At 39.5% G+C, this 72,089-nt stretch overlaps 2 protein-coding genes, 1 long non-coding RNA gene and 1 pseudogene across 3 annotated transcripts; all 4 read left to right on the forward strand.

Moving 5' to 3' along the window:
* Positions 1 to 13,911: 13,911 nt before the first annotated feature.
* On the forward strand, positions 13,912 to 17,206 carry LOC103697339 (annotated as a pseudogene).
* Positions 17,207 to 26,549: 9,343 nt separating this feature from the next.
* On the forward strand, positions 26,550 to 36,727 carry LOC113461318 (myricetin 3-O-glucosyl 1,2-rhamnoside 6'-O-caffeoyltransferase AT2-like). Its single transcript, XM_026801204.2, has 2 exons — positions 26,550 to 27,022; positions 36,121 to 36,727. The coding sequence occupies exons 1-2, from the start codon at positions 26,615 to 26,617 to the stop codon at positions 36,301 to 36,303; spliced, it is 591 nt and encodes a 196-aa protein (XP_026657005.2). The 5' UTR covers positions 26,550 to 26,614; the 3' UTR covers positions 36,304 to 36,727.
* On the forward strand, positions 31,207 to 33,690 carry LOC120105936. Its single transcript, XR_005508179.1, has 2 exons — positions 31,207 to 33,346; positions 33,454 to 33,690. It is a non-coding gene; the product is annotated as an uncharacterized LOC120105936 (long non-coding RNA).
* A 10,575-nt stretch (positions 36,728 to 47,302) lies between the features above and the next one.
* LOC103698424 (acyl transferase 5-like) lies at positions 47,303 to 50,233 on the forward strand. The gene has a single exon (XM_039118719.1). It carries the CDS (start codon positions 47,779 to 47,781, stop codon positions 48,520 to 48,522), a length of 744 nt encoding a protein of 247 aa, XP_038974647.1. The 5' UTR covers positions 47,303 to 47,778; the 3' UTR covers positions 48,523 to 50,233.
* The last annotated feature ends 21,856 nt before the right edge of the window (positions 50,234 to 72,089 follow it).

A 72,089-nucleotide genomic window follows, 5' to 3' on the forward strand; every position in this document is an offset into this window, starting at 1 on the left:
AATCATAGGCTCACTAGGATTCATAGCCAACTACACCGGCCAGACATAGCATATGCTGTAAATAGACTTAGTAGATATACTATTAATCTAAATAGAGCTCACTAGACAGCATTAGAGAGGATCCTTAGGTATCTTAAATATATGAAATCCTATAGTTTGCATTTTAGTGGGTTTTTTGCTATTTTAGAAGGATATAGTGATGCCAACTGGATCAGCAATACTTTAGATGTTAAATCTACCACAAGATATGTCTTTTTTCCGGAAGGTGTTGCTGTGTCTTCGAAATTCACCAAACAAACTTTGATATCTAGGAGTACCATGGAGTCTGAACTAATAGCTTTAGATACCACTAGCACTAAGGCTGAGAAGCTCAGAGATCTACTTATAGACCTTTCTATAAAAGAGTCACTTTTACCATCTGTCTCCTTACATTGTGATTGTAAATCTGCAATAGATAAGTGCTACCAAGAAAATACCAATGTAAAAATAAACAGGCATTTAAAAGTACGTCATAAATCATTAAGATATAAATTGAAAAATAACGTTATAGCTTTGAATTTTGTAAAATCCGAAAATAATTTGGCTGATTAGCTTACAAAAGGTTTGTCTAGAACAGTAGTTCTAGAGTCGTCGAGGAGGATGGGGCTTAGCCCATAAAAATAGATCACCAAGATGAAAAACCAACCTTAAAAAGTTCAATGGATAGAAACAAACTGGAGTGTAACTAAGAGGAACATTGTTTTATGTTTTTCTCATCCCTATGGTACTAGTGCTCATAAAAGCAAGCGTAGGATGAGTTTGTTTGTATAACTCTTAATGAGTCCGAGACCCAAGAGGCAGGAGCTTCCTTACTAGCTTCCTTATTAGGACTCACCTATATGTGCAGTCGTGAGGCCGCGACTATAGAAAATGGGTGATTCTCTAAAAAGCACAAGAAAGATACCTACGTATGGCCATATTAGCACAATCTGCTTAGAACCCAAATCAGGCTATATTATGTGTGTTGTTGATTTAACCTGAGCCATGGACCAAGGTTCAAGGTTAAGACCATCTTGGCTCCACAGATGTAATCAATTGTCATTAAGTGAAGGTTCAAACCAAAAGGTACCTACACCTATTAAATAATATAAGATATCCAGCATTTTATTTTAGTTTTAAACTTATTTAAAAAATTAATTTTTGTAAGGAATTGTTAGAAAAAATTAATTGGCACATGGCCGAGATGCGCGTCTTGGGAGCGTGCTAGCGCCCTCTACGGGCTGGCCGCATCTGTGGAAGGCGCAGATGTGTCCTAGTGCCCGCTGGTGCCGTCCGCAAGTTGACCGGGTCCGTGGAAGGTGCGAATGCATTCGCAAATTGGCCCTTTGTTGCCTTTTTGGGCCAACATGCTATAAAAATCCTCCTATTCCTCCTATTTCGTGATGAAAAAAAAGAAGAAAAATTCTGAAAAAATTCTAAGAAAAAAAAATTGTTCTTCCTCCTCTTAGTCACTTTCTGGATTTTATTTTTGCGCCTTCATTCAGCAAAGTTTAATTTTTTTTTTATTTTTATCTTTGCTGGATCTGCAAGTCCGATTGGATTCGTGTTGGCTTCTTTCGAGACGTACCAAAAAAAAAGCTTAGGGTCGTTGTATCTCTGGGGAGGATTGTCTGGATATCCGTTTGTGGAGGCAAATACTTCTTTAGGACTGTGTCTACGTGCTTCGACCTGCCTTCATTCAGGCCAACTCTATTTACCCTTATTTCAAATTTAATATTAGTAGATATGTAACATTTACCATTTATGATTTAAATTTATTACATGTTCTATAGAATAGATTTCTTTTGTACTAGAATAGATTTCTTTTAATCCTATATATATATATATATATTATTCTTTTTATGATTATCTATTAATTGTTATTACAGTTTTATTTACTTATTTAGGTGATATATTGCTAACATGTCCACCATCGTCGATCAAGTTCCAGCAAAAGTGTGGTGGAGTAGTAGAAGGAAACCAAAGCGAGCACGGATCAGGGTCACTGGTGTCACCATGGTCTATGCATGGGTTCTTGTGGGTAGTAATATCACCAGAGTAGCATATATAGGTGACTACTAACTTGCATGATGGAGCATGTGTAATGCTTTATGACTTGTTTTAGGTATATTATCTATAAAATGCTTTATTTTACTATACTGTTATTTTCTTTAAATAACGCATTAGCATGCGAAATATTATGCTTCATTTGGTATGATGGTGCATGGTTACTCACTAAGCCTTATAGCTCATACGACTCCTTATATTTTTCTTTCAGATAAATAAGGTTGCTGGGAACTGGGAGCCTAAAGCTTTTTAGGGTTTGAAAAATTGATTCTGGTTGTATAAATTTTAGAGCTATGTATCATTGCCTTTTGGAAAACATTATATGACTAAAATATTACCTGTGTGCTTCTTTTTTTTTTTTTGCTTTCTACAGACACTTGTAAATCTAGAAACCGTGCATGCACCTTACTTTGAAAAAGAAAGAAAGAAAGAATAAACTTGTGAAAAAGAAACGCATAATGTGCTTCGCTTCGAGGGAGGTTTGACCCATTAAATTAACATATCTTGAATGCTCCGATACAGCCGTAATTGAATGGAAAAAAAAACTAGTTTTGACGCACGAGTGACTAATTTGGCGCATGAGTAGTGGTGGTTAGATTCCTTGTCGCATGTGAGATTAGAAATGGCCCGGTTTGACACTCTATCGTCTCCTTAAGTGATTGCATTATTGTGAGACCACATGCAATGGCCATGTGACACCAAGAAGCATATTCCTCACCAGCCCTCGTCGTGGTCAGATGCAAGGAAATGAAAGAAAGCAGCGAATCTAACGTTTCAGATCTCAACGCCTGGTTTTTGGTAATGGTGGATTTCAGGTCACACAATTCACATGCGGTGGATTCTTCATGGGCATCATATCCAGCTATGTGATATTATTTTTTTTTTGGTACATCGGTTGCCCACACTACTCTCGCATGAGCACAGCCAGCTACATTACTAGCAAAAAGACTACACAAAAACAAAAGAATAGAAGGCTGTTGGGTCCAAAGAAAATCTCCATAATGATAAATAACAAATGAGGCAACCCAATTAGCAGCTTGGTTCACCTCTCAAAAGACATGCTTAACCTGAGCAACACGGCACTCCTGCAGCATACATCGTATGTTGCCTAGGAGCGGGTGCTCAGCCTTCTCCTGCCCCTCCTCTCGTAAGTGCTCAGTCAATAAGACTGGATCTCCCTCCAGAATGATACAACCAGCCTCTAGTATATGTCTCACGTATGAGAGTCCCTTCCATGCAGCCCTGAGCTTCGCCCTAAAAGCTGAAGCCTCAAAGAAACGCGATCGTGGAGATGGCCCGAGGCCTCCCACGGCCCACGGTGGAGCCTATTTGGTGTCAAGAGGAAACCGTTTTCTATTTCGTTGATTATTATAGACGGAAGTGGATGAGTGGGCAGGTTGTTTTATGGCCGAGTGGAGCCAAACCTTTGGACTAGGATTTTGATTCGGTCGCTTGCTTGATACTTTAATTGTCCTCCGGCGAATAATGAAATATTATGGCATAAATAAAACGACGCACGCACCCACTCCCATGGAAGATGGGATTCTAACCTCCCTCTGGTTTCTTGAGATAACAAATCTTGCAAAAAAAGGCATATGGGATTTGAAGCCAAGTAATTGTGGCGGAAATCTCCTGACTTCATTTTGAAGAAAATAATTGCGTTATCCTTAAAAATAATAGAAGTCCTTACCTTTTTTTCATAATCTGGGTCCAATTGTATTTTGTCTAGTACTATAACTGAGATGCCACACGTCAGGTCCTATCCTGAGTAGGGCTATCTAATTTTTTTGGTTCTTTTGTTTTTTTTTAAGTTTTTCATGATGGTCATTCATACACTTGAGAACCAATATGCTGACGAGATAAACCGACCAATAAAAACTTGCTACCTAGCTGTAGATTAACCATTCAAAGCTTGCTATGTGGTCGACCCAAAGGGCACATGAAGAGTCCTTATTTTAAACTCTCCCTCTAGGTGGGAACAATTTGGCCTAATTGTTTCCTAACGAAGTGACACCCAAGCAAATCCCGATGATCGAGAAGGATGGGTGTGATTCACGGATGAGATACACAGTTTGCTACTTTATCAACCAGCATATAGCTTTGAATTACTCGATGGCAGGCTCTCGCTCTTACCTATATATTGCGTTCCCACGAGTCTTTCAGGTAACTTTTCTTTCAACACACTTCGCTTCCTCTCTGCTCTTCTTAGGCCTCCTCCCATTCTCTGAGAGTCTTATTTGACTTAAGCATTGAATTACTTCTTTATTATTGTTGTTCATGTCAAAGCCAGCATATTGACCCTAGTGTGATTTTGATATTTACAAAGCCATTGAGGTCATATTGTTGTACTAATGCTTTTAAATTAAGTATTTCAGATGATTAGTATATATGTGTTTAAGGAAGAAAGAATTGAAATGTTCTTGATAAGCTTTGTTGTTCAATTAGAAGAACTTGCAAGAACTCAACAAAAGTGTAATTCTATCTTTTCCGAGATTAAAGAGATAAAAAATTCATGTGCCAAGGATCCTAAATGAAAAAAAATAATTTGCTATGATTCTAGTTTAAGAAGTTCAGTTATAAGAATCTGTGTTAAGAGTCAACCCAAGAGTTTCTGGCATGGATTCGAGTTGACCCCACCAACCCTAGCATGATTTGGCACTTGGCACAGGTTTCAAGTTGACCCCAAAAAATTTGGAGCCAACCCCCACATGCCATGAACACTGGCACGAATTCGAGTCGACCCGACCAAAAGTTCGAGTTGACCCTACCAGTCATGACAGAAAGATTGTTTTTCTGCAACCACTGATCGAGCCGACTCCAGATCTGCTCGAGTCAAACCCAGCTTGTCTGACAGCCTAATGGCTAGTTACGCAGAAGCTTTTTTTAAGGCTCCAATGCTATAAACGGTTATTTTCTTCAATCCAACGGCTAGTAACAACTATTTAGAGGTTGGAGAGGTATTTAAGAGCCACTATTCATCTGGGAGAAAAATCTTTTGGAATATTAAGTGTGCATTCAAGAGAAAAAGCTTGCAAACCAAGAGTTTATTCATTGCTTCAGTTAAGGCCAAAAAGAAGAGTGTTGAGCAAAGATTCCAAGTGCATTTAAGAGCTCAACCAATCCATTAAAGCGTGAAGCAATCTCAGCAAGGAAGAAAAGCAAAGCGCCTTCAAGCGACATCATTCTTTTCCTTCCTCTTTAAAGCATAATAGTTTTGTTTGCTCATTTAAAGAGTTTTAAATTTCTGAACTATTTATTATATTTATAAGGGTTGTTGGTGAGCCAGAAAAACCAACAGTTAGAGTTTTGTTGGTGAGCCCAGAAAACCAACAGTTTGGGTTTTGTTGGTGAGCTTGGAAAACCAACAGTGTGGATTTTTGGATTGTGAGCCTGGTAAAACAATCTAGCTGTAATCCGCGGGATTAATTGATTATAGTGAATTCCTAAGATATTCTTGGGGAGTGGACGTAGGTGCCTTAGAGTGCACCGAACCACTATATTTGTTAGTTTTTGGATTGTGTTCTTTTATGTACCTTGCTTTACTTACCTTCTTGCATTGTGTAGTTGCTCTAGTTTATTCTTGCTTGTTTACTTGAGATTGCCTAGAGTTTATATTAATTCGCTTACACTGCATTTACACCTTTCACTGCATTTACACCTTTTACATAGGTTAAATTATGCACATATCTATAAGAAAATTTAGGATCATAAATTTTAGAAAAACCAATTCACCCCCCCCCCCCCCCCTCCCCTTTCTTTGGGTTGTCACCTTGGGCAACACAGTGTCGGAGCGTCAGTTGAAGCTGTTCCTCTGCCATCCAACACCAACTCGTAGGTGTTGAGCGTTGGGATCATCGCCGATTGAATGCAGCGTCCATCGAACCGTTGCTGCAGAGACATACAACGACCCATCCGATCTCTCCGATCCAGATGGTACAAGCCTAGTTCTCCAATGACCCTGTTAACTCGGCGTCTAGGTCGGCCCGATTCCCAGTAGCAACAGACATCGCAATCATGCCTTCATTACTATTGAGTGTGGTGACCACAATAGTCATGCCTTCATTACCGTCCCTTATGATGATCCCGACTTCACGCTTTTACATTGTCGAGTATGAGGATCACCCATAACCAATGTCATATTTGATTTAGTTTGGTATGACATGCAAGGTTTTAAGGAGACGCATACGCATCTGTTCAAGTGACAGAATAATGTTTGCCATGAGGGGATAGACAGAGACGTGGTCATGGGAAATTCGTGAGTTGAATTGGAATTAAATATAATTTTGTGGCTATGACCACGGTGGAGTGGCTTTTTTATAAGGAAATGACAATTAGAGTAGAAGTGTTTCGACCATGACGCCTTTATTGCAAGTATTTATGCCGGTCTTTACTTTCTCCTTTCGTGTCTTTTTCCGTCTCATCTCGACAACCAGTTGATAGCCGTGCAGGTGCCACATAGACAAGGCTATGGAGTAGGATTGGTTGGAGTTTCGTAATCCCTGCAAGGCCGAATGAGGGGTAAAGACGCAAGCTAAAGGATGCTAGCTTTATTTCAAGGATGATGGGATCTTAGGCTAGTTTATAAAGTTGTGAGTTGAAACTACCGAAACTAGTGAAGGAACCAACACCTACTGGCTATTTAATAAATTCATGATTGTGTTGTATAAATAATAAAATATAATCCACAGGAAAGGCTCTTTTTCTTGCCAATCAAACAACTAGTCCACCTTTTATCTTTATGTTTAAGTTACCTTTACTTTTTGTCTTTTAAATTTAATTTAAATTTCTTACTTTTAGCTTCTGAGTGGAACTCTAGTTGATCAATAGTAACAAAGTAACTCACTTGTAACCTAGGCTACGCCCTACTTTTCTTCGTCTAAGTTGGTGTAATGATAACAAAAGTCCTTCGAGATCAAAAATTCTGAACTTGTATAATAACCAGACCAAGCAACAAAAATTTTTCATCCCTCTCTGGATCCCCGTGGGAAGGGAGAAAGAAACTGCAAACAACGTTGGAAGTCGAAACATTTACGTTCTCTCTTTCCCTTGCCGTATAATAAATGGTGGGTACAATCCCATCAGACATTTGAAACGGGAAAAAATACGGGAGAAAACGCTTTGGAAGCGTGGTGCTGGCCGAGCAACTTAATATATAAATAATCTTATTATTCTAACTCTTGTAAGTTACTCTAATCCGCCGCATCATATGTAAACAAATTAACTATGTGTATGAACATCAGGATCCACCCAATTATTTTCTTTGAAACCTTTTAAGAAAGAGGGCAAGAGAATCTAGATAATTTCATGAGTCCTGCTTCTCTCTCTCTCTCTCTCTGTCCATTCTTGAATTTCTGTTTTTCTATGTAAATATATAGGGAATGGACGAATGGTTATCCATTTTACTTTTATTAATGGAGAGAAGTTCTCATCCAATGTGATATGAAGACATGAAGTCCCCGCTCGTCACGTGTACTCGGAAAGAGCTTGTATAGTTGTCTCCTGAAACATTATTTGCATATAATACAAATTTGACCATCAAATGATTTCTTTTGATATTGTTGTTAAACGTTATCTCAAATCTCATCTTGATTCTTTTTTTTCTTTTTTTTTTTAGATAAGGCGGACGAGTCATACATGCCTAGTATGAATATATCCAATAAAGCTAGAAAATAAAATGTTGCTCAACACGATCAGAACAACTAAAGAGTTGGTCCAGAAAATTTCTCCATAGTGCTCTGTCACAAAAGAGGCAACCTAGTTCGCCAAACAGTTTACTTCGCGGAAGACATGCCTCGCCACCCAAAAAACACATGCCCTCGTACTCCTCCAAATATTAAGTAGGAACGGATGGACAACACCGAACACTCTAAATCCTCCTCAAAACCTCACCAACGATTGCTTCTAATAGTTTGCCTCACCAAAACCCACTAGCGAATGCTAAAATACGTGATAAATCATTTGAATTGACAAGTCATATATCGTAAAAAAACATGGTCGCACAATATTTTGACTATTTATTTTTTTTTTGCATCTACTTAATGCATAAGTTATAGATTACTAAAATATATATTTTTTATTTTTAAATATATTTTTAGTAGAATAGGTCATGAACAATATTGAGGAGTTTTAATTTGATCACCCCATCATTGCTTTTAGAATCTAGAGAAGTAAATACTCTCTCGTCCAGAGGAGTAAAATCTATCTCATACACGTATTCACTCTTCATTACCTCTCTTAAAATGGAATATGATATTTCAAAAATTGACCAAAATAAAAAAGTATAAAAACATTCTTTATTTTAGTCAATCTGGTGACAAGATAGGCCCTTTTTAGCATTTTTTTTCCCCAGAAGAGAATCATATTATGAGCAATGTACCAATGAAGAGGCAATAGTAGTCTTATTAACCATTACAGAGGTGATGATAATCATGGAAGTTTTAATGATTGTGAATTCGTCATTCGGTAACGGCACTCCTAGTTTAATTTATCATTCTTCCTTTCTCTTAGGGCATGTTTAGACATCAGAATAACTTATCCAGCGACTAAATGCCCTTGTGAAAGAAAAAAAAAAAACTTTTGGAGGAAAGCAAGTTGTTATTGGAGTTGCACCAAATTGAACAATTGAGGATTATATTATTTAGCTATGAGATAAATTTTATTCTTAACCAGATGAGTCCATAACTAAACGCAGCTATCCATAACTTACATGTATGGCATGTGGATGAGCCCTAACCAGATGAGTCTCCATCCATTATATGTATGGCATACCCATTTCAGGTGCATCCAATCCGCGCCTTCTCATTGGCATGTGGATGATGGCCCATTTGGTCCCATTTGTCCCTAAATAGGCGTAAAGGTTTTGCTAGACATGATTATACAAGATATTGCAGGTTTTTGACAACAAACCTCTCTAGACCTAAGCATTCAAAGAGAAAATTGATAACAAAAAATGTCTTCACTGTATACAATTTTTGGATGATAAGCATGTGATGATCGATTTTCAGAAAGAGAAGAAGAATTATGACCAGATCATTGTGGTTGAGTATTATAGAGTCCTATATGATGTTAAAATCCAAATCAAAAGCTCAAGCTAGTAGGTGGATGAGTCCATAACTATCCATTCGAAGTGGAATCTTTCAAAATTATGTCAAAATTTTATTGTGTTAAAATCCAACCTATACAATGCTAAAATCCAAACCAAAAGGAAAGGGGGATGGAACTCTTAAAGTGGTTACGATTTAGTTTTTGGTATTACGGTCTGCTATACCATGTTACATTCCAACTTAAAAGCCAAAGCTAGTAGATGGATGCACCAATCACTCTGTCTCAATATCCGATTGTTACCACTCTCTCCATACATGTTAAAATCCAACTCAAAAGGAAATAGGGATGGAACCCTCAGAGGAGGATTGGCGGGTAAGAAGAACCGTAGTCCATAGGCCATGATGCTATGTTAAAATCCAAACCAAGACTTGGGCAAGTCCATGAGTAGTTAAACATCACTATAGGTCCCTACCACATTGTGGGATTATTCCTCAAAAGTTTTGTTGTTGTTTTGCGTAAAAAAAGAAAAAAAAAGATCGTATGGTACGCGCACCATATGATTTTTGTTCGGTGGGTTGGGCATTGACAATCGTGAAGTGGGAACGTGTGAACGTGTGAATGAGATATTTTTAGAGAAGTGGGAACGGGAGAGAACCTCAGGAGACTCGTCACACCGAACAAAAATCATATGGTGCATATACCATACGATCTAGTATAGTACGCACTCCTATTTCGACCACGTCCAAGCATGGTATGCGAATCTAAAAAAAAAATGGAAGTCCCCACACCCGGCCTTGAGTCCCTGCAGCGCCCCACATTTCTAAATGCCCCCCACCCTCTCAATTCCCAAAATACCAAACCCACACTAACCCCCATATTTTCCCTTTCCAAAATGCACCCGTTACCATTTTCTCCTTTATTTAAACCAGCATCTCCTCCCATCCCTTCCTCTGTTCCAATTAGGAAAAATAATTATACCACCGTATCCTCTTTATTTCTCGTGTCCCTATATCAAGAAGAGAAACTATTCATATACTCTTTGTTCTTCGTCAAGCTTTTCCTTCTATCCAATTCTTCATCAAGCCATCTCTCCAACCCATCTCTCCCATCCTTCTCTCCTCGAGTTCCTTTCTCCTTCAAATTTCTTTTTTTAAGATCTTTGTATCTAAGAGTTCATAGAATCTGAGGAATGGTATGTAAATAATTTTTTATGTCAAAAAAAAGTAAAAAGTTTTTTTTATCATTTTGTTAATTTTTTTCTTCTCTTCTTTTCACAAATTATGCTAGGAAAAAGCTGGAAAAGTACTCAAGAGATGAGATTTCAAGTTCTAGTACAAGTCTCATTCGGGAGACCGAGCTCTCCTCACCAAAAGCTATGGTATTAGTTTAAATATATTTCTATGTTTCATCTCTTATTTGCCATGCAAAATTATATTACTTTATATATGCCGATATCCGCATATTACGATGTACATATGCTAGTACATATAACATATTCAAATAATACATACTTATACCTAGTTGAAAAAATATTAAAAGAATAACTCATGTATAATTTTTTAGATATAGATATAATATTAGTTAAATTCACTATAATTATTGATGTACTACTTTTGAATGCATTACCATAGTTATTTTTTATCTTGAAGAACATGACATATTATTTTTTCTGTATTATTTGATGTTGATAGATATCTATTCAAGATGAAAATTCATTGCAAAAGATAGTTGTTGGTTCAGATTCAAACCCAAAAGTTGGTATGTTGTTTACTTCAAAAGAAGAAGCATATGAATTTTATAACTCATATGCGAAAAGAGTTGGTTTTAGTGTTCGCAAGGGTCACCGTAGAATCAGAAAGGATGGAAGCATACAGAGTAGAAAATTTTTGTGCAATAAAGAAGGTACTCGTGGTTCTCATTCTACACATATAACTAAGAAACCACGAGCGATCGAGAGAACTAATTGCATGGCTTGTGTTGAATTCAAAATTGATCGTAAAAATTTATGGGTTGTGAGTAAAATTATCATTGATCATAATCATTCTCTAACAAGTCCTGACAAGGCATATATGCTAAGGTCGCATCGCAAACTACTTCATGTTCATATGATGGTTATTGATCAGATGGAAAAAACTGGAGTGAATCCTTCACAAGCTTACAATTTTTTTGCCGAAGGATCCCAAGGTGTTGAACATGTCGGCTTTACAAGAGTTGATTACTCTAACTATTTGCATACAAAGAGAACGAGACTACTTAACGTTGGAGATGTACAAATTCTCTTGGATTATTTGAAGAGTTGGCGGTCAGAAGATCCTTCATTTTATTATGCTATACAGGTCGATGAAATAGGGCAATTGGCTAATTTCTTTTGGGCAGATGGGAGATCAATTATGGATTATGCATATTTTGGGGATGTGGTTTTATTTGATACTACTTTTAAGACAAATAAATATGAAATGCCCTTTGCTGCACTTCTTGGTATTAATCATCATAAGCGAACGATTATGTTTGGGGCAGCTTTATTATTTGATGAAACAATTGATTCATTTGTTTGGTTGTTTAAAACGTTTTTAGCTGCCATGTCAGAAAAACAACCTAAAACAGTCTTCACAGATCAATGTGCCGCCATGTCTAGGGCGATCAAAATAGCCCTACCCAATACATGCCACCGTCTATATTTATGGTATATATTTCAAAATGCTGCAAAAAATCTTTCTCATATATATTCTAGTCATTCTGGATTTCAAGTCGAGTTCAAAGCTTGCATATATGAATGTCGTACTGTGGAGTATTTTCAATCACAGTGGAAAAGCTTAGTTAAAAAATATAAACTCGAGGAAAATCGATGGATGAATGAATTGTATGAATTACGTGAGAAATGGGCTTCAGTATATCGTCGAGAGTCCTTTTGTGTTGATATGACAACGACACAACGAAGTGAGAGTATGAATGGTCACTTCAAAAGCTTCTTTTGCAAAAAATTATCTCTTTCAATGTTTATAGAAAGGTATCAGAAAGCAGTAGATATATATCGAGAGAAGGAATTGTATGAAGATTTTAAATCAAAATAAACAAAACCAGTTGTTTATGTTCGCGGACTGCCTATGTTACTTGAAGCAGCTGAAAAATATACAAGACATGTTTATAGTGATTTCGAAGAGGAGTTCAAGAGCCAACTTGCATGTCTTGTGAATGTACAGGATGTGAGGGTGGCAAATATACTTATAAGATTACTCCATCAGATAGTTGTTATCCTGGTTTTGTTGAATTTAATTCGCTTGATATCTCAGTTAAATGTAGTTGTTTAAAATTTGAGAATATGGGCATTTTATGTTTGCATGCACTGAAGGTTCTTCATCATAATAATGTTCTTTATTGGCCATCTAAATATATACTAAAACGAAGGACTAAGTATACAAAAGATGGAGCATTCTCAAACAGTCATCAACCAAGGGTCCATTTAGATGGCAAGGAAACATTAACTTCTTATTATACCAAAGTATGTCAAAAGGCAATCACTGTTGCAGTCAAAGGTGCTATTTCAAGTGATATTTTAAATATTATAGAAAATAAACTTGATAAATTGACTACGAAGGTCGAAGGAATGGTACATCAAATGAACATAAATAATATTGACAATGGAAAAAAAAAGAATGTTGTATCAGAAATATGTAATATGGAGATACCTAGCAATCATATAACAATCAAGCCCCCATCTATTAAGAAAAGTCCAACCACTAAAAGGATGAAGAGTGCACTTGAGAAAAGAAAGAAAAAGAATAGAGAAGCTACATCGAAAGGAGATACAAGTAAGTGCTGCTAATTGATAATCTATGAATTATAATATCTACTGGAGCTCATCAAGTTTTTATTGCATTGCAGGTAATTGATCGGAAAGAGTTTGCCGCTTGGATTATGCGTACCCTTTTTTGTTCATTAGAAACTTTTAGTTGTAAACATCTCTTCATTTTTGGCACTTTTGTTTGCATTAATTGGAGATGAATGTACCATTCAATCATTGAAAATCTCTCTCTCTCTCTCTCTTGGTGTTATCCTTTGGAACCAATGCCCAAGAGGAAGGGATGGGAGGAGATGCTGGTTTAAATAGAGGAGAAAATGGTAACGGGGTGCATTTTGGGAAGGAAAAATATGGGGGCTGCAGGGACTCGAGGCGGAGTGTAGGGACTTCCGTTTTTTTTTTTGAGATTCGCGTACCATGCTTGAACGTGGCCGAAATAGGAGCGCGTACCATACGATCTAGTATGGTACGCGCACCATATGATTTTTGTTCCAACCCACCCCAACGATTAACAAATAACTCCTGCCTCGCCAACCGCCATCAGAAAGAAAAATTTATCAAAAGATAGATACGGTGCTTGTAGATCCGGTAGTTGGTAAGTAGCTCCTTATATCATTGTTCTTCCAGGTAATGGTTCGTATTGCAATGGTTGATCTTATTCCGCGGTCTAAACTATTGGATCACAATTTGCACATATTTCAAAGTAGTTTTCTTTTTTTTTATCTATCTGTCTGTACTTTAAAGCAGCTATTGCGTAATTTAATGGTTCACGTTGCAAAAGACGATGAACTTTTTTTGTTAGCTCAAAAGATTGAAACGAGCTCCAATCGAATGAGAGCTAAGACTTTTTTTTTTTAAGTTTGATCACATGAACGTGATTTGGCTTGGTGGATTAGGCCGTATCCCATTATGTGGCCGTGCCGTTCCCACTACCAGGGTATTTTCTCCATCTTTATAAACCCCTCTCACAGACTATCACGCAGCACCAGAGGAATTATTAGAGCCCTCACTGTAATCCCATCATGAGGTTCTCCGTGAATAAGCTGGCTCCGGCGCTGGTTGCTCCCTCCGAGCCAACGCCATCAGGCAATCTCCCCCTCTCCTCCATCGACCGAACGACGGCGGTAAGAGTCATCGTCGACTTGATATACTGGTGTTCGAACATGGCGAAGAGCCGGCGAAGGTTATAAGGGAAGCCTTGTCCAAGGCCTTGGTCCCCTATTACCCTATCGCCGGCCGGATCGTCGAGCCTAGCCCGGGGGAGCCGAAGGTGGCTTGCACTCGGAATGGTGTATGGTTTGTGGAGGCATCGGCGAATTTTGGCCTCAAAGATGTTAACAACCTCGAACGCCCTCTCATGATCCCCAAGGAAGAGCTCCTTCCATGTCCTCCTCCTGACGTAAACCCAGGGGATGCGATTCTGATGATGCAGGTATATATATGCTTCTTTGGCCGATATATCATTATATCTTGGTATTCATGAAGTTATATTGAGAAAATCACAATCGTAAGACTTCATTTTAGAAAGATAGTTTTTTAGATTTTTTAGTTTCGTGTAAGTATCTAAAATTTTTTCGACGAATAACTGATGTAGGACCAAATACATACCCACACGGATCCTCACAAAAATTAATATTTAAGATAGCATTCAGCACAACACTTCAGTTGTTTTTTGCTTTTAATTTGACTATATATTTTGAAAGCAACAAATCTTTACTGCCAGAGGCTCTAAGAGTTTTACAAACACGTTGCTGATTCCATTTCATCTTTCTTCATGGGCGATTGAAAATTAAAATAGAAAACCAAAAGCGTTACCAAAAAGGAAGGTTTATCTTATCGATGTGGTATTTGTGAAGCCGGGAAAATGACTTGAAATAATGGATTTGTCTCTTAGTTGGACTAGAGTTGAGCAAATTATGTTAATTATATCTAGGAACAGGGATAACTTAGTTTATCTTCTTCTGGTATTTACATGACTCGAGCAACCGAGATTTGTTTGTTAAGCTAGAGCTGATTCCATTACGTCAACCAAATCTAGGAATAGGAGCAACTTTTTGGTTTGGATTGTGGACTTCCCGTTCTTTTGTGCTGGTGGGTTGGTGTGGCTCAGGACAAGGGCGGATCTTTCGCACGAAAGAAACATTCACCTTCCTTCCACCGTTGGATCATCAGCTGCTCGCTTTTGAGATCTGTGACAAGGGGGATCCAATGGTGGTATCTTTCGAACGAAGGCTAATCTTCTTTTTGCGAAAGATGGAACACGGTTATGTGGGGCCTGGGGGGTTGGTGGGTGTCCAAGGCAGGGGCGTTGGTCCTAAGTTGCCTTCAGAGCTATTCCTTCAAAAAATCAAAAAGGGGAAGTTGCCTTTAGACCTTTTGATTTCTCTTTCGAACTTTACTGCCAAAAAGCTAAAACTACGTGGTGTATGAAAGTGCCGACGCTTCACTTTGCCTGGGGGCACGCACAGATTGGGATGGTACGTTACAGGGACACGTGGTTAATGCATGCATCTTCATGTGGCCAGTTCAGCTGAACAAGACATATGAGACGGGCGCTGAAGAAAAAAAATGTTGGATAAGTTTCCTATTTTTTATTTTTTCCAATGTCTATTTTTTTAAAAAAAATACTGTTAGGATTCTCGGTCCTCTAAATAAAAAAATACAGGATTCTCTTTCTCGCTCATCTTCAGAAGATGCTTTTTACCGATACATACTATATTATCTGATGATACGCATCATATTGTCGGACGTTACACATCAAAAAATTTAATCATCGAGCGAATTAATACATGCCTCTAGATAAATCGATATAAAACTTTCAGAAGATAGTGTTCGCCAGTACAGACTACACCCCATATTTTCTTCTCTGATGCTCGTCCTATATGATTTTTGTTCGTCTAATATAGCTACATGTGGATGTCTCCATGTCATGTACATTGTACCATCATTGGAACCTGCCCCATATAAGTTTTGTCTCTCAAAAAAAAATATTGTTAATAATTATTTCTACATTTTTCATGAATGTGATGGTGCCTGAGCCAACACTTGTTTAATTACATATTAGGAATTTAATCAATAATTACATGGTCTATATATACTCGGCGGCAGAGCTAGTGCATGATGAAGATAAAGTTCGTTCAAATTCTCATCAGCACGCGTTTCTTTAAATTCAGGTCACGAAATTCCCATGTGGAGGATTCGTTGTTGGCATCCGCTTCAGTCACACAGTCCTCGATGGCCTCGGAGCATCCCAATTCCTGAAAGCAGTCGCAGAGATGGCCACAGGCCTTCCAAAGCCAGCAGTCGCACCCGTTTGGTGCAGGGAAGCCATACCGGATCCGCCCAAGCGGCCGCAAGGAGAACCACCATCCTTCAACGCCTTCCTCTTCGAGAACTCGATAATAGATCTCTCTCTTGACAGCATCAACCATGTGAGGGACGAGTTCATCAAAGAGACCGGCCACAAGTGTTCCATCTTCGATGTCGTCACCGCAATGATCTGGCGAGGCCGTACGCGAGCGATCGGTTTGGAGCCTCATGACGAGGTTCGCCTTGGCTTCGCCGCGAATGTCCGGCACTTGCTGCACGAGGTGCTGCCCCAAGGAGGAGGTTTCTATGGGAACTGCGTGTTCCCCGTGGGAATCACGTCGACCAGTGGGAAGATCAAGCATGCATCGCTCGTTGAGGTGGTGAGTTTAATCAGAGAGGCTAAAGAGAGCCTGCCCACCAAATTCTCGGAGTGGTTGGTGGGGGACCCCAAGGGGGACGCGTATAGAGTGCCGATGGACTACGGGACGCTGGTGGTGTCGGATTGGAGCCGAGTGGGATTCTCCGAGGTGGACTTTGGGTGGGGAGAGCCAATCCACGTTTCTCCTTTGAACGACGATTGCAACATGGTGGCTTCGTGCATCTACCTCAAGCCGCCCAAAACCAAGCAGGGGGTGCGGTTGATGACGCGCTGCGTCGTCAGGGAGCGCCTGGCAGCCTTTGACGACCTAATGATGAAGTTGGCCTAACAAATCCATCAATCCTTATGACTTTGGATTGAAAGAAATAAATAGAGCTGCCCTTAAGAATTAATACGGGTGCCATCCGGCAGTGCCCGTTTAATTCGTTTGACGAATTAAGTATCCTTAGAAAGTAACTGGTACTTCTCTCTACTTTTGATGATAGATTATTGTTGTGCAAGTAAGGGTTTGTCGGAATGTAATGGTTGGTTATATTCGTTGTGCACCGTAGAGTATCCATTCTGTCCGCAATTTTTTTCTTCTTCGTTCATTCTTTACCTTTTAAATTTATTATAGTCATTGTTAGGCTCTACAAGTTAGGTTTAGATGAAAATAGTCTTGACAAGGACAAGTGTGAAGGTGCGATGCACGGCTGCCTCCGGGATTTTTATCCCTGTTTCAGGGTCTTCCCCATGCGGGGGTTTTAAACCTGGAACTATTTTGATGGCGACGGACAATTTTTCTTTAGAAAATAGGAAAAAATAACGAATTCAAGCATTTTTCCCCTTCCTCGATGCCGAGAATCCGTGAAATGTTTCAGAGGGTTGAATCTTTTGTCCACCAAATTCCCTGCTTCTCGACATCATGCATGATATATTAATTTACTAGGAGACAATAGCTCACATGGCCATGATGGTATAACCACTGTTTGGAACCCTCTGACCCAGCTCGGCCCGCTATTGGGTTACCTACCGCGGGGGGGGGTCCAAACTGACCACAAAATCTCTGCCCAAATTGGAAAACCACATATTCTCGGAAATCGATGCCTAATCATATATATTTGCAGTTTCTTAGCGCTGATCAACCTTATTCAAGCTATGAACGACTGTGAACCTTTGCCCTTAACGACCTGATGCCTTGTCACCATGCAGAATTGTCGCTAGTAGTAGCACTCTGAAAAGAAGTAGCTTGGGGCAGAGTTACGAGCTGCCTGGGTGGGTCTTCGATATGCACGGATGGTGCTGCAGGCCAGTTCGATCATTCTGGAGGGCGACTCGGCCACGGTTATCAGATGGATTCAGAGGAGGTCGAAAGCCGAGAGCATGGACCACCCTTTGATCCGGGATATAGGGATGATGATAAGAGATAGGGGGCCTTCCAATCCAAACATGTATTTAGAGAAGCCAATGGAGCGGCTGACTGGATGGCTGCCTACGCGGTCCACCACTCAGGGTACACTTTTTGGTTAGAGGATGAGGAGCTGCCACTGGCACTCCGCGAGCTGTTGTATTTTGATTTTGTTAGGTGTATTCGTACACGCACTGTATGAAGTATCTGTCTAAAAAAAAAAAAGAAAAAAAAAAGAAAGAAAGAAAAGAAGAAAAGAAAAGAAAGCAGCAGCTTTCAAATTTATGCCGGCCAAGAAGCCCAACTGCATCACGTGACCAGCACTTGTATTCAGCAGACATCACCATGCCAATGTGGCACCGGCTGGCACGTCATTATTTGACTAATCTATTGTTTAGTGGACCACGCCCTGTAAACAACACCAATGCCTCCTGCAATATGGCCCAAGAAATATTGTGGGGTTGAGTGGCAGCCCATATTATTACTCTTTAAAAAATGAAATTCCAAAGAATATACAAAACTAAATACACAAAACCAGATTACAAATTGACAAAATAAGAAAACATAAAATTATAGATATGGATAACAGAAAATAGGAACAAATTAAATAATAAATATATATATAAAATTGAAGTTAATAATTTTAAAAAATGGCACAGGTATCACTCACAAAATTAGTTTTCTGGATTGACATGCTATCCACGTGGCATCTCATCATTTAACCCCTCATTTGATAGCATCAGCCTCTTCGTACAGGACTCGTATCAATTTAATACCGAAACATCCAAAACAAATTAAAATACAACAAGTCATGAAGTGCCCGAGACATCTCCTCTTCGTATGTCCAAAGAACTCTATGATGATTTACAACAGAGCAGGCCATCCACAGTCGACAACTTTGTTGGCCTCCTAAAAATATGCTCCGCACTGAAGACTACCCCAAATACCTCGAAGCAGGGAGTGGTGACCTTCGATAGCACCAGAGCACTTCTAGATCCAACCGACTATAGTGGCCGAGTTACTTCCAAGTAGAATGGCACTGGCCTGCGGCACACATCAAGTATGATAGAGACCGGCCCAAGTAGCAGATCTCAGCTCCATCCCTAGAATCAAGATATCAAAAGCTGGCTCTCTCTGACCGTCACTACTCTAAAGTTCGGGTCCCTAATCACAAAGCTTGCACTGCCCTCCTACCATCGTCCAGCAATTCCCTCAACCAAGTGACATGAGCAACTCTTTACACGAGTTTTGAGTGACAATGGCATCCAAAAAATAAAAGAAAAAAGAATTTCCAAGCAAATATATAAAGCTATTTTGCAAAACTAAATTGAAAAATTAAGAACTGAGTACATACAAAATAATGATAGAAACAAAAGAAAACACAACACGAGAAAAAACATAACAAAACTGAATTTGTCCAAGTGAACGAAAACATGGAATCAGAAAATAGAAACAACACTGAATAAAAGAAAAAAAATACAAAACTCAACATGCAACATGAAAATTGTTATAGGATGCCATTTTCAAACAAAAAATGCCCTGGGTTGGCATGGTACCGACATGGTACATTGTTATTTGACCTATCTCTCATGAATTGCACCAGCCCCAGGGACCTTTTGTGCAATCAATCGGCAACTCAAAGCATTACTTTCAAAAAAGAAAAAGAAATCATAAACTTGATTACAAAACTAAAATAGAAAATAAAAACAAACTGGAAAACTGAATATATAGAAAAAAGGTAAGAAGTTAACAAGATATAGAAAAGTTAGAATACAAAACTGAATCACATGCCACGACTCAACACACCAATCCCCTCTCCCATGCAGGATGAGGAATTGGTGTTTAATTAAGCTGGCATCCATAGCATTGCTCTTCCAAAAAAAAATATAAAATGAAATTTCAAGGAAATATATAAAACCAGAATATAAAACTAGACAAAAAATAAAAAAAGGCCAAAAATAAACAGAAAAGAGAAACAAAGTAGAACAAAAAAGAAAAAGAAAATGAAAAGAGATAACAGCAGCACCAACGTGCCACACTTACATGTGATTAAGCAGCCTGCCACTGAAAAAATAAAAAACGAGAGATATATACAAAACCAGATTACGGAACATAACACGAAAAAGAAATAAGAGAAACCAAAAACTGAACATATAGAACAACTATTAGAAATAAAAGAAAATAAAACTAACTTATGAAAGTAAAAGATGACAAAATAAATAGAAAATACAAAAGAAACAAAATAAAAAGAAAGAGCAAAACTGAAGTTATAAAAAGAGAGCTGCGCCAGGGTGCCATTTAAGGATAGAAAAAGTTTTCCAAGTGCCAAAATGGCATATCATGGCACGTCATTATTTGATCAACCCCTCAAAAATTGCATCGGCCTCCCAGAATTGCGCCGATTTCCCTTCAACATTTGGCATGAGAAACTTCTTCTATAAGTTGACAAACACCCAAAGCATTCCTATGAAAAATTGGATTTGTTTGTATGCAAAAATTAGATGATAAAAGTAACAAAACTAAAAATGTAAGATAATAAAACAAAAAAAAATGCAGAGTATATAAGAAAATAAAAACAAAATGAATCAAGAAAAAGAAAGCAGAATTTACAAAAGAATAAAAATGGAAAATAAAAAGAATGAAAAGAAAATAAATAACTAAACTTTGGAAGTAAAAAAATCTATAGGGCACCATTTTTCACAGAGTTCCCATGCCAACATATAATAGTTATGGCACATCTTTAATTGACCGACCTCACAAAAATTGAACCAATCACCTCTGCAACCTGGCCCAAGAAACTTTTCATGTGACAAAAAAGTGTCAATATAGCATTGATCTTTAAAAAATAAAAATAAAATGATATTTCAATTAAGTATATGAAACCAAAATCAACAAAACTCAGTTTACGGAACTAAATAGCAAAAATAGGAAAAATAAACCAAAAACTGAATATACAGAAATGGATGATAAAAATAAAGAGAAAATAAACTAGAAAAACTAAACATACAAAACAGCAGCAAAGAACAAAAAAGTAAAAATAATTACATAAATATAAAATTAGAAACAAAATATACTGAAACAATAAAAAAAGTAGAAATGCAAAACAATAAAAACAACTGAGATAATATATATATATATATATATATATATATATATATATATATATATATATATATATATATATATATATATATATATATATATATATATATATATATATATATATATATATATATATATATATATATATATATTAGATAAGAGAAAGCTCAAATAAACAAAAATATACAAAACCGAGAAAATAGATACATAATGAAATAGAAAATGAAGTTAGCGATGCAAAATAAAAATATACATACAAAATATAGATACATGACTCCATCCTGCTATTGTTTTTCGTCACTCGTCCAAAAACACATCATTCTGGTAAAAGAAGAGCAAGGAGCGGAATTACTCAACAATGAGATTTCTAGTAAAGATTGAACGGTAGTGAAATTATCATATCTTGTTCCAAAATTATCTTTTAACTTGTTGTCTATTGGTCAACTTGTGGAGCATAGCCTTAAAGTAACTTTTACTGCCAACGGTTGTGATGTGCGGGCTCAGAAGATGGATTAGCTCATTGGGACCGGGCATAAAGTTGGACGTCTGTTTGAGCTCACATCATTACATGTACCTACCTCTAGTCCTATTCCATCAGTTGCTGCTATATCCTCGAGTCTCTGGCATTCTCGTTTGGGGTATGCTTCTTTGCCTCGTGTTCAGTATTTGGTGGCCTCGAGTGGCCGTTTGGAAGAAGTTAACTTTCAACCTTTTGATTGTGCCTCTTGTCAATTAGAAAAATAAAATGCTTTGTCCTTTAATAGAAGTGTTTCTCTCTCCACTGCACCTTTTGATTTGATACACTCTGATATTTGGGGATCTGCTCCTATTACGAATAAGGGAGGATCACGATATTTTGTGATATTTATTGATGACTACTCGCGGTATACATGGCTCTATCTTTTACGTGACCGTTCTGAGTTGCTTAACATTTTTCATGATTTTCAACAGATGATTAAAACTTAGTTTGGTCGGCCCATAAAAATTTTTCGTAGTGACAGCGCCATGAAATATACCTCACATCTATGTGCTTGGTTCTCGCATGATACACCTGGTTCTTTGTCAAATAGATCGCACTCTGACTGAATCTTGACTAATTCCGTTAGCCACAATGCTTCCTCGGCAGCCTCAGCTACTGCCATATACTCTGACTTAGTGGTAGATAGTGCAACTAGAGACTAAACCATGGACATCCAACTGATAGGCCCTCCTGCAAGAGTGAATACATAGCCTGTAGTCGACCTTCTGTCATCCAAGTCTCCTGCATAATCTACATCAACATACCCCATGACTGAAGGATCATCCTATTGTCTGACAAACATGATACCATAGTCTATAGTACTCCTCAAGTATCTGAAAATCTACTTGACTGCATCTCAATGCTGTCTCCCTGGATTCGCCATAAACTTGCTCACTGCGTTAACTGCATGCGCCAGATCCGGCCTAGTACAAACCATAGCATACATCAGACATCCCACTGCACTAGCATATAGAACCTTTGACCTATCTTCAATTTCTTTCTCTGTCTTCGGCACTAGGAGGTAGACAATCTGAAGTAATTCGCTAAAGGTGTGTTCACTGGCTTTGCATTACCCATGCTGAACTTCTCCAACACTTATATAACTATTCTGAGATAACCACAATTTTCTGAAATCTCTGTCCATGCGAATCTCAATCCCAAGAATCTTTTTGGCCGTGCCCAAATCCTTCATGTCAAACTCTCTGCTCAACAAAGTCTTCAACTTGTTGACTTCATTCATACTTTTTGAAGCAATCAACAAATCATCCACATAAAGTAACAGAAAAATAAAAAAACAATTATCAAGACTTTTCACATAAACACAACAGTCATACTCACATTAGCCAATCCGAAATATGTAGGAGTCAAAACGCTTGTACAACTGCCTCGGAGACTGCTTCAGCCCATAAAGTGACTTTCTCAATTTACAGACTAAGTGTTCCTATCTAGGTTCAGAAAACCCTTCTGACTGCTGCATGTAAATCTGCTCCTCCAACTCACCATGTAGAAAAGCTGTCTTCACATCCATCTGCTCCAACTCCATATCATAATGTGCTACCTATGCCAACACTGCCCTGATGGAAGTGTGTCTGACCACTGGAGAGAAAATCTCATTATAATCAATCCCAGCCCTCTGTAAGTATCCCTTTGCTACCAGACGTGCCTTGAACTTTTTTTCCTTCTTTTTCTAATACTGCTTCCTTTTTCTTGAACACCCATTTATATCTTATCACTCTCTTCCCCTCCGGAAGCTCCACCAACTCCCATGTCTAATTTTATTCAAAGATTCCATCATAGCACCCATCCATCTGCTCTTCTCCTGGCTGTGTACTGCCTCCTGAAAAGTAGTAGGATCTCCACTGCTAATGATTAATGCATAAAAAACCAAATCTTCAAAACCATATTTGGTTGGTGGCTTGATAGTGCGTCTAGGTCTGTCTGTGGCTATATTGTGATGCTCTTGATCTGCTGAGGTAGAAGTCTCTATACCCTGAATATTGTTCTCCCTGACAGAACTCTCTAACTCCACCTGCACCATCTGCTTATTACTACTGCAACTTCTGGCACCTGCTTCTTTTCTTTCTGAGTACTCTTTAATATAGCTTTCTCATCAAAAATAGCATCTCTACTGATCACCACCTTGTTTGCCTTTGGATCGCAAAGCTTGTACCCTTTCATCCCTTTTTGATACCTCAGAAAGATATATTGTCTATACTTCGGGTCTAGTTTTGACCTCTCCTCACTAGGAATATGCATGTAGGCTGGACATCCAAACACTCTCAAGCCTAAGTAGTCTACCTCATTACCTTTTCACACCTCATTTGCAACCTTACCATCTAGTACTACCTTAGATGACCTGTTAATTAAGAAGCATGTCACATTCACTGCCTCTGCTCCGAAATTCTTTGCAAGCCCTGCATTTAACCTGAGACACCGTACTTTTTTGCCATAGTCCTGTTCGTTCTTTCCGTCACACCGTTCTGCTGGGGTGTCTTGCGTACTGTGAAGTGTTTCTTAATCCCATGCTGCTCACAAAACTCCATTAACTTTGAATCTGTGTACTCAATCCCACTGTCTGACCTGAGACATTTGATCTTTCTTCCTATCTGGTTTTCTACTTCGGTTTTCCACAACTTGAACTTGGCAAACGTTTATGACTTGTGCTGCATGAAGTACACTCAAATCTGTCTCGAAAAATCATTAATAAAAGTTACAAAATATGTATGTCCACCCCGTGATGCTACTCTGACTGGTCTCCAGACATCTATATGAACATAATCAAGAATACCCTTTGTCTTGTGCGTGGCAGTCTTAGATTGAACCCTGTTCTGTTTTCTAAGAATACAATATTTGTAGAAATCTAGTTTGCAAGTTTTAACACTCTTCAAGAGATTTATTTTATGCATTTCCAGCATACCACGTTCACCTATATGACCCAAACGCATTTGCCACAAGATTGTATTATTGAACTCAGACTCTACAGCAACAACTCCACCTATAATAGTAGTCCCTATCAACCTGTAGATGTTCTCTGCTACTTTCTGCCCTTCATCACTGTCATAGTACCTCTACTAACCTTCATTACTCCACCTTGAGACTTGTAACAAAATTCGTTAGAGTCTAAGGTACCTAATGAAATCAGATTATTTGTCAAATCTGGAATATGTCTAACATTACACAACGTTCTAACCACACCATCAAATATAGTAATTCTGATATTCTCTATTCCAATAACTTTGCAAGATGCATTAATACCCATCAAAATAGAACCAGAATTAACTAAACTGTAGGTGTCAAACCAATTTTTATTTAGTGTCATGTGATAGAAACATGTTGAATCCAGAATTACTCATCACTGGCTTTCTTCCTTTGATGAAAATCTAACAAGGCTCCAATGAGCTCTAGAATCTCCTTTCTCCACGTCAGAGTTGTAATCAAATTTTCGTACGTAGGAGAAGCGGGTAAAGAATACAATAACATCAACACTTTGTCTTCGTCTTCGAACTTCACATCAACTCGCTGCAAATCATTGATAATCTAATTGAACACGTTGATATATTGGCTTAAATCAGCACCCTCCGCCATCTTAAGACTGTACAGTTTCTACTTAAGATAGAGCTTGCTCGTCAACGACTTGGATATATACCGATTCTCTAATTTCGACCAAATTGCTGTCAGAGATTTCTCGTCCATGATATGATACATTACGTCATCAGCCAGACAAAGCCGTATATTTGAAACAGCCTTCTCCTCCAATTTCTTCCACTCTATATCATCCATATCATCTGGTTTCTTTCTGTACAGGATTTTCACCATACCCTGCGATACTAATAGATCATTTACCCTTCTCTGTCATAGTCTGAAATTTTCAATTTCATCAAACTTTATCATATCGAATTTCGCAGAAGAAATTCCAGCCATATTTAACTCTTTGCAAAATAAAATAGGGAGAGAAAAACAAAAAACAGGACCTGATCTTTTTTTCTCGTGATCCACCGAAAACAGGGACGCGGGAAAAAATGTTTCGGCTCAGCAGAAACTCTTTCTCTGCTCGCGCAAGGACGGCAACGCACGGGCGGGCAGACACGGACGGCGGCACGACGGGGCAGCGGACGGCGACGGCGGCGCGCGGACGGAGCACTCGCGGTTGGAGCTCCTCCGATTCTCCTCTTTGCTCGGGGCACGACGGTGACGATCTTCCGCGACGGGAAAGAGGCCGCGGCGGTGCGTCTCAGGGGTGTTCCCCCTTCTTCCACGTGGAAAGCCGCCGCAAACAGAGAGCACAGAGAAACCCACGCGAGAAGAATAGCACCCACGGAAGAAAGGAAACCCCCCACGGGAAGAAAGGTGTTTTTTTTTTGGTTGTTTTTTTTTTGTTTTTTTTTTTTTTGGTTAGCTTGGGAAGAGAAGACACCCAAAAAAAAAAAAAGCCCCTGAGCCCTCCACGTGAAGCAAAATTTCCTCCCTTCACGTGAAGCAAAATTTCCTCCGTTAAGCAAACCTCCCACGAAAAGACCTCTTCTCGGGATCCACCTTTTGGCTTCGGCTTGGGAAGGTCAGAAGGCAACAGGGAACCCACGGGAGGAAAAATTTCTTTGCACTTCCTCTGCTTGGGAGAAGACGGAAACGCGTTCTAGCCCCTTCACGCGTGAAGAAGACCACCTTTGTGTTTCGGCTTGGAAGGAGGAAACGTGCCTGAGCCCTCTCGTGAGGAAAGAAACGCCCATGTGAACAGCGCCAACGGCGGCACAAAAATAATTTTTTTTTTTCAACCTGACTGCTGTGATACCAGTCGTTTGTGAACTACGAGGACTTTTTATTTTAAGTTTGACCGCATGAACGTGATTTGGTTTAGTGGATGAGGTCGTATCCCATTATGTGGCTGTACCGTTCCCACTACTAGCGTATGTTCTCCATCTTTATAAACCCCTCTCACAGACAATCACGCAACACCAGAGGAATTATTAGAGCTCTCACTGTAATCCCATCATGAGGTTCTCCGTGAATAAGCTGGCTCCGGCGCTGGTTGCTCCCTCCGAGCCAACGCCATCAGGCAATCTCCCCCTCTCCTCCATCGACCGAACGACGGCGGTAAGTGTCACCATCGACTTGATACTGGTGTTCGAACATGGCGAAGAGCCGGCGAAGGTCATAAGGGAAGCCTTGTCCAAGGCCTTGGTCCCCTATTACCCTGTCGCCGGCCGGATCGTTGAGCCCAGCCCCGGGGAGCCGGAGGTGGCTTGCACTGGGGATGGTGTATGGTTTGTGGAGGCATCGGCGAATTTTGGCCTCAAAGATGTTAACAACCTCGAACGCCCTCTCATGATACCCAAGGAAGAGCTCCTTCCATGTGCTCCTCCTGACGTAAACCCAGGGGATGCGATTCTGATGATGCAGGTATTTATGAAGTTACATTGAGAAAATCACTTAGATTTTTTTTTGGGTTGATCTAGAGCTGATAATATCATGCTGATCCAATCTAAGACTAGGGATGACGTAGGGCCTTTTGGCATTTCCTTTTTTTTTTTTTTTTTTGCTGAGCCGGATTGGTCAGACTGTCCGTGTCCGAACACACCCAATAAAATCAGAAAACAGAATGTCACGGAATGCCCTAGGCAAATCCTTTCCCCGGGTCCACATGTTGCCACCGGAGTGATTGGTTGCATAAGCGACCACCCAGTCCGCAGCACTGTTAGCCTTCCGGAATACATGCTTCGCCCAAAAGGCCATCCCATCCCCGCTCATCGACCAAATGTCCCGAAGTAGGGGGTGGTCCCCACCCCGGCCACTCGGACCCCCTGGATCCAACCTATCACTGTGACTGAGTCACCCTCCAAAATGATGGAGCTAGCCTGCAGAACCCGGCGAGCATAACGAATGCCCTCCCAAGCCGCACGCAGCTCAGCCCCAGGAACCGTGGTATCCGATAGCTGACAATTGCCAGCCGCTACCACCCTCGAGCGCAAGTCCCTAATCACGAAGCCCGCGCCCCCTCTGTACCCTCCATCCAGTACTGACCCATCAAAGTTGACCTTGAGAAAACTCGAAGGTGGGGCTTCCAAGTGAAAAACACCATCCGTGGCGCTACCTGAGCATAATGAGAGTCCCATATATTCTGTGCTATCAAAGGCCCGCCTACAGGGGTAACCCTAGAGAACTCCGATGCCTGTATTCGGCCGCGCTCCACCGCAAGCCACGAAGACAAGCTGTGTTCACCGAAAATCCGAGCATTTCTAGCCAACCAAATCTGGTGGGTGATGTAGGTCGCTTCAAAAGCCATATGATGCAACTGGGGACTGCCCAACCATCACCGGATGGCCTGCATGAACTAGTCCCTCTCGCCCTAGATCCCTTGTGGGAACCCAAACAGCTATCAGGTTTTCCTCGCCCACCCACACCGAAAGAGCACATGGTCGACAGACTCGTCATCCCCACACCAGGCACAATGTGGGGGTATGCTCCCTCCCCCCCCCCCCCGGTCTGCTCAGGGCAACTCTCGTCGGGAGTCTGTTCCAAACCACCTTCCAAAGAAACAAAGCCAGTCTCGGGTGTAGCCCAAACCGCCAGACCCAGGAGCAATCCGAGCCGGTCCCATAATCCAGCTCCAAGACCCGGGCGACGTCCCCTATACTGACCCTCGTCCTACAGGAGAACTGCCAGACCCGAACATCCGGTCCGGCACACCCCGGCACCGAAAGGAGCCGCACCGACTCAACCAGATACACACTAAACACCTGCCTCAACCAATCCTCATCCCACTCCCCCCCTCCAAGAGTAAGTAGATCGCACACCTGTAAACCCTCGGCCCCCTCCGGATTGACCATGGTCAGCCATAGTCTCACCGAAAGGGTGTCCAACCACAGATCTCCCACCACGTCAGTGCTTCTACTACCATCACCGATCAGCCACCTGATGTTGGCCAGGGCCATCGGCAGAAACCTCCTAATCTCACGCCATATAAAGGAGACCGGCCTCCCTCGCCGAGTCCCCTCTGCCTGCCCTACTCGACCATATCTGGCAGTCATCGCTTGACTCCAGAGGCCCTGAGGCTCCAGGATGAAGCATACCGCGTGTCGAGCAAAGATCGCCTCGCTCCTAGCTCGAAGAGACTGCAGTCCGAGGCCACCTTCCCGAGGGGCCGACAAACACTATCCCATGCTACCAGATGCACCCCATGGCACCCTCCAAAAGAACCCCAGAGAAAGTTCCGCAGGAGCCGCTCGATTCCATTTATCACCGTCACTGGTAACACAGTGTTGGCCAAAAGGTACACAGGCATCAAACTCAATGCTGACCTAACCAAAGTTAGCCTACCCATCATGGAAAGAAAAGAAGCCCGCCAGCCCTCTAGCCTACTATGGATGCGCTGCACCAAACCAAAGCACTCAGAGGCCCGGAGCCGCCTCCCGGTAATGGGTATACCAAGATAGCTCCAGACATCCTCCTGCTCCGGTACCTCCAGGATCCCCCTAATCTCTTGCCTGACACCAAGGCTAGTACTCAGGCTAAAGCGAATATAAGACTTTTGGAGGTTGACTCTTTGACCCAAAATGGCACAATACTCTGCCACAACTTCTCTGAGAACCAATGCTTCCCTCGCCCGCGCCCTAGCCACGAGAAGACAGTCGTCAGCGAAAAGTAAGTGAGAAATGGGTTGGGCTCCCGGGCCAGGAACATAAGCTTCCAAAGACCGAGAGGCGCAAGCAGTCCGCAATGCGCACGACAATGCATCCGAGCACATAATAAACAAAAACAGAGATAAGGGACATCCCTATCGCAACCCCATAGTAGACTGGAAGAAAGACGATGGCCTACCATTGACCAAAATAGAAAACCTGGGCCCCTGAATGCAGCCCATCGCCCAATCAATCCAGATACTATGAAAACCAAAACTCTCTAATACATGCTGGAGAAAACTCCATCGAATCCTATCATATGCTCGCTCCATATCCAGCTTGAAAGCCATCAAGCTCTGCCGCTCCGAGGCCCGATGAAGGTCTCACATCATCTCCTGTGCGAGCATGACATTATCCAAGATACTCCTTCCCCCCACGAACGCCCCCGTTCTGGACTGATAATAGCCGGCAACAAGGCTTTCATCCTCCCCACTAGGATTTTCGCCACTATCTTATACAGGGTTGTACACAGGATGATGGGCCTAAAGTGGCTAGGTTTCATCGCATCCTGGTGTTTCGGGAGTAGGATAACATACGTGGCCTTCCAGTCCTCAGCCATCACGGCCCGACTAAAAAAGCATTGAACCGCATCCACCACTGATCTCCGAATAATCCACCAATACTTCCAAAAGAAAAGTGGTGGAAAGCCGTCCGGTCCCGGGGCCTTATCCTCGGCCAAGGACCAAACCGCCTCCTACACCTCCCTCTCCAAGATAGGCCTCACCAAGGTGTCATTCTCCGCATCACCTATCCAAGCGCCAGGGCTCGGAAAACGCACAATACCTGCTACGTCACCCTCCTCCTTCCCACTAGATTGAAAAAAGTTGAATAAGACCTTGCTAACAGCGGCCTCACCCTCCCTTTTGGCATTTCTCGTTTGTCTGTAAATGAGTGCAATACTCCTATGGATTGATATTTAAGGTAGCATTCCGCACAACACATCAGTTGTTCCTTGCTAAGATAGCCACATGTCGATGCATGCATTAACCATGTCTCCTTATCATGTACCATCATGGAAGCCTGCCCCATATTTCTCCCCGCCCCATATGATTTTTGTTCATCTTAGCTTATCAGCAATCTCTCGAAAATAAATATTGTTAATAATTATTTCTACATTTTTAATGAATGTGATGGTGTATTAGCCAACACTTGTTTAATTAGATATTAGGAATTTAATTACTAATTACATGATCTATATATTAGAATAATTTCAAAATATGAGTTTCCACTGATTGCGTATTTTGTTTTATAAAATGGGTTAGACGTATAGCTCATAATGGTACTATGGTTAAGCCCAATATGATGTGTGATTACTTTGTTCTATGGGCTTCGGTGCACCTTGGATTTATAGGATTGAGTTCTATTTATTGTGGTAATTTTGGTATATAGGCCAAGAAATCCAATTAGGGTTGGAGCCCTTAATGGGAAGGCTTCCTTAGGTTTTCTATATAAAGGCTAGGTCCTCCTCTCCTCTCCATGTGGTCGATAGCTTGTCCCATTGACGGCTATTTTTGTGAGGAGCAAGGAAGAGAAGATCAAGCCGCTATTATTTTAGGTGATTGAGGAATCGCATTCAATATGTCTTCTACAGGTATATCTCTCAAACTTGAATACAATGTTATTATGATTCTAAATCTTAGCATGTTATTATTTATGATTAACAATTAGTATCAGAGCCTCCATGCTAAGATTAGAATCCTTCATACACAATTATTATTATATCTAGATTTACAGATTAATTTTATGCATCGATGATATATTCAAAAAAAAAGGAAAAAGAAAAAGGATTTCACTATTCTATCTTTTTCCTACCCTATTCCTTCATCTTCTTCACCATTTTATAATCCCCCTTTTCATGGTGGATGATTAAACGAAGAAGAAGAAGAGGAGGAGGAGGCACAGCCTCCTTGGGATGCGGATGCCGAGGACCCACGGCTGGGATGCCGCGGACCCGTGTCCGGCCTCCCCAGGATGCGGACGCCGCGGTCCTGCGGCTAGGATGCCGCGGTTTCGCGGCTGGACTCCCGGTCCTGCGGTTCCGCGGCTGGCCTCCGGTCCCGCGGTCCGAGAGCCGCAGTCCCGTGGCTGGCGGGCTGCTCCCGGCCATTCCACGGCTGGCCGCATGCCTCGTGGCGTCGCCGTGGCCCGGGGAGCATCACCAGCCACTCGCAGTGGCCGGCGTGGTGGCGGCCATGGGTGGCAACCACGGGCTGCCTCCCAAAACAAAAAAAAATGGGGTGGCGGCGTTGAGAGAAAGAAGAAGATAAAGAGGGAGAGAATAGTTTAGGCTTTTCTTTTGATTGGGCTAGGGCTTGTGAAGCCCAATCCGAATAGGTCCATGGTTGCGAGTTGGGCCCTTTTATTTGGTCAGCCCATGTTTATTTTATTTGCATTTCATTTTAATGGGCCAGAATGGGTTTTGGGCCTGAGGCTAAGAGTTAGTAACCCATTTAATTGCTATTTAAATATTGAATAATTTGAATTAAGGCCCTCATGCATATTAATTAATGAGGTATTAAATTTTGGACATATTTTGCTGCCATATATACCTTGAATTTTGTAATTAATATCTTTGTTTGATCAATCACATGTGATTTTGATTATGATTGCACCATGTTTGATGGTTACGATTTTGTCACATAACCATTATTTTTGTGATTGAAATTTGTTGGGCATAAAGACTATCATTATTTTTCCATTAAGAGAATATTTTGAAATTGAAGTGGGTGGTAGCCGCCAAAATGACACACTCACTGATTTTTATCTGATTTTCTCAAAAAAAAGGTAGCATTGCATTTTTTCAGATCATTGTACGCAATATCTTGCCCGAAGATGTTATTGTGTATGATGTTTTGGAAAAATGATATGGAGTGATTAACGGGATTGCATTAGCCTAGAATCATCCTTCTGTCCAAAGGTGATGGTGTTTCGAAAGTTGATGTGATTTTGTTAGTTGGCTTCATGATATGTCTTAAGAGTACCTTATAGCTTGTTGTATTGTCAACCCAAAAGTGACTCTACAATAATGCACCGAGGCTCTTACCGTAATTAGACTTATATGTTTTTCAAGCCTGATTACGGACTATCTAATTAATAGCCCAAATTAATTAGATAGATATGTTGTCATCCATTTAATTACATATATCACATTTGGATGATATTAAATAAAATATGTTGTTTCCGCAATTTTGAATGTCTCTTCCCTTTCAAGCTAATTGTCTGCTATTGAAATTCTGACTGGAAATAATTATGTGAGATGCAAAAGAGACATAGAAATAGCACTGGGTCTCTTGGGTTTAGATTTTGCTTTGGAGGAGCAGCCTTCAAAACCAATAGATAAGAGCACTGTCGAGTACAAGACTAAGTATGTCAAGTGGAAAAGAGCTAACAAGCTGTGTTTGAAGATTATCAAGCGTTCTATATCTGATTCTATTATGGGTGCTATACCGGACAACGACAATGCTAAGAATTTTTTGGATGCGATAGGACCGAGATTTGTTGAGTCCGATAAAACTGAAACTGGGGACCTAATGGATAAATTTATGAGTATGAAATATGATGACACTTGTGGAGTTAGGGAGTATATTATAAAAATGCTGCACATAAGTTCTAAATTAGAAGCCCTAAAAATTTCCATTGCATAGCCTTTTCTTGTCAATCATTATCTTAATAGCCTTCCCAGCCAGTTCAATCAACTTAAGGTTGCTTATAATGCTCAAGGTGACAAATAGGATTTGAATGATTTGATTGCTGCGTGTGCCCAAGAGGAGTATAGAATGCATCGTGAGACTGTTGAAACTGTGCAACTGACCTATCAGCCTTCTCAGAACAAGAAGTCTTCTCATAATCATAAGGCTAAGTTCCATAAGAGCAACAAGCCTCACTACAATCAGCACAACAGAGGGTCTCGTGGACAGACTTCTGGTGGTCCTAAAAGAATTATGAAGAAGAATGACAAATGTAAGTTCTGCAAAAAGAAGAGTCATTGGCAGAAGGATTACCTTAAGTTTAAGACTTTGGTTAGAGAAGAAGAAAACTTCGGTAGGTATCTCTTTGGCCTTGGTTTGTTTTGAGTCTTATTTAGTAGATGTACCTTTGAATTCTTGGTGGATAGACTCTGGTGCAAGTATTCATATCACTAATTCCTTGCAGGGGTTCATAAGGAGACGAAGGCCAAGTGAGAATGAAGTGAACCTGTGCGTTGGAAATGGAGTTCAAGTTAAACTTGAGTTTATAGGAGCAGTGGAGTTATCCTTGGAGTCCGGTTTTTCTCTTGTTTTGGAAAATATATTTTTTGTACCGACGATGAGACGAAATTTAATTTGTGTCAAAACTTGATCAGTCTGGATTTTCTTTTAAATTTAGTAATGGAATGATTGAATTATTTTATGATTCTTGCATAGTTGGAAATGGCATTTTATGGGATGGTTTATACAGATTGAATTTGGCTCCAGTTGGTGAAGTTTTTTGTGTTACTAAAGTTGGAAAGAAAAGAGCCTTAATTCGTGAATCATCCTCTATATTGTGGCATAAGCATTTAAGGCACATTTCAAGGGAGCGAATGGAAAGATTGATGAAAGCTGAGATTCTACCCTCTTTGAATTTTTTAGATATTTTGACACTTGCATAGATTGCATAAGGGGAAAGCCGAAAACTATAAGAAATGGATCCACTAGGAGCAATGGTCTTTTGGATCTTATTCACACCGATATTAGTGGACCGTTACCTTCTACTATATGTGGGAACAAATACTTCATAACCTTCATTGATGATTTCTCGCGTTATGGTTCTGTTTACTTGATCAATGATAAATCCCTCGCTCTTGAGAAAACTATGGTAAGTATGATGAGTTCAGTCAGAACATGGGTGATTTTGCAAGATTTTTGTAAGAATGTAGGATAGTTCCTTAATACACAATGCTAGTAACACCAGAGCAAAATGGTGTTTCTGAAAGGCGTAATCGGACTCTGAAGGATATGGTTAGAAGTATGATGAGTAGAACAAATTTGCCAAAATTCTTGTGGGGTGAGGCATTGAAATCTGCCATGTACATTCTAAATAGGGTTCCTAGTAAAGCTGTTTAGAAAACTCCTATTGAATTGTGGGCAGGTTGTAAACCCAGTTTAGCCCATTTTAGAGTTTGGGGCTGCCGAGCTGAGGTTAGAATTTATAATCCTTCTAAAAAGAAATTAGATCCTAAATCCACATCTAATTTTTTCATTAGGTATCCAGATAGATCAAAGGGCTATAAGTTCTATTGTCCTAATCGTGACACCAGAATTGTTGAGTCCATTACGGCGAAGTTTCTGGAGAATGATGTTGGTAATAGTGGGAGTTCTATGTTAAAGAAATTTTTTGCTGAACTGGATCAAGTTGTGGTTCCAATTTTCGTTGTACAAGAAAAAGTTATTTCTTAACCGATTGCAATAGTTAATGAAGTACCTAGGCATCAAGAAGAGCCTCACGTTCCTCCTCCAACAGCAGTTGAGTCAGTTTCTGAACCGCGGGTTAGAAGATCACAAAGAAAAGAAGGTCTGCCTTGCCTAATGACTATATTGTCTATTTACTGGAGAGTGATTTTAATATTGGGCGTAATATTGATCCCGTCTCTTTTAATGAAGCATTAACAAGACCTGACTCGGATAAATGGTTGAATCCCATGAAAGATAAAATGTTTTCTATGAAGAGAAATAGAGTTAGGGAACTTGTTGAACTTCCACCACATGTTAAGGCCATAGGTTGTAAATGGGTTTACAAATTCAAATTAGACTCAAAAGAGGATGTTGAACGACAAAAGGCTAGACTGGTTGCTAGAGGTTTCACTCAGCAAGAGGGCATCGACTATAATGAGACCTTTTCACCGGTTTCATCCAAGGATTCTTTTAGAATTATCATGGAACTTGTAGCACACTATGATTTGGAACTTCATCAAATGGATGTTAAGACAATATTTTTAAATGGAGATCTCTGTGAAGAAGTTTATATGAGACAACTTGAAAATTTTGTCGTAAAGAGAAAGAAAAATTTGATGTGTAAGTTGAACAAATCTATATATGGGCTCAAGCAAGCATCCCGACAATGGTATTTGAAATTTGATGAAGTTGTGACTTCTCTTGGTTTTGTTGAAAATATAGTAGACCAATGCATTTATCTCAAGATCAGTGGGAGAAAATTCATTTTTCTTGTTTTGTATGTTGCTAGCAGTGACTTAGGGTTACTTCATGAGACAGAGAAAATGTTATCTGCTAATTTTGAAATGAAAGATCTTCGGGAAGCTTCTTTTGTACTTGGTATTGAGATACAGCGTGATAGAGGCCGTGGCTTGTTGGGATTTTCTAAAAGACATATATACGACGCGTCCTAGAGAGATTCAGTATGCAAAATTGTGCACCTGGTGATGTACCTATTGTAAAAGGGAATAAGTTTAGTAAAGCTCAGTGTCCAAGAAATAAACTTGAAAGGAAATCTTTGAAGAACATACCATATGCTAGTGCTGTAGGGAGCCTGATGTATGCTCCAGTTTGCACTAGACCAGACAAAGCCTATGCAATCAGTGTCCTTAGTAGATTTCAGTCGAATCCAGGACAAGAGCTCTGAAAAGCAGCTAAGAAAGTTATGAGATATTTGAAGAAGACTGAAGGTTATATGCTTACTTTTCAGCGTATAGATCATCTTGAGGTGGTAGGCTACTCTGATTCTGATTTTGCAGGATGTCAAGATGATCTGAAGTCAACTTCAGATTATGTTTTTGTGATAGCTAGTGGTGTTATTTCTTCAAAAAGTGTTAAGCAAACTCTAATGACTTTTTCTATTATGCAGGCTGAATTTGTGGCATGTTATGGAGCTACGGTCCAAGCCATTTGGTTGAGGAATTTTATTTCAGAACTGAAAGTTGTTGATTCCATCTCGAGACCAATTACTATCTACTATGACAATAGTGCAGCGGTGTTCTTTTCAAAGAATAACAAGAGTTCTGGTGGCTCTAAGCATATAGACATCTAGTACTTGATGGTCAGAAATAAAGTTAAAGAAGAGCAGACAAAAAAAGAGCATCTAAATATAGAGGCAATGATTGCAGACCCATTGACTAAGGAACTTGCACCGAAAGTCTTTAAGACACACATTGCTAATATGGGCATTGTGGAAACCTTTAATGTTATTAGTTAGTGAGAGTTATTTATGTAAAAGAACTACATTTTGGCTTGATCCCTTTGTACGGGGTACGTAGGCAACCCATATGCTTCGGGTACAGCCTCTTTCAATAATCATAACATTTATCTCTCCATTTATAATTCTATATTTTGTGCACAAAAATTATAATTATATTTGAGCATGCATTTCACATATGTCTTTTATTATGATATCATTTTGATCTAGAGATATAATGCATAAAGACATGATGTGAGTCTCTTTTGAGACATGTGGCTTCTTTGAAGCATTTTTGAAGATCGATGTGAATTAGCACACCTTTTGATCACATTTTGGTGCTAAGTTCATACTACATACTACCACATTGGTTGGAGGATGGGGATCCATGTCGATAAGGATGTTAGCATTTGTAGCTGTGGAGTAGTCTTACATCGATTAAATGGTGTAACGACTTCCATGTTCGATGTTTGTTGCCCAAAAAGACAACCCAAGAGGGGGGGTGAATTGGGTTTTAAGTAATTATTGCAATTAAAAACTTTGTGAGTAACTAATCAAAACTTATTGCAAGTGGATTAATTAGTTACTATATGCAGTGAATAAAAGGAATGGAAGAGACAATGAAACAATCACAAACACAAGAGATTTTATAGTGGTTCGGAGCTAACCCTTGCTCCTACATCCACTCCCCAAGCTTCACTTGGGAGTTCACTATAATCCCTCGGATTACAGCCGGTTGTTTTACAAGCTCACAATCCAACTTGTTGTTTTACGAGATCCCAACAAACTCGGTCGGTTTTCACAGGCTCACCGACTAGAACCATCCGATTGTTTTTTCCGGGATCACAATCAAATCCTTACACCGTTGGTTTTAACCTCGGCTCACCAACCAACCTCTACACCCTTGATTCAATCCCCTGATTGAATCAAGTAACAAGAAAACAGTTTGTAAAGAGTACAGGAATAGCTTCTTGAAAAGCAAATATAAACAATATAACTAAAGAAGAGTTAGAAGCCCTCAAACAGATTTTTAGATTTGAGGAAAGAGGCTTCTCGAACTCTGCAATCTCCTCGTGAGTGGGATGAAGATTTGCTGTCAGATGAGGAGCCTTGAATGCAAGGAAGATGTTGGGAGGATGGACTTCAATGCACTTCTTCCTTCTTTCTCTTGTATTTACTCTAGAGAGGCTTTGGTAGGTGGAAATCCCTTTTGCTTTTAATGGAGTCTCTCTTTCTTACTCTATTACTGTTCACTCTGGCTATTTAAGCATCCCCAACGAAAACTAGCCGTTAGACACACATTTATGGTCGTTCTGCACACTCTGCAACTCCTAACAAAGTGTCCGTTGGGATCGGAGTCGACTCGCTCGATCTGGAGTCGACTCGGCTGTTGCTGGAGTCGACTCATGCTTTACTGGAGTCGACTCGCCCACTGTTCAAAATTTGAAATAAAGTGTCGTCCTGTTCTGGAGTCGACTCGGCCAAACGTGGAGTTGACTCGCCAATGTCCGGAGATGACTCGGCCCTCCGGAGACGACTCGTTCTCAGGGTTCCAGAGATCTATTTTTCTTCATTTCTTTCTCGAGTCGACTCGGATCATTTTGGAGTCGACTCGGCTCTCAGAGTCCGAAAACTGATCCTCTGTGTTTGGAGTTGAACTGCCTCTGAGTCGACTCGGATTTTGTTGGGGTCGACTCGGCTGATTTGGGAGTCGACTCGTGAGTACTTGGAGTCGGCTCGGCTCTCAGGATCCGAAAACTGTTTCTCTGTGTTTTGAAGGTGAACTGCCTCGGAGTCGACTCGGACTTTGCTGGAGTCGACTCGGCTCTCAGACACCGAAGTTGGCTCTCTGACTCTGTCTTGCATTCCTCTGAGAGTCGACTCTTGCTTCCTTAGGAGTCGACTCGCCAACCGTTGGAGTCGACTCGAGTTCTTCTGGAGTCGACTCGGTTCTCAGAGTCCAAAACGACTTCTCTGTCTTTCAGTCTGTTACTCCATGGAGTCGACTCGTACTTTGCTGGAGTCGACTCGGCAAGCATCGGAGTCGACTCTAATTCTTCAGGAGTCGACTCGGTGACAGGGTCTGAGATTTATCTTTCTGTCCTGCTGTCTGTTCTCAGTCGGAGTCGACTCGTAATGTGCCGGAGTCGACTCGAGCTTGTGCCAGTGCTTCTGATACACTTGGAGTCGACTCGTAATCTTTCGGAGTCAACTCGAGCTTCAGACTTTGGTTCAAATTGATTTCCATACTTAGCCAAAATGTATTGAACCAAAGCTAAAGACACTTAAACATAAATTCACAAATATTTGGCTGAAATACTAGATTGAATTCATTAGTACAAGATATACTCAAATGCTTTGAGCTCATCAAAATCAAATAGGGTTATAATCAATCACTCCACAATGTTGATGTTCTTGTTGAACCGGATCATGTATCAAAGGTGATTATCATTTGAGTTATATATGTGGCCACCTATGTAGTCTAACCCGAGAGTCATTTTCAAAACAAAGTTTTTTAAATTAATATGGCAATCCGTGTTCGCCCAAGTGGGAGAATATTAGAATAATTTCAAAATATGGGCTTCCACTAATTGCATATTTTTGTTTTATAAAACGAGTTAGACGTATGGCTCATAATGGTACTATGGTTAGGCCCAATATGATGTGTGATCACTTTGTTTTATCGGTTTTGGTGCAACTTGGATGTATAGGATTGAGTCCTATTTATTATGGTAATTTTGGTATGTAGGTCAGAAAACTCAATTAGGGTTGGAGCCCTTAATGGGAAGCCTCCCTTGGGTTTTTTATATAAAGGCTAGGTCCCCCTGTCCATGTGGTTGATAGCTTGCCCCATTGACGGCTATTTTTGTGAGAAGCAAGGAAGAGAAGATCAAGCTGCTATTATTCCAGGTGATTGAGGAATCGCATTCAATATGTCTTCCGCAGGTATATCTCTCAAACTTGAAATTCAGGTCACAAAATTCAAATTCTCATCCACATGCGTTTCTTTAAATTCAGGTCACGAAATTCACATGCGGAGGATTCGTTGTTGGCATCCGCTTCAGTCACACAGTCTTCGATGGCCTCGGAGTATCCCAATTCCTGAATTCAACCACAGAGATGGCCACAGGCCTTCCACAGCCAGCAGTTGCATGAGCGCGAGGGAACCGGCCTAGGCGGGGAAGGAACCGGAGGTGGTGGCCTCGCCGGTTCGTTCCGAGCCTTGAACCGTCGCTCGGCCCCGCTCGCGGAGATGGGTCTCTTTCGGCTTGGGACAACTGCTTTCCTAGGCATTTTTGACCTAGACACGGGAGAGGAACTAGGAAAAATGGAGGAAAACTCGATGGAGAAGACCTAGAATGGGTCGGAGACGAGGTCGGAGTCGGCTCTAGGGTTTTGGAACAGTGTCGGCTGTGAATAGAAGTGGAGATTGAACGTTTCGATTAGGGTTAAAACATCGGATTTCCGACCTCGAGTCGACTCCAGTAAGTCGTGAGTCGACTCGACCGCGAGTCGACTCCAAAATATGCGCGAGTCGACTCCCCCATGAGCCGACTTTAAAATGTATCCGAGTCGACTCGAACTCTGGCACGCACCCAAAAATCATGTTATTTTCGTGCCACAAGAGAGAGTTATGGACTTATCCATGATTTAGGAACTGATTTGATGATCATAGATAACAAGTTCTATGTCCACCATAGACTAATCCTCAAAATCTATGAACTAGAGGAGAGTATCACTAGAATGGATCAATCACTCCTAACCCTCTTCTAAGTATGCAAAATCGATCTTCACTCAGAGGTTTTGTGAAGATATCAGCAAGTTGATCATCAGTACACACAAATTGAAGTGTCACATCATCATTCAGTACATGATCTCTTATGAAATGATGTCTTATCTCAATGTGTTTAGTTCTTGAGTGCTGAATTGAATTTTTAGTTAGATTAATGGCACTTGTATTATCACAGTTAATGGAAATTTTATCTTGTTTAATGCCATAATCTTCAAGTTGTTGTTTAATCCACAAGATTTGAGCACAACAACTTCCGGCAGCAACATATTCGGCTTCCGCCGTAGATAGTGCAACCGAGTTTTGTTTCTTGCTAAACCAAGAGATTAAATTTTCTCCTAAGAATTGACATGACCCGCTGGTGCTTTTTCTATCAAGTTTACAACCAGCAAAGTCTGAATCTGTATACCCTATTAAGTTTATGCTAGATTCTTTAGAGTACCATAAACCTATATTTTTTGTTCCTATTAGGTATTTAAAGATTCTCTTAACTGCAATTAAATGTGATTCCTTAGAATTAGATTGATATCTAGCACACATGCATACACTAAACATGATATCAGGTCTACTTGCAGTGAGATATAATAAAGATCCTATCATACCTCTATACATCTTTTGATCTACTGATTTACCTGATTCATCTTGGTCTAGTTTGCATGATGAACTCATGGGTGTGCTGATTGACTTGTTTCCTTCCACACAAACTTCTTAAGCATCTCCTTGATGTATTTAGCTTGATTGATGAAGATCCCTTCTTCAGATTGTTTGATATGGAGCCCGAGGAAGTAGTTCAGCTCTCCCATCATGCTCATTTCAAATTCACTCTGCATTAGGTCAGCAAATTCTTCGCAGAGGCGATTGTTAGTAGCACCGAAAATAATATTATCTACATAAATCTGAACTACTAACATATCTTTGTTTTTTCTTTTTAAAAACAATGTTGTATCAACGTTCCCTCTAGAGAATTCATGGTCTAACAGAAATTTGCTAAGTCTTTCATACCATGCTCTAGGTACTTGTTTCAAACCATAAAGTGCTTTGTTTAATTTATACACATGATTGGGGTATTGATGATTTTCAAAACCAGGAGGTTGTTCTACATACACCTCTTCATTAATATACCCATTCAAAAAGGCACTTTTTACATCCATTTGAAATAATTTGAAATCTTTAGAGCATGCAAATGCTAGTAACAATCTAATTGCTTCAAGTCTAGCTATAGGAGCAAAAGTTTCATCAAAGTCTATACCTTCTTCTTGATTATAGCCTTTTACTACTAGTCTAGCCTTGTTCCTAATCACGATTCTATTTTCATCAAGTTTATTTTTATATATCCATTTGGTTCCTATTATTGAGTATTCAGAGGGTCACTCAACTAGGTTCCATACCTTGTTTCTAGTGAATTGGTTTAGTTCTTCTTGCATTGCATTTATCCAATTTACATCATTTTCAGCTTCTTCTATGTTTTTAGGTTCAAGGTGTGATACAAATGCTAGATGATTATTTAAGTTTCTAAGAGATGCTCTAGTTCTAACAGATTGAGATGGATCATCTAAAATTAATTCCTTAGGATGCCCATGAGCATACCTCCAAGCCTTAGTCAGCCCATGATCCACAATTACCTATTGGCTTGTTGATGCTTCTCCAATTTGCTTTGGTTCATCTTCTTGTAATGTCATCTCATCAATTTTTTCTTCAAGAATTTCTGCATCATCATCAAGAGCTACTTTCTTGCTAGAAGAGATGTCATTAGTATCATCAAAAACAATATGTATAGACTCTTCAATAACAAAGGTTCTTTTGTTAAAGACTCTATACGCTTTACTTGATGTAGAATATCGCAAAAAGATACCTTCATCAGATTTAGAATCAAATTTACCTAAGTTATCTTTGCCATTATTATGAATGAAACACCTACATCCAAAAACATAAAAATATTTTACTTTAGGCTTTCTACTTCTCCAAAGTTCATAAGGTGTTTTCTTTATAATGGGTCTCAATAAAACTCTATTTAATATATGACATTATGTATTAATGGCTTCTCTCCAAAAGTACTTAGGGAGGTTACTTTCATACAACATGGTTCTAGCCATTTTCTCTAGGGTTCTATTCTTTCTTTCTACAACTCCATTTTGTTGTGGTGTCCTAGGTGCAGAGAAATTATGAGTTATCCCCTTTTTACTACAGAATTCATCAAATAGATGATTTTCAAATTCCGTTCCATGATCACTTCTAATAGCTATGACTGAAGCATTTCTAGCATTAGTTACTTCCTTATGAAATTTCTTAAATACAGAAAATGCTTCATCTTTATGAGCTAAGAACATGACCCAAGTATATCTAGAAAAATCATTTACAATAACAAGACCATATTTATTTCCACCAAGACTTGTGGTTCTAGTTGGTCTAAATAGATCCATGTGTAGTAGTTCAAGAGGTCTACAGGTAGAAACACAATTTATGGATTTAAAAGAGCTCCTCGATTGTTTGCCATATTGACATGCTTCACAAATTTTATTTTTCTCAAATTTTAGTTTTGGCAAACCTATTATAGAATCTCTTTTAACTAACTTACATATTGTATCCATACTTGCATGTCCTAATTTACGGTGCCATAACCAGCTTGCATCATCAACCTTAGTATCACTAGCTACTAAGCAAGGACTGTTTTTAGCAAGATCATCTAGATCTACTACATAGACATTTCCACGTCTTATTCCTTTGAATACTAAGCTATTGTCAATTGAGTTGGTTATGATGCATAGGGATGGTTTAAACAGAATATCAAAACCCTTATCACATAATTGACTTATGCTAAGTAAGTTATGTTTAAGACCATCTACCAATCGTACATTATCAACAAAGGTTGAGGAGGTGATTTGTATTTTACCTATACCAATGATGTGACCCTGATTATTGTCTCCAAACGTCACTGCACCTCCCTTTTTAGGCTCTAGGGTGAAGAATTGCTCCTTGTCACCCGTCATGTGTCTTGAGCAGCCACTATCCAAGTACCAACAGTTTTTGTCGACTTTGGTTGCAAGACACTCCTACACAAGGAAATCATACAATTTTAGGTACCCAAGTTTTCTTGGGTCCTTCATGGTTAGTAAGGTTGGTTCCTTTTGGAACCCAAACCTTTTTAATTTTTCTTTTAGCTTTTCATTTTCTATCGTCACACACATTAGCTTTATGTCCTATCTTTCCACAGCAAAAACAGGTTATATTCTTAATTTTGCTTTCCCCTGCTTTCACAAAAAAATTACTAAGGAGCTTTTGCTTATTCTTAGGTTTATACCCTAAACTAGCTCTATTGAACACAGCTCGTTGATTATTAAGTATCATTTCCAATTTTTCAGAACTATATGTAAACTTTTCTACAAAAGGTTTGTATTTTTCAAGTTCTTGTGCCAACTTTTGTTTTTCTATTTTTAGTATGTTTAAGTCTTTTGTGAGATTATCTCTTATAGTTTGTTTATCGTTTTTAAGTTCTAAAATTTCCTTGGTTAGTTCTTCATTATCTTTAATTAAGGTATTAGTTTTTTGAATTAACATTTGCTTGCTTGTTTTAAGTTCTAAATTTTCTTTAATGATAAAATCCTTATCCTTAACTAATTTATCGTATTTATGGAAGTGTGATTGATTGGTTAGTTTTAACTCTTTATTCTTAAGATTTATTGTCTTATATTCATCCATTAATTCATTAAACGCATCATACAATTCATCAAAGGTAAAATCTAAATGTGTTTCAGATGTTACCTCATTTTCATTCGCCATAAAGCAGAGGTTGGCCTTTTCCTCTTGTTCCTCATCCGATGATGATGATGATGAATCGGAATCCGATAAGGTGGAGATGAGGACTTTCTTTTTCTTATATTTGCTGGCCTTCTTGAGCAAAGGACAGTCCGCTTTGAAATGTCCCGGCTTCTTGCATTCATAGCATCCGATTTCCTCATTTTCCCTTTTCTTACCTTTATCCTTGTAATAGGAACTCGAGAGACCTCTCCTCTGATGAAAGGACTTCTTTCGATTGATGAATTTTCTGAACTTTCGCACGAGAAGAGCCTCATCATCATCTCCCTCATGATCTTCTTCTTCACTGCTGCTACTGCAAGATAAATTCTTGTTAGAAGAAGTAGATTTGAGAGCTATTACCTTTTTCTTATGAGAGGATTCTTCTTCGCTGTGTTGTTTCATTGTGAGCTCGTGCGTCATTAGGGATCCAAGAAGCTCCTCAAGTGGAAGCTTGTTCAAGTCCTTGGCTTCTTGGATTGCCATAACCTTGGCCTCCCATGACCTTGGCAGACATCGAAGAATTTTTCTGACAAGGTCACTGTTAGTATAATTTTTGCCAAGGCTTTTTAGGCCATTGACAATATCAGTAAATCTAGTAAACATGCAAGTGATAGTTTCATTGGAATCCATCTTAAATAATTCATACTTATGTACTAATATATTTATTTTAGATTCTTTTACTTGATTCGTGCCCTCATGAGTCACTTCAAGTCTATCCCATATCTCTTTTGCAGAATTGCAAGTAGAGACTCTATTGAATTCATTTCGGTCTAAAGCACAATAAAGCACATTCATTGCTTTGGCATTTAGTTGTGCCTTCCTAATATCATTGTCATCCCAATCTTTTTCAAGTTTGGGTATAGTAACACCCTCTACAAAAATTGATGGGATGTATGGTCCATTAAGTATGGTGGTCCACATCTCATAGTCTTGTGCTTGGATAGATATCCTCATCCTAGCCTTCCAATATGAGTAGTCGGTTTCATTAAAGAATGGAGGTCTATGGGTGGACTGCCCCTCAATATGAGAAGATCCAAATGGGGTTGTCATTTTGATCTTTTACTCTTTTGATAGAAGAGTTCCTGCTCTGATACCACTTGTTGCCCAAAAAGACAACCCAAGAAGGGGGTGAATTGGGTTTTAAGTAATTATTGCAATTAAAAACTTTGTGAGTAACTAATCAAAACTTATTGAAAGTGGATTAATTAGTTACTATATGCAGTGAATGAAAGGAATGGAAGAGACAATGAAACAATCACAAACACAAGAGATTTTATAGTGGTTCGGAGCTAACCCTTGCTCCTACATCCACTCCCCAAGCTTCACTTGGGAGTTCACTATAATCCCTCGGATTACAGCCGGTTGTTTTACAAGCTCACAACCCAACTTGTTGTTTTACGAGATCACAACGAACTCGGTCGACTTTCACAGGCTCACCGACTAGAACCACCCGATTGTTTTTCCGGGATCACAATCAAACCCTTACACCGTTGGTTTTAACCTCGGCTCACCAACCAACCTCTACACCCTTGATTCAATCCCCTGATTGAATCAAGTAACAAGAAAACAGTTTGTAAAGAGTACAGGAATAGCTTCTTGAAAAGCAAATATAAACAATATAACTAAAGAAGAGTTAGAAGCCCTCAAACAGATTTTTAGATTTGAGGAAAGAGGCTTCTCGAACTTTGCAATCTCCTCGTGAGTGGGATGAAGATTTGCTGTCAGATGAGGAGCCTTGAATGCGAGGAAGATGTTGGGAGGATGGACTTCAATGCACTTCTTCCTTCTTTCTCTTGTATTTACTCTAGAGAGGCTTTGGTAGGTGGAAATCTCTTTTGCTTTTAATGGAGTCTCTCTTTCTTACTCTATTACTGTTCACTCTGGCTATTTAAGCCATCCCCAACGAAAACTAGCCGTTAGACACACATTTATGGCCGTTCTGCACACTCTGCAACTCCTGACAAAGTGTCCGTTGGGATCGAATTCGACTCGCTCGATCTGGAGTCGACTCGGCTGTTGCTGGAGTTGACTCATGCTTTACTGAAGTCGACTCGCCCACTGTTCAAAATTTGAAATAAAGTGCCGTCCCGTTCTGGAGTCGACTCGGCCAAACGTGGAGTCGACTCGCCAATGTCCGGAGATGACTCGGCCCTCCGGAGACGACTCGTTCTCAGGGTTCCAGAGATCTGTTTTTCTTCATTTCTTTCTCGAGTCGACTCGGATCATTTTGGAGTCGACTCGGCTCTCAGAGTCCGAAAACTGATCCTCTGTGTTTGGAGTTGAACTGCCTCTGAGTCGACTCGGATTTTGTTGGGGTCGACTCGGCTGACTTGGGAGTCGACTCGTGAGTACTTGGAGTCGGCTCGGCTCTCAGGATCCGAAAACTGTTTCTCTGTGTTTTGAAGGTGAACTGCCTCGGAGTCGACTCGGACTTTGCTGGAGTCGACTCGGCTCTCAAACACCGAAGTTGGCTCTCTGACTCTGTCTTGCATTCCTCTGAGAGTCGACTCTTGCTTCCTTAGGAGTCGACTCGCCAACCGTTGGAGTCGACTCGAGTTCTTCTGGAGTCGACTCGGTTCTCAGAGTCCAAAACGACTTCTCTGTCTTTCAGTCTGTTACTCCATGGAGTCGACTCGTACTTTGCTGGAGTCGACTCGGCAAGCATCGGAGTCGACTCTAATTCGTCAGGAGTCGACTCGGGGACAGGGTCTGAGATTTATCTTTCTGTCCTGCTGTCTGTTCTCAGTCGGAGTCGACTCGTAATGTGCCGGAGTCGACTCGAGCTTGTGCCAGTGCTTCTGATACACTTGGAGTCGACTCGTAATCTTTCGGAGTCAACTCGAGCTTCAGACTTTGGTTCAAATTGATTTCCATACTTAGCCAAAATGTATTGAACCAAAGCTAGAGACACTTAAACATAAATTCACAAATATTTGGCTGAAACACTAGATTGAATTCATTAGTACAAGATATACTCAAATGCTTTGAGCTCATCAAAATCAAATAGGGTTATAATCAATCACTCCACAATGTTGATGTTCTTGTTGAACCGGATCATGTATCAAAGGTGATTATCATTTGAGTTATATATGTGGCCACCTATGTAGTCTAACCCGAGAGTCGTTTTCAAAACAAAGTTTTTTAAATTAATATGGCAATCCGTGTTCGCCCAAGTGGGAGAATGTTAGAATAATTTCAAAATATGGGCTTCCACTAATTGCATATTTTTGTTTTATAAAACGAGTTAGACGTATGGCTCATAATGGTACTATGGTTAGGCCCAATATGATGTGTGATCACTTTGTTTTATCGGTTTTGGTGCAACTTGGATGTATAGGATTGAGTCCTATTTATTATGGTAATTTTGGTATGTAGGTCAGAAAACTCAATTAGGGTTGGAGCCCTTAATGGGAAGTCTTCCTTGGGTTTTTTATATAAAGGCTAGGTCCCCCTGTCCATGTGGTTGATAGCTTGCCCCATTGACGGCTATTTTTGTGAGAAGCAAGGAAGAGAAGATCAAGCTGCTATTATTCCAGGTGATTGAGGAATCGCATTCAATATGTCTTCCGCAGGTATATCTCTCAAACTTGAAATTCAGGTCACAAAATTCAAATTCTCATCCACATGCGTTTCTTTAAATTCAGGTCACGAAATTCACATGCGGAGGATTCGTTGTTGGCATCCGCTTCAGTCACACAGTCTTCGATGGCCTCAGAGTATCCCAATTCCTGAATTCAACCACAGAGATGGCCACAGGTCTTCCACAGCCAGCAGTTGCACCTGTTTGGTGCAGGGAAGCCATCCCGGATCCGCCCAAGCGGCCGCAAGGAGAACCACCATCCTTCAACGCCTTCCTCTTCGAGAACTCGATAATAGATCTCTCTCTTGACAGCATCAACCATGTGAGGGACGAGTTCATCAAAGAGACCGGCCACAAGTGTTCCATCTTCGATGTCGTCACCGCAATGATCTGGCGAGGCCGAACGCGAGCGGTCGGTTTGGAGTCTCAGGACGAGGTTCGCCTTGACTTCGTCGCGAATGTCCGGCACTTGCTGCACGAGGTGCTGCCCCAAGGAGGAGGTTTCTATGGGAACTGCGTGTTCTTCGTGGGAATCACGTCGACCAGTGGGAAGATCAAGCATGCATCGCTCGTTGAGGTGGTGAGTTTAATTAGAGAGGCTAAAGAGAGCCTGCCCACCAAATTCTCGGAGTGGTTGGTGGGAGACCCCAAGGGCCGGGACGCGTATAGAGTGCCGCCGGGCTACGCGACGCTGGTGGTGTCGGATTGGAGCCGAGTGGGATTCTCGGAGGTGGACTTTGGGTGGGGAGAGCCAATCCACGTTTCACCTTTCAACGACGATTGGAACATGGTAGCTTCGTGCATCTACCTCAAGCCGCCCAAACCCAAGCAGGGGGTGCGGTTGATGGCGCGCTGCGTCGTTCGGGAGCACTTGGCGGCCTTTGACGACCTAATGATGATGTTGGCCTAACAAATCCATCCGTGTTCGCTATTGTATTGGTGGTGGAAATCCTTATATGACTTTGGATTGAAGAAAATAAATAGAGCTGTCCTTAAGAATACGGGTGCCATCCAGCATTGCCCGTTTAATTCGTCTAACGAATTAAGTATCCTTAGTAACTGGTACTTTTCTACTTTTGATGATAGATTATTGCTGTGCAAGTAAGGATTTGTCGGAATGTTATGGTTGCTTAATTTTCTTGTTCTTCATTTATTCTTTACCTTTTAAATTTATTATAGTCATTTTTAGGCTCTGCAAGTTAGGTTTAGATGAAAATAGAGTCTTGACAAGGACAAGTGTGAAGGTGCGATGCACGACTGCCTTCGAGATTTTTATCCCTGTTTCAGGGACTTCCACATGCGGGGGTTTTAAACCTGGAACTGTTTTGATGGCAACGGATAGAAAATAGGAAAAAATAACGAATTCAAGCATTTTTCTCCTTCCGCGATGCCGAGAATCAAAGAAATGTTTCAGAGGGTTGAAACTTTTGTCCTCCAAATTCTCGGCTTCTCGACATCATGGATGATAGTAATATTAATTTACTGGGAGACAATAAATTACATGGACATGATAGTATAACCACTGTTTGGGACCCTCTGACCCAGCTCGGCCCGCTATTGGGTTACCTACCGGGTGGTCCAAACTGACCACAAAATTTCTGCCCAAATTGGAAAACCACAAATTCTAGGAAATCGATGCCTAATCAAGTTTAGCGCTGATCAACCTTATTCAAGCTATGAACGTCTGTGAACCTTAGCCCCTAACGACTTGATGCCTTGTCACTATGCAGAATTGTCGCTAGTAGTAGTACTTTGAAAAGCAGAAGCTTCCAAATTTTGCAGAAGCCTTCAAATAAAACATACCCCATTCCATCTAATGCAAGAGACTGTAATTCCTTATTATTGATTTTGCTTCTATTGTATTCGATGGGGGAAAGTGATTTTTCCTCCTCATGTATGGGGGGATGGCTATAGAGCACAAATCCAACAAGTTTACAAAACTAAATTAAAAAAAAGGAAAAACTTAATATATGTACATACGAATAGATAATAAAAATAAACTAAAAAACAAAATATAGAACCTGTGAAAGCGAACACAAATTCTAAAATAAACAACACATGGAAATTACAAAATATAAACGAAGAAAATACAAGATGAATTTTCAAGAACAAAAAAACAAATGCCACAGGTTCCCATGCCAATGTGGCACTAGCATGGCACGTCATTATTTGACTAATCTACTGTTTAGTGGACCAGACCCTGTAAATAACACCAATGCCTTCCGCAACATGACACAAGAAATATTGTGTGGTTGAGGGGCAGCCCATATTATTACTCTTTAAAAAATAAAATTTCAAAGAATATACAAAACCAAATACACAAAACCAGATTACAAATTGATAAAATAAGAAAAAAAATGAAAGCATAATATTATCGACATGGATTACTGAAAATAGGAACAAATAAAATAAAAAAAATATAAAATTTAAAGTTGGTAATTAGTTTTCTAGATTAATATGCTATCGACATGGCATCTTGTCGTTCAACCCCTCATTTGATAGCATCAACGCCCCTCTCTTTTTTTATTTTGCAACACCATTGACTCATGGCAATCTGGTATGGATACATCCAAAAAATCAAAATACAACAAATTACGAAGCGCCAGAGGCACCTCCATTTCGTCCATCCAAAAAATTCCTCCAGAGTGATTTGCAACAAAGGAGGCCACCCAGTTCGCAGCTTCGTTGGTCTCCCTAAAGACATGCTTCTTTCTAAAGAATAGCACCACTAGCCATGCCTCAGATATCCCGAAGCAGCAGAGCGTTTCGAATTCAACCGATCACAGTGGCCAAGTCATCTTTCAGCAGGATGGCACTAGCCCACAACACACGCCGAGCATGATAGAGGCGTTTCCAAGCAACTCTCAGCACCGCCCCAAGGACTGAGATAATAAAAATCTGGCTCCCTCCAGCCGCCACTACTCTGAGCTCCTGATCACGAAGTTCGCACCGCTCCTTCTACCACCATTCAAAACACATCCATCAAAGTTAGTAATTCCCTCAGCCAAGTGACACGAGCAACTCTTCCCTCGTGACTGCACCAGCACTCTCAAATTGCTCCAATCCCCTCTGCCATGGGAAACAAGAAATGTTATGCGGTTGGGTGGCAGCCTGGAGCATCACTCTCTAAGAAATGAAATTCCAAATAAATATACAAAACCAGACATGCAAAACAGATAGCAAACAAATAGCAAAACTAAAATAAGATAAACTGAAAAAACTAAATATATGAAGAAAGATATAAAAATGAAAAATAAACTAACAGAAAACACGAAACTAAGTTCATGAAAGTGAAAATTTTGAACAGGAAAATAAACAGAAAATAGAAACAAAATTGAAGAGAAAAGGAAATATAAAACTGAATTTCAAAATAAAAAATGCTATGTGGGGTACCACTCTGTCACGCAAAGAAGTTTCATGGACTGACACTGCTTTGGTGTGCGTACATCATTGTTCAACATCTCAATATTAGCACCAGCCACCTACAAAGCACCCCAATTCCCTAAAACATGCTAATCATGTGATTAGACGGTACCCCATAGAATTCTGCTTTCAAAAAGATAAAAAGGAAATCAAATTCCATACACCCACACACACAATCCAGAAAGCTAAATAAACAAGCAAAAAGATTAAATTAATATGTAAAAACTTAAAACAGGACTAAAAGAGCATCAACTAAATAAAAAACAGAAAATGCAAACCAGATTACAACGTCGAATACAAAACAAAACAAACTGAAGAACTGAATATATAGAAAACAATAATAAAAATAGAGGAAAAAAATAAAAACACAGAATAAAAAGTTGGTGAAAGTGAACATATATAGGTAAGAAAACAAACAGAATACACAGAATGAAAACAGAACTATAAAACTGGATTTTCAAGAAGAAAATGCTATGAAGTGCCACTATGTCACCTAATAGTTCCCCTAGCTGGCATGGCACCTGCATGGAACACCATTATTTAACTGACCCCTTCTGAATTAAACCAGCCCTATATATCCTTATCAATCCTCTATACTGAATTTTTCTGTGAACAAGCTGCCATTCATAGCATTAGTCTTTCAAATATATATATATATATATATATATATATATATATATATATATATATATATATATATATATATATATATATACATATATATCCAGGAACTTCCATAGCGTTGGCGTGATTTGGTTTGACCAATGGATGTTGACGTGATACATCTTTGTAACGAAGATGGAGTGGAAACATCATGATGAATTAGCTTTTCCCGGTTTTCTGAATGAGCACTGTGAACTATCCGCTTCAAAAAGTATAGTGGATCGAACCGAAACCAACATTAAGTGAAGTCAATGAGCCATCTAAAAAGCGGAATAAAGGAGCTTCCGTTCTAAATGTTGTATTTCCTTAGTTATTCTTTCGGGGTTCTTTGGCTTTCAACTAGAGTCCTGATCAAGCAAGACGTAGTCCTATCTATCTATCTCTCCAGACACAATATCTTGAGTACCTGAAACCATGTTCAGTGCTGCAAAAGTGTAGTTGTAGCCCCTAACATCTTCATATATATAATGAAACTCCAAATAACTAAATAAGAGCAAATTACAAAACAAAATAACAAAAATAAACTGAAGACTTCAATATGAAACAAAAATAAAAATAAATAAATAAAAGCTAAAGAACTGAAAATGCAAAACTAAATTTGTGAAGTGAAAATAAAAGCAAAAAATAAACATAAAACAAAAAGAAATAGAATAAAAAAGAAACATAAAACCAAATATGTAAAAAGAGAAATGCCATGGACACCAACATGTCACACAAAAAGTTCCTCATGCCAATGCGGCTCAAGCATGGGATCATTATTTGACCGACCACTCATAAATCACACCAATTCCCACAAAAATTACACCAATCACCTCAACCACATGGCAGGAGGAACATTTTGTCATATTAAGTGGTTGCCGGATCATTACTCTTTTTAAAGATAAGATAAAATGAAAAAAAAAAATAGAAAAGTGCATGGAACCAGATCACATGACTAAATAATAAAATTAAAAAATTGATAAGTGAATATGTAGAAACAGATAATAGAAAAGAAAAAATAAACTGAACTTGTGAAAGTTAAAAAATTACAAAAACAGATAAATAGAGAATATGAACAAAGGAGAGTAAAAGGGAAACAAAATCCAAAGTTGTTGCCCAGAGGTACAGCCCAAGAGAGGGGGGTGAATTGGATCTCTTTAAAAAATAATTAAAGTTAAAACGCATGGAGAGTATGAGTTACTATTATCTTATAGATTCAGCAACGGAAATAAGATTGCACAAATACGATAGTGAATAAAGTTAGGAAAGCAGTCAGGAATATGCAGAGGAAAGGAAGAGAAGAACCACAATCACAAACACCAAGGTTTATAGTGGTTCGGTGCACTCCCAGCACTTACGTCCACTCCTCAAACCTAACTTGAGATTTCACTATAACCCAACAGATTACAGCCTGATTGTTTTCCGGGCTCACAATCAACCCAGTTGGTTTTCCCAGGTAACCAACTGAAAACCTTTTGTTTTCCGGGATCACAAACAACCCAGTTGGTTTTCAGATAAACCAACCAAAAACTTTACACCGTTTGTTTTTCCGGGCTCACAAACAACCCAGTTGGTTTTCAGTCAAACCAACCAAAAACTTTTCCCTTGCTGAATATTCTCGATTCAACAACTTCCAATCGAGGCTTGGAAGAGCCTTTACAAGTTTCAGATCAATGAAACTGTTACAGCAGCAATTAATCCAACTAAAGAATGTTGTAACTAGAAAACTTAAAGCTTCAGAGCATATAAAGAATAAATCAATGAAAGTAAAAGCTGAAACCGATGAAAAAGTTGGTTGTGGAAGGATGTCCCAATGTCCGAACAGCAGCTCTTCACGATGCAGTGAGAAACTTCGACTGATCTCCTTACAAGAGAAAGTTTCAGATTACAATGCTGGTGAGGATGATGAACTGTTAAGCTTTTCTTCTCTTTTTCTCAGTGGAAACCTTTTGTTTTCAATAGAATCTTTTTTCTTTCCTTTCTTTTTTTCATTCTGAGGTTCCCTCATATTTATAGACAGATTCTTCGGCGGGATTTGAATTCCTTTCTTTCCGTTCTGATGAGAATCTTTTTCTGTTACAGAAGAAGACAAAAACCGTTTACAGCTTCTCGTTGTGATCCCAGCAATACAAAGGTCGACTCATATAACTCAGGGGTCGACTCATGTTCTTTCTGGATCGGCACTTCAAAATATGGAGAAAGCTTTTGCTGTGTCATCTTCAAAGGGTCGACTCTTAATTCTTAAGGGTTGCCTCATCTTCATCAGGAGTCGCCTCTTTAAATACAAGGATCGACTCATCGTCTTCAGGAGTCACCTCTTTAAATGCAAGAGTCGACTCATACCATAATTTTCCGGCTGTCGCTTAAACTGAGCTGGGGTCGACTCTTCAATTTCGGGGGTCGACTCATTTTGAACAAGGGTCGACTCTTCAAGCTTCTCTCAGGCGGTAAAAGCTTTCTATTTACTTTAAACTACACAAGAGTCGACTCATGTTTTGCGGGGGTCGACTCATTGATTGTGTTTTTTGAATAAAACTTATCAAAATCAACTTAAACTTGTCCTTTTTGCTTAGGGGTTGATACAAGTTTTTCAAACAGAAAACTTTAGACTTCATCTCTGATCTCCATGGATTAGATTATGATCATTTTCTTTTGGAACATGTCCAATGAGATGTTTGCGAAGAACTTATGATTTTGCAGTGCTTCATTCCTTCTGATTTTTTTGACTTAGAAATCTTCACAATTAGGCCAATGTCATTAGTACACAACATGATCTCAAGTGTTTTGTAATCATCAAAATTCATCCTTTAGGGTTGACAATCTCCCCCTTTTTGATGATGACAAAACCATTGAGTTAAAAAGAATTTTGCAATAAATTTCACAGCAATTATCAGAATTTTATAATGAAGTTCAGAGCAAATATGACATTCAGAGATATATGCATAATTTTCCCCTATCAATTATAAACATTTGAATTATGCAGAGTTCTTGTTCTTCATCATTTCTTAAGTTTTGTTTGCCATCATAATTTAAAGCTCCCCCTATATATTATCTTTAATGTAGAGATTAGTATTCTGAATTATTTTCATATTTTTTATTTCTCAGATTAAAGTTCTTTATCATATATTTCTTCCGATTTGTATTCTGAATTCTTTTCACATTTCTTATTTCTCAGTTTAGAATTCTTTTTCATATATTTCTCCCTCTTTTTGTCATCAATAAAAGGAAGGAAACTTAAAAATAATATCTGACACCAACATTAAGGATTTTGATACCATTACAGATTTTGATAGGTATCAGAGCAGTGTATAAACTAATAAAGACATATACTTCAAGAAAGATAATCATTCATTATGAAGTACATTTGATAAATCAGAAGATTACAATTTGTATCAATTGGTATCAGTCAGCATACAAGTGTGCCAAATAAACATAAAACTCAGCTTAGTACAAGATTATGCTTTGAGAACATGGGTTTCAGTCTAAGCTTAGGTTAGGTTCAGTCTAGGGTCAGTCTAGGTTCAAGGTTTTGAAGATGAAGGTCCAGACTGATCTTCCTTTGGCTCTTCCATCAGCTTGTCAATTTTACTGTTTAGTGCAGTGATGGAGCTAGTGAGCTGAGTGTGCTCTTCTTTTAATTCTTGTATGGAGCCTTGAACAGAATTTTCTTGTGCTTGCATGTTTTTCAATCTAAGTAATTCTCCTCTGTTGATTAGCTGCTAATTGCCTCAATCCTTGTAGTTCAGATTTTACTTCTTTGAGTAAATTAGTGAGGTCAAGCACTCTATCCCAGCACACTCCTGAACTGAACAGTGTTTTGATAATATTATCTCCAATAGACTTTAATTGTCATTTCTCAAGTCTGAGTGGAGGATCTAATGGCCTTTGGATTGGAGGCTGACTGACTGGAGGCTCTCTTGGAGGTGCTTAAGTAGGGATCCTTTTGCCTTTGAGTGGTGTAGGAGTGTCTTGACCACTTTCATCTTGAATTTCTTTCCCTTTATGAGTCCATTTTTCTTCATTTTTGACAAATCCCATTCTTTTCAGTGATTTGTCATTGTAGACATCTGAAGTTAGAAGCTCTTTCTTGGTCTCTCCATCCAAGTTAATGTTGAAATAAATGAATACTAATGTCAGAACCATACCATAAGGATGTGAAGCTCCTTTTCTCTGTCCTTGAGCTTCCATGTATCTGAGCATCAAGCAGGGTAGGTTCAGTGGGAGTCCTTGTATAATATGATGCATTACTAGTATATCCCTTTCTGAAACCTGATCAAATTTTCCTGTCTTCGGAAAGAACATCTTGTTGATCATGTGATCCAGCAGACGCATCTCTGCATTTAGTTGATTGACACTGATTTCAGTCCAATCTCCTGTGACTTCTCTATTCAGAATGGTACTTATCCCTTCATTTCTATTCCCCAAATGATCTCCATTCTCTCCATCGTTTGGAATCCGAAGAGCATCTCTCAGAATTTCTTCTGTAATCAAGATAGAGATTTCTTTTACCTTGGACGAGATCTGTCCTTGTCCATATCTGGCATTGTTGTAGAACTCTCGTACCAAGTCTGGGAAGATTGGCACATTCAGGAAGCAATAGTATTCCCAACCCATATCCTTTAGATTATGCCCTAGTGGGAAGTTTTCCTTTTCCAAGAACTCGAAATCCACTCTCCTTCCTGTGGATACATTTCTTATGGAGAGAGGTCCTTGTTTCGAGACCGAGGATGGAGGTGACAGAGGGGCTGTGACAGGTTGAGGCGGTGGCGTTGCTTGCCTTTGTGGATTCATCTCCTTTTCTGCCCTAGCCTTCGTTCTTCCCTCTGTGTGTGAAGTGGCATTCTTCCTCTTAGGTCCGGATGTCACTTGCTTTACCCTCACCATTGGAAGATCAATCAAAACCTCGGAAAGATTTTCTAGGGTTTTTGGAAGTTTTTGTTTGAAGAAGAGTTTGAAGACAAAAAAAGGCGCTCTAAGGGGTATGAAACGTTTCAAATTCAACGTTTCAGAGAGAGAGAGAAAGCTTTTTAGAATCCATTTCGAATAATTTCCTCTTCAGTCGACTTATTCAACTCATGAGTCATCTCCTATAGACTAGGAGTCGACTCTTTTAGCTTAAGAGTCGTCTCCTGCAAGTTAGGGGTCGACTCTTTTAACTTAAGAGTCGTCCCTTACTACATGAGTCGACTCCTCATTTATATGAGTCGTCTCCTCAGACTGTTCAAGAGACAATCTTTTTTAATAAGATTCAAAAATCAATTGTAAACTACGAATCAAATCAACTAAAATTCAACTAATAATAGTCAATCAAAATACATGGTTTATCATTCATAATCTGTCAATAAAATGGATCACAAATGCATAATTCACCTCTAAATTTACAAAATACTTCTTCATTAAGAGGTTTAGTGAAAATATTTGCAATTTGTTTATCAGTATTTATACATTTCATTTTTATATCCCCATTTTGAGCATGATCTCTTATGAAATGATGTCTGATTTCTATATGTTTAGATCTTGAGTGTTGTATGAAATTTTTAGTCAGATTTATGGCACTAGTGTTGTCACACCTTATAGGAATTTTATTCTGTTTTATGCCATAGTCCTCAAGCTGTTGCTTAATCCATAGGATTTGGGCACAGCAACTTCCTGCAGCAATATATTCAGCCTCAGCTGTAGATAGTGCTACGGAATTTTGTTTCTTGCTAACCAAGAAATTTAGTTTGTTCCAAGGAATTGACAAGTTCCACTTGTACTTTTTCTGTCTAATCTACAATCAGCAAAATCAGCATCTGAATATCCAATCAAGTCAATTGTAGATGCCTTAAAATACCATAAACCTAAGTGTTGTGTTCCTTTTAAGTATCTTAGTATTCTTTTAACAGCAATAAGGTGTGATTCTTTAGGATTTACTTGATATCTTGCACGCATACAAACACTATGCATTATATCAGGTCTACTTGCTGTAAGATAAAGTAAAGATCCAATCATTCCTCTATACAGCTTTGAATCAAAGGATTTACCATGCTCATCTTTTTCTAATTTACAAGAGAAGCTTATAGGAGTACCTATTGATTTTGAATCTTCCATACCAAACTTCCTTAAGATTTCCTTTGTGTATTTGCTTTGGCAGATGAAGATTCTATCGCTTGTTTACTTGATTTGGAGTCCAAGGAAGAAGTTGAGTTCACCCATCAAACTCATCTCGAACTTACCTTGCATGAGCTTAGCAAATTCTTCACATAAACTTTCATTAGTAGCACCAAATATAATATCATCAACATATATTTGAACAATCAGAATATCAGAATTTTTCTTTCTAATAAACAGAGTTTTATCAACATTTCCTCTTGAAAAATTACTCTTTATTAAAAAGTTGCTTAACCTATCATACCAAGCTCTAGGAGCTTGTTTCAAGCCATAAAGTGCTTTGTTCAATTTAAAAACATGATCTGGAAGTTTATGATTTTCAAATCCAGGTGGCTGTTCTACATAAACTTCTTCAGTTATGAAACCATTTAGAAATGCACTTTTGACATCCATCTGAAATAATTTAAAATTCATGAAGCATGCAAATGCAAATAATAATCTAATAGCTTCAAGTCTAGCTACAGGTGCAAAAGTTTCATCAAAATCAATTCTTTTTTCTTGATTATATCCTTTAGCAACTAATCTAGCCTTATTTCTAATTACAATTCCATCCTCATTTAATTTATTTCTGAAAATCCATTTTGTTCCAATTATAGAAATATTTTCAGACCTTCTAACTAAATTCCAAACATTGTTTCTTTCAAATTGATTCAGTTCTTCCTGCATTGCCATTAACCAATTGTTATCTTTTTCAACTTCTTCAAAAGATTTTGGTTCTATTTGAGAAATAAATGCAAGATGATTACAAACATCTCTAATGGAGGATCTAGTCATAATTCCTTGTGAAGGATCACCAATTATTAGTTCTCTAGGATGACTATGTGCATACCTCCATTCTTTTGGTAGACTAGTTTTATCATTAAGCATTTGATCTTCTTTCTGATTTTCATCATGCTCTAATTTTCAGATGCAGATACATCCTTTAGGGTCAATTCTTTGGCTTGCTTATTGAGTTCTTCTGCATCATCATCGAGATCTAAATTCTTCCTTGATGAAGGGTCATTAGATTAATCAAAGATAACATGTATTGACTCTTCTACGACTAGAGTTCTCTTGTTAAATATTCTATATGCTTTGCTTGATGAAGAGTATCCAAGAAAAATAGCTTCATCTGATTTTGAATCAAATTTTTCCAAATTGTCCTTACCATTATTTAGAACAAAACAGATGCAACCAAAAACATGAAAGTATGAAAGATTTGGTTTCTTATTTTTCAAGAGCTCATATGGAGTTTTCTTTAGTATTGACCTAATAGTAACTCTATTAAGAACATGTCAAGCTGTATTTATTGCTTCATCCCAAAAATACTTTGGTAAATCACTCTCACATAACATTGTCCTAGCCATTTCAGTAAGTGTTCTATTTTTTCTCTCTACAACACCATTTTGTTGCGGTGTTCTTGGTGCAGAAAAATTATAATCAATACCATTTTCAGTACAGAAATTTTCAAAATCATGATTTTTAATTCAGTTCCATGATCACTTCTAATCTTGATAGTTTTCAGTCCATATTCATTTGAAATATTTTTATACAGTTTAGTGAAAGTTGAAAATGCCTCACTTTTGTGTGCCAAGAATAAAACCCATGTATACCTAGAAAATCATCCACAATAACAAAGCCATAAAGTTTTCCTCCTAGACTTACAGTTCTAGTTGGTCCAAATAAGTCTATATGCAGAAGCTCTAAAAGCCTATTTGTGGAGACAGCATTTTTAGATTTGAAGGAGGTTCTGGTCTGTTTTCCTAGTTGGCATGCTGAGCAGATTTTATCTTTTTCAAATGATAATTTAGGCAAGCCGAAAACAAGTTCTTTTCGGATAAGTTTTGAAATTAAGTCCATGCTTGCATGAGCTAATTTTCGATGCCACAACCAGCTGACTTCACTATTTTTCATTGCTACTAGACAGTCCATGTTTTTCATTAGTATTTGATCTAAATCAACTACATATACATTTCCATGTCTATATCCAGTAAATATTATACCACTGCCATTACTACTAGAAACTAAGCATAATGATGATTCAAAAGTCACAAAATATCCTTTATCATAGAATTGACTAATGCTTAGCAAATTATGTTTCAATCCATCTACCAATAAAACATTTTCAATAAAAGTAGTTGGTGTAATCCGAATGTTACCAATACCAATGATTTTGCCTTTTTCATTATCACCAAAGGTAACCATTCCCCCATCTTTCTTTTTGAGGGACATGAATTGGGATTCATCCCGTCATGTGTCTAGAGCACCCACTATCCAAGTACCATTTTCTATTTGATGCTTGGGATGCTAGACACACCTGCAAAACAGAAATTCAATTCTTTATCTTTGGTACCTAAGTTTTCTTGGGTCCTTGAATGTTAGCAATGATGGTTTCCTTCGGAACCCATATCTTTTTAATTGAAAAATTCTTCATAAAACACTGACTTATAGGATTGTAAGTGGCATATTTCTGTTTCAGTTTGTCTAATTTGAATGGTACAGATTTCGGTTGAACATAAGTGGGTTTCACAAAAATGTTTTTCAATGATTTCTATTTCTTCTAAGGATTATATCCTAAGCCAGCTTTATCATAAACAGCTTTCTGACTTTCTAGAATTAAATTTAATTTTTCAGAACTTAGGGTGAATTTATCAACAATAGGTTTCAGTTTTTCAACTTCATTAACTAACTTCTGATTTTCTTCATGCAGTTTCTTCTTATTATCCAGAAGCAGAGTATTTTCTTTTTCTAATGATTGGTTCTTAATCTTCAGTTCCTTGTTCTTTAAGCTAAGCTTTTTATATTCAATCATAAGCTCAGAAAAGCATCTTGAAGCTCATCGAAAGTGAAATCATATTCAGTATCAGATATACCTCATTTTCGTGTCCCATTGGACACAGATTTGCAGCTTCTTGTTACTGTTCTTCTTCTCCAGAGCTGGATTCATCACTGTCACTCCAAATAGCCATCATAGCTTTCTTCCTTAACCTCTTCGGAGCCTTCTTTAATAGAGGACAGTCTGTTCTGAAGTGTCCAGGCTTTTTGCACTCATAACAAACATATTGCTCCTTATTTTCTTTGCTTTGCTCCCCCTTGATTACAGACCTTTTCCTGAAATTTTCTCTGTTTCTTCTGAAGAATTTTCTGAACTTTCTTGTAATCAGGGCCATTTCCTCACTGTTATCAGGTTCAGAATCCTCACTCTCATCCTCATGCAGAGTGGATTTAAGAGCGATGGTTCTGCGCTTCTTGGGTTAATCCTCCTCAAGGTTCTGTTTCATTGAGAGCTCATGAGTCATTAAGAAACCCAGCAGTTCTTCCAGTGGGAGAGAGTTGAGATCTTTGGCTTCTTGAATGGCAGTGATCTTTGCTTTCCATGCTCTAGGAAGAGACCTAAGAATTTTCCGAATAAGATCACTATTAGAGTAAGATCTAACAAGGCTTTTCAGGCAGTTTATAATATCAATGAATCTAGTAAACATTTTAGTTATAGATTCACTGTTTTTCATTCTAAATAATTCATACTTATGCACTAGCATACTGATTTTAGATTCTTTGATCTAGGTAGTGCCTTCATGTGTAACTTCCAGCCTATCCCAGATTTCTTTAGCAGTCATGCAAATAGATATACGATTAAACTCATTTGCATCTAAAGAACAGTAAAAAACATTCATGGCTTTTGCATTCAGTTGAGCCATTCTTTTATCATGGTCATCCCATTCAATCTCAGGTTTGAATAAGGTGATGCCATCAACAATTTTAGTTGGTGTGTGAGGTCCATTAATAATAACAGTCCATAAATCATAGTCAAGTGCTTGAATAAAAAATCTCATACGAGCTTTCCAATAAGTAAAATTTGTGCCATTGAAAAGAGGTGGTGTATTGGTAGATTGCCCTTCGGCAACAGAGGATCCCATAGTGGCTGCCACGACCTTTAACTCTTGATTGTTAGATCAAAAAATTTCTGGGAGTACCAGGCTCTGATACCACTTGTTGCCCAGAGGTGCAGCCCAAGAGGGGGGTGAATTGGGTCTCTTTAAAAAATAATTAAAGTTAAAACATATGGAGAGTATGAGTTACTGTTATCTTATTGATTCAGCAGCGAAAATAAAATTGCACAAATACGACAGTGAATAAAGTTAAGAAAGCAGTCAGAAATATGCAGAGGAAAGGAAGAGAAGAACCACAATCACAAATACCAAGATTTATAGTGGTTCGGTGCACTCCCAGCATGTACGTCCACTCCTCAAGCCTAGCTTGAGATTTCACTATAACCCAGCAGATTACAGCCTGATTGTTTTCCGGGCTCACAATCAACCCAGTTGGTTTTTCCAGGCAACTAACCGAAAACCTTTTGTTTTCCGGGATCACAAACAACCCAATTGGTTTTCAGATAAACCAACCAAAAATTTTACACCGTTTTTTTTTCCGGGCTCACAAACAACCCAGTTGGTTTTCAATCAAACCAACCAAAAACTTTTTTCTTGCTGAATATTCCCAATTCAGCAACTTCCAATTAAGGCTTGGAAGAGCCTTTACAAGTTTCAGATCAATGAAACTATTACAGCAGCAATTAATCCAACTAAAGAATGTTGTAACTAGAAAACTTAAAGCTTCAGAGCATATAAAAAATAAATCAATGAAAGTAAAAACTGAAGCCGATGAAGAAGTTGGCTGTGGAAGGATGTTCCAATGTTCGAACAGCAGCTCTTCACGATGCAGTGAGAAACTTCGACTGATCTCCTCACAAGAGAATGTTTCATATTACAATGCTGGTGAGGATGATGAACTGTTAAGCTTTTCTTCTCTTTTTCTCAGTGAAAACCTTTTGTTTTCAATAGAATCTTTTTTTTTTCCTTTCTTTTTTTCATTCTGAGGTTCCCTCGTATTTATAGACAGATTCTTCGGCAGGATTTGAATTCCTTTCTTCCCGTTCTGATGAGAATCTTTTTCTGTTACAGAAGAAGACAAAAGTCGTTCACAGCTTTCCGTTGTAGTCCCAGCAGTACAAGGGTCGACTCATATAACTCAGGGGTCGACTCATGTTCTTTCTAGATCGACGCTTCAAAATGTGGAGAAAGCTTTTGCTGTGTCATCTTCAAAGGGTCGACTCTTAATTCTTAAGAGTCGGCTCATCTTCATCAGGAGTCGCCTCTTTAAACACAAGGGTCGACTCATCATTTTCAAGAGTCGCCTCTTTAAATGCAAGAGTCCACTCATACCATAATTTTTCGGCTGTCACTTAAACTAAACTGGGGTCGACTCTTCAAACGCAAGGGTCGACTCTTCAATTTTGGGGGTCGACTCATTTTGAATAAGGGTCGACTCTTCAAGCTTCTCTCAGGCGGTAAAAGCTTTCTGTTTACTTTAAACTACACAAGAATCGACTCATGTTTTGCAGAGGTCGACTCATTGACTGTGTTCTTTGAATAAAACTTATCAGAATCAACTTAAACTTGTCCTTTTTACTTAGGGGTTGATTCAAGTTTTTCAAACAGAAAACTTTAAACTTCATCTCTGATCTCCATGGATTAGATTATGATCATTTTCTTTTGGAACATATCCAATTAGATGTTTGCGAAGAACTTATGATTTTGCAGTGCTTCATTCCTTCTGATTTTTTTGACTTAGAAATCTTCACAATTAGGCTAATGTCATTAGTACACAACATGATCTCAAGTATTTTGTAATCATCAAAATTTATCCTTTAGGGTTGACAAAAGTCTTTAAAAGACATACTATACAGTGCCACTCTACTGCATAAAAAAATCACTTGCACCAACTTGGCATTGGTATGACATGTCATGATTTGACCAAGCCTCAAAAATTGCACCAGCCTCCCTAAGTCGCATCAATTCCCCTCTACCATGTAGCATAAGGAACCTTTTCTATGACAGAGCATAGGCTCCCACAGCTTTACTCTTTCATAAGATAGGAGTAAATGAAATAATAAAGAAGTACTACAATACCAGATTACACACTAAAAAACAAAAAGATTAAAACAAACTGAAAACTGGATATTTAGAAACAGGGAAAACACTGAACTTGTGAAAGTAAATATAAAACTAAAGTCTTAAGCTAAAGGATGCACACTATCACATGAAAAGTTCCATTGCACCTGCATGGCATTGGCATAGCACATCATCATTTGACCAATCCCTTAGAAATTGCACCAGCCTCCCAGTGCATCAATGTCCATCTATCATGTTGCATAAGGAACTTTTTCTATGACAGAGCAAAGCCCAAAGCATTCTCTTTAAAAAAAAATTAACAAAATAAAATGAAACTCAAACAAACATTTAAAATTATGGGTATAATTCACATATATAGCATCAGATAACAGAACTAAAAAATCAAAAAGTAAAACAAAATAGAACAATCAATATATGAGAAAAACAAAGGAAAATGAAATAAAAACAGAAAAAATACAAAGCTGAATTCGTGGAAGGATAACAAAGATGGACATGAAATAGAATAACAAGAAAACAAATAACTGAACAAAAATGCTACAGGGCACAATTTTCACACAAAGTTTCCCCTGCCAACATGGGCTAGCTATGGCACACTATTATTTGAACAAACCCTCAAAAATCAAACCAACTCTCTTTGCTGCATGGCTCAAGGAACTTTGTCTCAAAGAGGAACCAATGTATCACTACTTTTCCCAAAAAAAAACAAATAAATATACAAACCGAAAATAAAAAACCAGTTTATGGAGCAATCTAAAATATAAATAAACTAATAAAAAACTGAATATACAGAAACGGGTAACAAAAAAACAAGGAAAAAACTGCATGATTTATGTGCATTACACGAGATAAGTAACATCCCGTCAGATTATAAGATTGCAACCATCCTTACCTAGTCATCAATCGCGTGCAATGAGATAGAAAATTTACAAAAGGTAACCTAACTGAAAGCTTCTCTTTTTGAAATTAAAGTTCTCCTTACTTTAGATCCAACACCCTTGTTTCCACAGAATATGTGACAGGTAAAATGTTAAAGATGCAATTTATAAAGCATAATAAAATTTATAACTTCAGATATATTCAATATGTCGTATGCTTTTTCCATTGTTTTCAATATCTCCTTTCCTTTAACTGATAAGCATGGTGCATTAAATGACATCACGAAGTTGTAAGTTAACATTTAAGATAAACTAAAGCCAACATAGCAATAGTACCAAAATATTGGAACACAGCTTTTATCAATAATGTAAATATTATAAAAAAAATCAATTATATAAAATAATCAGATAAATCAAGTTATTAAAAACAAAACTAGAGGATCTTGGAAATTCCATTAACCATATGCTTCAAAGGAAAAACAATTATGCAATATCAATAACTGCTGGAGAAAATAAAAACACGCTACAGGCTTCAATTCTAATAATAGCCGCTTCTTGAAATAAATAACCAACATGAAAGACAGATCAAGATGAACTAGAAAATGACTAATAATTAAAGAAGCATCAGCAGACAGCATACAATGAAGTATTAGACAATATTCCCTAAAGAATGTCTGATGGTGCATAGCAAAAAGTTTCCATGTAAAAGATCCTGCAATAAGGTTACATTAACCTATTATACCGGCCAAATCAATTATACCCGCAGGTTAATCATTGTTTCACACTTAAAGCAAATCAAAGTTTTCCATAAAAAAGGTCAAAAAAAATGCATCCGTTGGAGGACAACTAGCATGGTGTTATCTGAAGTATCTTATAAGAAATACACCCAAAAAGGGAAAGAAAAGAAGGCGGATCGTGCACATTATAATCTACGAAATGCTCTGCGTTAGAAGACATGGAATTAAGATACCCACAACCAAACAATAATTTAAAATTCCAAAGACTTGCCTCCAATACGACCTTAGAATGAGCATAACCCTGGCTGCCTAAAATTTTAAAAAGAAAAAGAAAAAAAAAACCTAAAATCTTAAATGTCACGCCCGGGACCCGGATCCGTGACATGGCCGTGCTATTGCCGACTATCGCCCACAGTAGCACGCAGCCTCATACAGGGGTAACAGGTAGCCAAAAGGATTCAAACCTTTATATATTAAAAGTTTTGCAGTACAACCTTGAAGTTTGATGCCAAAAATACAGAACTTCTATGCTATTCAAATGTACAAAAGTATATAAGCTTCTCCAAAAATAACGAAGCTCTGTAACAAAATAAAAACATATCTGATGGCGATCACTGGTGAGGATCTGAAAGAAAAACGAAGCATAAACGGACGTGAGCTACACGACTCAGTAAGTAATCCTGCATAATCCTACCAGATCAACTAGTAGGCTAAACATGTAAATCAGGGTTTGAGAAGCTGACATGCATATTTATCTAATAATCATCATGGCATAATATGTATGCAATTTTAAACAAAGCAGTAGTGCAAATCACAAAAATTTTCATAAAATATGCATATGAAACCGTACCCCCGGCATGCCGTGGTCCATTCTCTCGGATGCTACTGCGAAGTCAGTCTTGACCACTGGCGGGGCAGGCCCAGTTACTATTCAGCCACTGGCGGGGCAGGCCCAGTTACTACTCAGTCACTGGCGGGGTAGGCCCAGTTACTATTCAGCCACTGGCGGGGCAGGCTCAGTCATTCTCAGTAGCATCTTTGAGCCCTTTATAGTGCCTCTGGGATAGCTAAGACTTTATAAACTTACATGCATGATTAAAATATCAGTATCCTCATGTTGCATACATAGCCATAGCTTCTGGGATCATGCAAGTTACTTATGCATTGTAACATATCAAGCATGAAACATATATACTTAAAAAAAATGCTGAGGAAACATTAATAACATGACATGATCCATAACAGGATTAGAACAGGTTACTCACTTTCTTCACTAATCATGCATACAATTCAAATTGTATGAAAAACATTGGTTCATCTTATAAAACGTAATACAAGATCTACGATAAGATTAAGACAGATTACTTACATCAACTCGCTTTCCAAATTGCTCAAGTCCAGGTGACAAATCCTTAATCACCTAAAACAACATCATAGGGATTACATTATTCCCCATTTATTTATTATAAAATTTTTTAGTTCATCATATTATGAACTTACTTGCTTGGATCCCATCCAAGGATCTAGCCAAGTCCAATTTACCCAATTTAGAGCCTTTGGGGCTCAGTTTAAAACCAGATTGGGTTCACATAGGTTAATTGGGTTTTAATTAAAGAATTGGGCCTGATTCACAACCAATTAGATCTGCTGAGACCAACTCAGCTTAATTGGGTTCGGACCCATTTCAATTTAACTTAAATTAGCTCGGATTTAACCCAATTTATAGTTTGGGCTCGTCCAGATTTAGCCCAATCTGATTGAGCTCGGATTTAGACTTAGCCCAATCTAATTGGGCTTGGATAGTCAAATTTGGCTAAACCCATTTCATTTCTTTTTTTTTTCCTTTTCTTCTCTTTTCCTTCTTTTTCTTTTCTTTTTCTTTTTTTTTTTCCTTTTCTTTTCTCCTCTTCTCCGTTTTCTTTTCTTTTTCTCCTTTTCTTCTCCTTCTTCTTTTCTTCTCCTTCCCGAAGCTTCCTCTCCTCCCTTCTCTTTCATCCCGATCTCCCCCTTCCTCTCTTCTCCGACGATGGGAGCACGACGAGTGGAAAGGGAGGACGGCGAGCGGAAGAAGGCCGGGCCACAACCGGCGGCGTCCACGGCTAGGCCCCGCGGCGTCCTCGGCCGAGCCTGTGACGACGGTGCTCGCGGCCGCCGCACACGACGAGGAGGATGAGTCCCCTCTTCCTCTCTTCTTTCCCTCTTCCTTTCTTTCTTTCATTCTTCTTCTTTTCTTCAACCTCCCTTCACCAACCCCATATTCTCTCTCTCTCACTCCCAAACCCTCTCTCTTCCTCTCTTCATTCTTCCCCTGTGAAGAAAGAAGGGGGGTTTGGGAGGGCCGAGCCACAGTCGGCGGTGCCACGGCCGGGCTCGCGGCGTCCACAGCCGTGCCTGCGGCGGCCTTCTCTTCTCCCACGGGGAAGAGAGGCCGGGAGAAGCCGGCGGCACTGCGGGATGCCCGCGGCCGCTCCCTTGGTCTGCCAGCAGCCGACGCCCGCACCGACGGGATCACGGCTGAAGCCGATGGCCGTCGCCGGTGGCTCTTGGCCTGCCAACAATCCCCTTCCTCCCTTCTTTCTTTGTTTCTTTGTTGTCTTGCACAAAACAGGGGGAGAGAAGGCAGGGGGCTTACCTGGCTTCCGAAGGGGATTGCAGTGCCCCGTGCTCCAGTGCCTCCACTCCATCGCCTTTGCCGATTTAGGGGTTCTTCAGATTTTTGGAGAGAGAGCCAGTAGGGTTTAATAGATACTCTTAAGAAGAAGGTGGGGGGGGGACGAGTGTCACGCCCAGCTTCTTCTTGGTGAGGAGCTTGAACAGCTGGGTCCTCCTCTGATCCCCACCTGTCCCTAGTCACATCCATGCATAAAGCATGAGGTGGCAGCCATCAACAATGGGCCCCAGTTAGGTCCATTAGGTATCCTGGCCCAATGCTCGAGTACGGGCCCAAAAAGGTATTGGGCCCAGTTAATTTTTGGGCCCAGTTACTATTCAGCCACTGGCGGGGCAGGCCCAGTTACTACTCAGCCACTGGCGGGGCAGGCCCAGTTACTACTCAGCCACTGGCGGGGCAGGCCCAGTTACTATTCAGCCACTGGCGGGGCAGGCTCAGTCATTCTCAGTAGCATCTTTGAGCCCTTTATAGTGCCTCTGGGCTAGCTAAGACTTTATAAACTTACATGCATGATTAAAATATCAGTATCCTCATGTTGCATACATAGCCATAGCTTCTGGGATCATGCAAGTTACTTATGCATTGTAACATATCAAGCATGAAACATATATACTTAAAAAAATGCTGAGGAAACATTAATAACATGACATAATCCATAACAGGATTAGAACAGGTTACTCACTTTCTTCACTAATCATGCATACAATTCAAATTGTATGAAAAACACTGGTTCATCTTATAAAACGTAATACAAGATCTACGATAAGATTAAGACAGATTACTTACATCAATTCACTTTCCAAATTGCTCAAGTCCATGTGACAAATCCTTAATCACCTAAAACAACATCATAGGGATTACATTATTCCCCATTTATTTATTATAAAATTTCTTAGTTCATCATATTATGAACTTACTTGCTTGGATCCCATCCAAGGATCTAGCCAAGTCCAATTTACCCAATTTAGAGCCTTTGGGGCTCAGTTTAAAACCAGATTGGGTTCACATAGGTTAATTGGGTTTTAATTAAAGGATTGGGCCTGATTCACAACCAATTAGGTCTGCTGAGACCAACTCAGCTTAATTGGGTTCGGACCCATTTCAATTTAACTTAAATTAGCTCAGATTTAACCCAATTTATAGTTTGGGCTCGTCCAGACTTAGCCCAATCTGATTGAGCTCGGATTTAGACTTAGCCCAATCTAATTGGGCTTGGATAGTCAAATTTGGCTAAACCCATTTCATTTCTTTTTTTTTTTCCTTTTCTTCTCTTTTCCTTCTTTTTCTTTTCTTTTTCTTTTTTTTTCTTTCTTTTCTTTTTTTTTTTTCCTTTCCTTTTCTCCTCTTCTCCGTTTTCTTTTCTTTTTCTCCTTTTCTTCTCCTTCTTCTTTTCTTCTCCAACCCGAAGCTTCCTCTCCTCCCTTCTCTTTCAACCCGATCTCCCCCTTCCTCTCTTCTTCGACGATGGGAGCACGACGAGCGGAAAGGGAGGACGGCGAGCGGAAGAAGGCCGGGCCACAACCGGCGGCATCCACGGCTAGGCCCCGCGGCGTCCCCGGCCGAGCCTGTGACGACGGTGCTCGCGGCCGAAGCCGGCGGCCGCCGCACACGACGAGGAGGATGAGTCCCCTCTTCCTCTCTTCTTTTCCCTCTTCCTTTCTTTCTTTCATTCTTCTTCTTTTCTTCAACCTCCCTTCACCAACCCCATATTCTCTCTCTCTCACTCCCAAACCCTCTCTCTTCCTCCCTTCATTCTTCCCCTGTGAAGAAAGAAGGGGGGTTTGGGAGGGCCGAGCCACAGTCGGCGGTGCCACGGCCGGGCTCGCGGCGTCCACAGCCGCGCCTGCGGCTGAGCCCACGGCCGCGCCTGCGGCGGCCTTCTCTTCTCCCATGGGGAAGAGAGGCCGGGAGAAGCCGGCGGCACTGCGGGATGCCCGCGGCCGCTCCCTTGGTCTGCCAGCAGCCGACGCCCGCGCCGACGGGATCACGGCTGAAGCCGATGGCCGTCGCCGGTGGCTCTCGGCCTGCCAACAATCCCCTTCCTCCCTTCTTTCTTTGTTTCTTTGTTGTCTTGCACAAAATAGGGGGAGAGAAGGCAGGGGGCTTACCTGGCTTCCGAAGGGGATTGCAGTGCCCCATGCTCCAGTGCCTCCACTCCATCGCCTTTGCCGATTTAGGGGTTCCTCAGATTTTTGGAGAGAGAGCCAGTAGGGTTTAATAGATACTCTTAAGAAGAAGGTGGGGGGGGGGACGAGTGTCACGCCCAGCTTCTTCTTGGTGAGGAGCTTGAACAGCTGGGTCCTCCTCTGATCCCCACCTGTCCCTAGTCACATCCATGCATAAAGCATGAGGTGGCAGCCATCAACAATGGGCCCCAGTTAGGTCCATTAGGTATCCTGGCCCAATGCTCGAGTACGGGCCCAAAAAGGTATTGGGCCCAGTTAATTTTTGGGCCCAGTTACTATTCAGCCACTGGCGGGGCAGGCCCAGTTACTACTCAGCCACTGGCGGGGCAGGCCCAGTTACTATTCAGCCACTGGCGGGGCAGGCTCAGTCATTCTCAGTAGCATCTTTGAGCCCTTTATAGTGCCTCTGGGCTAGCTAAGACTTTATAAACTTACATGCATGATTAAAATATCAGTATCCTCATGTTGCATACATAGCCATAGCTTCTGGGATCATGCAAGTTACTTATGCATTGTAACATATCAAGCATGAAACATATGTACTTAAAAAAATGCTGAGGAAACATTAATAACATGACATAATCCATAACAGGATTAGAACAGGTTACTCACTTTCTTCACTAATCATGCATACAATTCAAATTGTATGAAAAACACTGGTTCATCTTATAAAACGTAATACAAGATCTACGATAAGATTAAGACAGATTACTTACATCAATTCGCTTTCCAAATTGCTCAAGTCCAGGTGACAAATCCTTAATCACCTAAAACAACATCATAGGGATTACATTATTCCCCATTTATTTATTATAAAATTTCTTAGTTCATCATATTATGAACTTACTTGCTTGGATCCCATCCAAGGATCTAGCCAAGTCCAATTTACCCAATTTAGAGCCTTTGGGGCTCAGTTTAAAACCAGATTGGGTTCACATAGGTTAATTGGGTTTTAATTAAAGGATTGGGCCTGATTCACAACCAATTAGGTCTGCTGAGACCAACTCAGCTTAATTGGGTTCGGACCCATTTCAATTTAACTTAAATTAGCTCGGATTTAACCCAATTTATAGTTTGGGCTCGTCCAGACTTAGCCCAATCTGATTGAGCTCGGATTTAGACTTAGCCCAATCTAATTGGGCTTGGATAGTCAAATTTGGCTAAACCCATTTCATTTCTTTTTTTTTTTCCTTTTCTTCTCTTTTCCTTCTTTTTCTTTTCTTTTTCTTTTTTTTTCCTTTCTTTTCTTTTTTTTTTTCCTTTCCTTTTCTCCTCTTCTCCGTTTTCTTTTCTTTTTCTCCTTTTCTTCTCCTTCTTCTTTTCTTCTCCTTCCCGAAGCTTCCTCTCCTCCCTTCTCTTTCATCCCGATCTCCCCCTTCCTCTCTTCTCCGACGATGGGAGCACGACGAGCGGAAAGGGAGGACGGCGAGCGGAAGAAGGCCGGGCCACAACCGGCGGCGTCCACGGCTAGGCCCCGCGGCGTCCTCGGCCGAGCCTGTGATGACGGTGCTCGCGGCCGAAGCCGGCGGCCGCCGCACACGACGAGGAGGATGAGTCCCCTCTTCCTCTCTTCTTTTCCCTCTTCCTTTCTTTCTTTCATTCTTCTTCTTTTCTTCAACCTCCCTTCACCAACCCCATATTCTCTCTCTCTCACTCCCAAACCCTCTCTCTTCCTGTTGCCCAGATAGACAACCCAAGAGGGGGGGTGAATTGGGTTTTAAAATAATTTTAACTATTAAAGCGTTTGTGGGTGACTAATTAATGCTTTTTACAAGATGATTAATTAGTTGTTGTGATGTGTATGAAATGAGAGTAATGGTAAGAGACAAGCAATCACAAACA

The sequence above is a fragment of the Phoenix dactylifera genome, unplaced genomic scaffold, assembly GCF_009389715.1.
Source record: "Phoenix dactylifera cultivar Barhee BC4 unplaced genomic scaffold, palm_55x_up_171113_PBpolish2nd_filt_p 000402F, whole genome shotgun sequence".
NCBI classification, from domain to species: Eukaryota; Viridiplantae; Streptophyta; class Magnoliopsida; order Arecales; family Arecaceae; genus Phoenix; species Phoenix dactylifera.

Bases quoted from the DNA above. Each gene is read 5' to 3' on its own strand.
- LOC103698424 (XM_039118719.1), top strand. From the start codon at position 47,779: ATGGCCACAGGTCTTCCACAGCCAGCAGTTGCACCTGTTTGGTGCAGG.
- LOC113461318 (XM_026801204.2), top strand. From the start codon at position 26,615: ATGAGGTTCTCCGTGAATAAGCTGGCTCCGGCGCTGGTTGCTCCCTCC. The intron at 27,023-36,120 runs GTATTTATGAAG...TCTATTATGCAG, and splicing joins ATGCGATTCTGATGATGCAG to GCTGAATTTGTGGCATGTTA.